The sequence below is a fragment of the Aedes albopictus genome, chromosome 3 (genome assembly GCF_035046485.1).
Source record: "Aedes albopictus strain Foshan chromosome 3, AalbF5, whole genome shotgun sequence".
NCBI lineage: Eukaryota > Metazoa > Arthropoda > Insecta > Diptera > Culicidae > Aedes > Aedes albopictus.
The window spans coordinates 306371207-306443295 of record NC_085138.1 but is presented as its reverse complement, the minus strand read 5'-3'; the positions used below and the strand labels follow the sequence as shown (position 1 = coordinate 306443295).

The 72089-nt window shown below is 42.2% G+C and overlaps 2 protein-coding genes across 2 annotated transcripts; one reads left to right on the top strand and one right to left on the bottom strand.

The window, feature by feature from the left end:
* Window positions 1-21167: 21167 nt before the first annotated feature.
* On the bottom strand, window positions 21168-25573 carry LOC134284093 (uncharacterized). The gene is made up of 2 exons (XM_062842378.1): window positions 21356-25573; window positions 21168-21296 (listed from the first exon to the last, which is right to left on the bottom strand). Exon 1 carries the CDS (start codon window positions 24447-24449, stop codon window positions 21453-21455), a length of 2997 nt encoding a protein of 998 aa, XP_062698362.1. The 5' UTR covers window positions 24450-25573; the 3' UTR covers window positions 21168-21296; window positions 21356-21452.
* Window positions 25574-38117: 12544 nt separating this feature from the next.
* Window positions 38118-39359, top strand: LOC115257700 (uncharacterized). The gene has a single exon (XM_029857566.2). It carries the CDS (start codon window positions 38319-38321, stop codon window positions 39057-39059), a length of 741 nt encoding a protein of 246 aa, XP_029713426.1. The 5' UTR covers window positions 38118-38318; the 3' UTR covers window positions 39060-39359.
* Window positions 39360-72089: the final 32730 nt, after the last annotated feature.

The following is a 72089-nucleotide window of genomic DNA, read 5'->3' as shown; positions in this document are numbered from 1 at the left end:
AATGGAACTAGAACAGCCAAGTGAAGCTTATCGATTGATTTTCATGCGGATGACAATAACAACAACAACGTTGCAACGTTGGCTGTTTGTTTTTCAGCTGGGGCCGAAAGCGACTGTCAAACTGTGTTATTTTTCTGTGATGGTGCTTTTAATTACGACAACATCGCCAATGAATAACATTTGCTCTTTCTGTTTCGGTTTAATTATTCGTTACAATAAGGTTGGTATGCAGTTATTAGAATAAATTAGTCAGGATATGTCATAAATACTGTTTCAATAAATCAAATTGGTTTGCAATCCTTTGTTTCGAACAACGAAAAATAATCCGTAGAGAATTTTAAAAACAAAATAGATCTCATATAGACGAAGCAGTAAACGCTCGGGTATTCAGCAACATTATGTTGAAGATGAATCGTTCAAATTTCTTTCGGTCAGGAAGTTTTCGTAATCGAAGTGCCTTCGATTTTTTGGAAGAGTTTCATCGTGCCTACAGGATATACACATGATTTTTTTTTAGGTAGAAGGGACGGCTACATTTTTCTAGAAGACTAAGGAACACAATTATTTGGAGCAAAAAAAGGGACTCGGCGTGAAGATTAATCAAATCAGTTTGATACCTAAGAAAAACAAATGTTAAACTTTTTTTTAAATGATGCGGGAATGTATACCGTTCTCAATCGTTTTCCACCGAAAGCCAATAAAATAAAATCCTTCCAAATATCATAAACGGGAAGCATCGCATCGTGCCTTAGTGTTTCTCTCTCTCTCCAAGTGTCCCAATGCTCGCCAACGTTCGTCATCGTTGCATTTTTTCGCGTCAATTCCTTGTCATGCTCGATATGTTTACCGATATGTTTTCCTAGTGCTGCGCCCATCGTTATCGTTATTTTTGGTAATGTTCAAAATTATTAACGTGGTTCGTCAGCAAAGCACCAGTGTGTACCTATTCTACGGTATCAGTCGCTTCGATTAGCATAATATTGTATCGAATTTCGTTTTTATTTTCTGTGTTGTTTCACCACTTCCAAAACACAAAAGTCGAACTCTGAACTTGTTTGACTAGGTGGCTGGTTTGGATCGAAACAATACTAATTCTATCTATACTTACCCCAACCCGATGAAAACGTTGACGGCGATGATGGGAACGACAGCGGTGAAGAAGAACGGAGTCATATCCTGAATGCGAGACGCAACCTGGAAAAAAGAAAAGGAGCGCTAGAGAATAATGCTGCTTTAAATAGCTTGTCCTACAAATACTGTTAGTAAAATGTATTCACCTATGTTATTTTCGATAAAATCAAGATGATGATAACAAAAATAATTTCTACTAATACTACACGGGAAATTATCATTAGAGATGGTCGGATTTCAGATTTTAGAGACCCGAACCCGACCCGTACCCGAACAATTTTCAATTTTAAAACCCGGACCCGACCCGAACTCGAGATTTTTTTGTTCCGCCAAACCCGGACCCGACCCGAACTCGAAAAATTTTCGTCGATCAAACCCGAACCCGACCCGAACCCGAGAAAATATTTCTCATTAAACCCGACCAAAACCCGAGTTAAATAATAATTGCCAAATGTACCGGTTATAACAAATAAAGCATTTTTCCAAAAAATGATTTATCTACACTGGTACCAAACCCGACTTGGACCCGACGTTATTCAAACCCGACCCGACCCGTACCCGATAATTTTAAAATTGTTCAAACCCGGACCCGACCCGAACCCGACTTTTTCAAAATTTCCAAACCCGAACCCGACCCGTACCCGTCGGGTTCGGGTTCGGGTCGGGCTTCGGGTCTGAAAACCCGAAACCCGTCCATCTCTACTTATCATGGCATTACATTGTAGTTTGGAAGCAAGGTACTCATGTGGAATCAGGTTCAATCCCTTGAACCGAATCCGAATCGACAAATGGTGAAAGACAAAGACCGTTCATAGTAGTTTTGTTCTAATTTACCCTTCCTCTCCCATCGCCATACGGAACCGAGCCAGTTCCCAGCCATCCACCATCGCTGGTCTCCCGGCATAAGAAAATAAAAACCCGCAAAGCCTACCCAGTCAACCGACACGTATGATCCAACTGAACAAATAACCAAATCAACCGTTGCATGACAAAGACACAATCTTGCCGGAATGTTTTAGTTTTGCTTAGTTTTGCACTTTCTTCTGTGCCGCGCTCTCTGCTGGGGCGGATGAGTGAGCGGTAATTTTCAAAGTGCAAGACCATATAGCCCCATTAGGTCTTGCCGATGCGATGGTCGCCGTGTGACTAGTTCGGAACCATATCGGATATGACGATGATGCACTGTGGGAAAGGTCTGGGAAGCTATGGGCAAATAGTGTATAAGACCAAATCGACTTTCCAAATCGACTGTTTTTTGTGCAACCGTAAGGTACTAATTTGTAAATGAATGTCCAATACTATTTCATGAACCGGATGTGTACAGAGAAGCAAATATTGTTAAACGTACGAAATACGGCAGACGTCAGTGGGCTAGTCACGCAGCGTGAATGCCAGAATTATAAATTTGGAAATATTATGCAGGGGACAAGAGAGAGTTACCAGTGGGTGACTGCATGGACATCGCCGAACCCCATTGTTGCACGCGGTGGAAGAAGACCAGAAAATCCAATTTTTTTTTTGGGAAACTGGAGGAACATCTCCCTAGATGACCGATGACAATGATGGAACTTTTTGTATACGCTTGGGGCTGTAGTAAACTAGCTATACTGTACCCATCAGAGTATCGACTTCTATCAGTCTGCATGTTCTGGAAATTTTGTCCACACAAATCCCAGTGCGCAGCGACAGTGGCGCGATCGAGGGATTCACACCGGATCGACAAGACGCATCGCGCACTTGGGGACCCATCGAACCGTGAAATGAAATCAGAAACTCACCTGCCGCTGCATCAACCCGAGTGCGATTCAGACCTACAACGTACACGTATAGCATGGAAATCACGAATCCAAAGACCAAAACCGGGAAAATTAAAACGCTTCACGTTACAGTTATTTGTCTTTGCATGCTGCGAATTGTTGCACGGAGCATCTGCTTCGCGTGAAGCAGCCTAGTCAGTCAGACGGAATCACCTAATTTAAGGTGGAAAATCGATATCCTCCTCTGACCGGACCGTAGAAAGGGGACGGTCGCCGACGGTCGTCCGGAGGAAAGACGAGCTACTTGACCTTTTCGGACGCGTATAGGAGCTCCGCTCCGTCCGTCGTCGGTCGTCTGTTGTGACCTGAAAAGGTTCTTAGCATTCATCTTTTTCGGCTTTCACTATGTTGGGCGGCAGTGAAATCACGCCTCGAGGGAAAAAGATGTAAGCATGCTCATTAGATTTGCATACAACATGTCGCACGTGGTGTGAGTTTGGGAGTACAAATGAGGGGGCGTCTGCGACTGTTGGTAAAAGTATTTTTCACCGAAATATATTTTACCTTAACTACTCAGGCATCTGAGTTTATGTTATCTGAAGATGCTTCGAAAATGTTCATTCATTTCACATATGACACTTGTAGTTTATTTGACGGAAGATATTAATAAATATTATTTCAAATCCAGATTTTCAACCGAACAATTCAACTGCTTCGAAGAAGACCAAGCAACAGGGACGAATCAAAAAGGGTTGATTCGATGCAGCCTAACAATGTTTGGTGTGCCTAAACTAGCGTTGGGCAATTAGGAATCGATGTTCGCAACATCGATGTTCTTGTTCCGATTAATCGATTTTTTGAATCGATGTTAAAGCCCCACGAAATCGGTCAAATCGATTTTTTACATTTGATTTCTTTTTCGATTTTAATATATTAAATTTTTCTTTTTTTTTCAGAATGATATCGAACGGATGCCGAGCAATTTTTTTTTAGAATCTCTTTTGAGATTTTATATGAATGTTTGATTCTAATGGGATGTCTTTCAATACTGCAGGAGAATTTCTCTCAGGATTCTAGTGGAATCCCTCTAAGGTTTCTGGAAGAATCCGTCAGGGTGTTATGGGGACATCCGTCTAAGCATTCTGGTAGAATTCCGAGGAAAAACTTCTCTCAGGATTCTGAGGGAATCCATCACAGGATTCCGGAAGAATCCATCTCGGGAATCTGAGGAAATCTCTCAGGTTTCTGGAAAAATTTCTCTAAAGATTCTGAGAGAATCCATGTCAGAAAACTGGAGTAATCTCTCTTAGAATTTTAAGGAAATGCTTAATAGAATTCTGGAAGAATCCCTATTGGAAGAGTTTTTCTTTCTTTTCTGGGATAAGGTCTCTCAGGATGTTGGTGTAATAGTTTTCAGTATTTTGGAGGAATCTTTCACAGAATTCTAGAGGAATCCTCAAAATTATGGAAGAGTCTTTGAAAATTCTGTAGGGCTTTTTCTAAACAGTATTCATTTCAGAATTTGGGGAATTTCTTACCAGGGTTCCCTACCAAGGGTGAAACTTTCAGAATTATTAATTATTGAAGAATCTCTCACGTGATTCTGGGCAGAAATCTCTAGAGAAATTTAGATTTTGGAGAATCTCTAGCACAGATTTTGGGATTCCTTTTAGGGTTCGGAAGAAATCCTTCTCAGCATTCTACGAGAATCCTACAGGGTGCGGCAGGAAAAAATGCGAAAAGTTCAAGGCACTATTACACGCTAAATATGGGATATATATGACTATTTTTTCATGACAGTGTATCAGTCAATGTCTATATTCTAGCACTGAAAAATAAAAATGAACACATTTGATGTTTAACATGTGATAATGTAGGCCTAATAAACGGATATCAATAAACTGCGCGCCCAATGGTCATTAAACAAAATGACTATAACAGTAACAAAATTAGCTCAAATTCGATGAACAACCAGACCACACTGATCCAGAGCCATGTAGTTTCACATAGCAGATGAAATAAGTACATATATTTGATGATATTGTAGAGAAAATCAAAAATTTTGTTTTATCAGATGCGAAATTTAGCCACCTGTGCGATTTTCTGCGGTTTTAAAATTCTGTTTGTCTTCATCTTCAGGCGCCGCCCTGTAAAGGTTAGTGACCAAAATGGGAAATTTTTTAATTAACTTTTCAGAAAACTAGCCTATTATAGATCATGGAACGTTGAAACATAGATTGGTTAATGTCAAATGGACGAAAATAAGGTTTGAAGTTGAAAAACACTTTCGCATTTTTTCCTGCCGCATACTGTAGTTGGATTCTGTTTTCTGTGTTCTGGAACAGTTGCTCCTAGAAATCTCTTTCAGGATTCTGGGAGAATCCCTTTTAGTAATCAGGGATTCCTGACAAGTTTATGGGAAAATTCTTTTGAAATTCTGGTGTAATAGTTTAAAGAATTCTAGAGGAATCACTCTCAGAGTTCTAGGGCAATCCCTTTCAGAAGTTTAGGGCAGTCCTTTCAAATATTCTAGGGGAATGTCTTCCAGGAATCTGCGGTAATTTTTTTTGTTTTAAGTGAGAATACCTCTCAGAATTCCAGAGAATCCTTCTCAGGATGCTGAGGAAGTCCATTCTAGAAGTTTTCGTAATCCCTTCGAGGGAGAATCTCCATCAGATTTTCGGAAAAATCTTTCTTAAGTTTTTAGATATATTTGTCTCAGAAATCTGGAATTTCCCCTATTATGATCCCTCTCAAAATGCTGAGGAATCTTTCGTATAATTCTGAGGAATACCTTTCGGGATTCTGGCAGAATTATTCTCAGCATTCTAATGGATTCCACCCTGGATATTTAGGGAATTCTGGGAGAATACTTAAAAGGATTCTGGAGGAATTCTTCTCAAGACTCTGGGGTCCTATCTCCCGGAATTCTGTGAGAGTATCTAAGGTTTCTTAGGCAATTCCGTCCAGTATTTTGAGGAAACCTTTCTCAGGATTCTGGAGTAATCCTTCTTAGGGATCTAAGCGACCCTTTTCAGGATTCAGGGTAATTTCTTTTAAGTTTCTTGGGGAATTCGTTTAAGGATTCCGAAAATCTTTTGTTTTTGTGAGAATTTCTCTCAATATTCTAGATGAATTTATCTCAAGAATGTGGAGGAACCGCTCTTAGAATTCCTCTCAGGATTCTGAGAGAATTAATCTGAGGATTCTTGGATAATCCTATTCAGGGTTCTGGGATAATCCCTCTTAGGATTCTGGAACATTTTGGGAGAATCCCAAGGGAAAACTTCTCTTAGGATTGTGAGACAATCTATCACACGATTCTGGGGAAGTTCCTCTCTGGACTCTGAGACAATCTGTCTCATAGATATGGAGTAACCAAGTATCCTATCTCAGGATTCTAGGAAAATCCTGAATAGAATTCAGAGAGAATTCCTACCAAGACACCGGAAGAGTCTTGCTTTCCTTTCTAGATAATGTCGCTCAGGATTCTGGTGTATTTTCAGCATTCTGAAGGAATCTCTGTCCTTATTCTAGAGGAACTCCTTTCAAAATTCTTAAGGAATCTCTGGGGAAATTTCTCTCAGCAGTCTGCGGGAATTTATTCCAGTACTATATGGGAATACTTGTCAGAATTCTGGTTAATCTCAGGATGTAAGGATTTTTCTTTCGATTCAAAAATATTAATTTAATTTTTGTTTAGAATGTACTGCCTCAACGTTATATACATTTTCGAATCAGATTCACGAATTGCTAGATGTGCAATCTCAAATTTTAGACAAATAAAACATATTATGAACTTGAACTACATGCAGCAGAAGAATCATTTCTAGATTGAGTTTAAATAAGGGCGAAAGTGAAATGATCGATTTCTCTTCATCGACTCTCTCTTCTTCTGACAAGTCAGTTTGTAATATCGAATCGTTGTGAAAACATCGATTCAAAGCATTCGATTAAATCGGTGAATCGATTTTGCTGATCCGATTCGAATCGATTCACAAAAATCAATGTTTCAGCCAGATTTGCCCAATGCTAGCCTAAACGTTGACCGAACGTATCTTTTGCACTTCATCCTTCCACTAACATCACCTATATTCCCTTGACGTCTAGGTCTCAGAGGTCAAAGAGCTGTCTACATCTTCCTTATGTGCCCAAATAGCCATCCTTTTCCATCCCTCAGCAGCCCCGTGGGCCACGGCTGCTCTCGACCAGAGTTAGAGATTCATACCAATTATTTGTGGCTAGGTTTCGATCCGGGGTTCCCCCCAGGACTTCCTTTCTCGCTTTCTCCACAAAGTTCTTCCAGGACTCCTCTAAGAGTTTTTTTTTTTTATTTTCCCATGTAGTAGCTTTTTCTGGGAGATTATTTAAGATGCTTTCAAAAGTTTCCTCTACCACTCTTCCAGGAATTTCTTCTGAGATTCTTAAACAATTAACATTTGGGATTCCTTCAGAAAGTCCTATCGCGATTGCTTCCAAGATTTCGTAAGGATTGTTTCTGTGTTTTCTTTAGAAATGCATGCTTGGATTTCCCCAAGTATTCCCTTACGGGCTCGTTCCGTTGTTCTTTTCAGAGATTGCTTCAAAGATGCCTTCAGAAGATCTGTCTACTTCATACTAGAATTTCATCAGGAACTCCTTCTTACATTCATATAGCAAATTTTCCTGGAATCGTCGAAAAACTTCTTACTATATTCCTACAAGAACTACTTTCTGGATTGCTTTAGAAACTTCGTTCGGAATTCCTCCAAGAACTTCCTTTGGGAATCCTCTAGGATCTTCTTCCGGGATGCTCTTTCGAAATCCTGTCATGATTTCTCCGGAAACTTCTTCCAGGATTATTTCAGGTACTGTTTCCGGGGATTATTATTGAACCCCTTCTTGGATTCCTCAAGAAACTCCTTCAAGGATTCATTTGTGAACTCCATCTGAGTTTTCTCTAGGAGCTCCTTCCGAGAATCCTCAAAAAACTTTGCTCGGTATTTTTTCAAGAAATTCTTCCAGGATTCCTTCAGGACTTATTTGCTTTAAGAAATCCCTCCGTGACTCCTCCGGGATTTTTTTTTTTACTGGGAATCCACCTGAAACTTTTTCTGAGATTTCTCCTAGAACCACTTTTGGGATTCCTCCTGGAACTTCTCTCAGAATCTCCTTCTGGGAATCTTTCTGGAACTCCTTACGGGATTCTTTTAGATGCTGCTGACGATTTTTTTGTTAAGGAAATCCATACAGGATTCTTTCAAGAACTTTTTTTTGGATTCCTCTACCCACTTAGAATAAATCATCGACTTCGGCAATGTTTTATCGAAATCTCAACCGTTAAGTTTGTTTACCGGAAAAATCGATAAATTCAGCTCGTTTAACCGAAGTTTGACAGATAAACGATGACATTTTACTGGAATATGGTATTTTTTTTACAAAATTTCGGTAAAAACCCATTACCGAACGTTCAGCAGTTGAGATATCGGCAAAAAATTACCAAACGCAGCTATAGGAGTTTCTTCTGGATGTTCCGAAGATTTTTCTGGAATTCTTCCGGAAGTCCATTCTTAAACTCTCTTAGATGTTTCTGGGATGGAAATCCTCCACGAGTATATTTCGGAATTTCTCCAGGAGTTTTATGGCATTCATCGTGGAATTACTCGAGCAGTTCATTATGAAATTTCATGAGAATATTATCCAACAATTTCTTAAGAAATTCTTTCAACTGCTTTGTAGGAATTTTCCCCCGGAATTTTTTCTAAATTTTCACCAATAGCTCCTTCTTTCATTCATTTTTTCAGGAATTCCTTTCAAAAACCCAAGAACTTCTAAAATCATTTCACAAGATACTGTTAGGAGAATTTTGTAAGAAATTAGAATCTTGAAAGAAACTCCTGAATTGGAAATAATTATTGGAGATGAACTAGCCTCGGGCTGAAAATCTCCCTAATAAAGCTAATAATAATAATAAACAATTATTGGAGGACTCTCAAAACTTCTGGAGAAATCCTTTGAAGTCCCTGAATGAATCTCAGAAGAAATCCTGGAAGAATACCAGAGGGCATTTCTCAAGAAACCTCACGAAAAATCTCAGATGAAGCTCTCCTGGAAATTACAGAAAGACAACGGGAGGAATGCCTGAAGAAATCCTAGGAAAAATTGCTAAGGTAATCTCAAATTGAATGCTTGGAGGAATTTTAGAGGAATTTCCTGGAGGAATCTCAGAACAAATTCCTAGAAACAATTAGGTGGAAATTTCTGGAGGAATCCAGCAACTTTAAGAGAAATCTCACAATCGCGCATGGAATTCATGGGGTAACCCCACTAGGTGCTCTAAGCGGGATGCCAACGCATTTTCCTTACCGGTCAGATTATAGCCTGAGTGCCCTCTGCTGTGCGTAGGTGTCGTCTACATTCAACTCGGTCCATGGCTGTGCGTCTCCAGTCCCGCACTCTGCGAAGGGTCCGCAAATCGTCCCACCTAGCTCGCTGTGCACCACGTCTTCTTGAACCGGTCGGATTGCTCTTGAAAACCATTTTTATTGGGTTACTATCTGACATCCTGATGACGTGACCCGTCCACCGTAGCCTCCCGATTTTCGCGGTATTTGGGGTGGCGGGCGCGGTAATTCCTCCCTGGAGCCCTTTGCCATCATGTACTTTGTCTTCGACACATTTATGACTAATTAGATTCGCCTGGCTGCACTTTTTAATCGGATGTACGTTTCCGCCACCGTGTCAAATTTACGAGCTATAATTTCAGCGAAACCAAGCAGCTGAACGGACTTCGTGAAAATCGTCCCACTGCACAATGGTCCGAATCCACGTTTTAGCAGGAAAAAATCCGTATCTCTGTTTTCGTTAATTTTAGGCATTTGGTGTCTTCAGAGAAGTTGTTTGCATTTGTTTGCTGTATCCTTTCCAAAAATTTTTGATAAGGGTGGTCCTCGTCCAAACTCAAATCTGGAAAAGAACTTCTTAATTTTAAGTCATACGTGATCGAGTTCTTCAGCAAAGTTGTAGGCAATGCTATTTCGAGCAACTTTGCCGAATATGTCGTTTATCTAGCTCTTAATTTGAACATAGTAGGTCAATTTTAAGTTTTGATTTAGGGTGAGCCCCCCCCCCCCAAAAACGGTGGTTTCGCAATAACTTTTTTATTTGATTTTTTTCGAAGATGTGAGCTTTGGAGCATTTGAAGAGCAAGTAATGACGCATATTTGTTCTGAACATTGCATGTTGCTAGGTCTTGTCATTCAAATGTTATGGGCAATTTTGATTTATCTCATGGAGCTGGTAAAATTAAAAAAGTACTTTAAGCGGCATTTGGAAGGTCACATATAAAGCCAAATTAGGAGCAAATATTACAAGAACGTTATTTTTTAAATTGGAATAAGGCCGATGTAAATATGTAATTTGTTTTATGTCAACCCCCCCCCCTCCCCTTCAAAAATCCCAAAATATTGAAGGGGCGAAAAAAAACATGGCGTCCCATGACTCCATCTTCAATAATTTTGTTTTACAAGCAACTATTTTTCAATAGTTGAAAAATATTTTTTCAATAGTTGGTAAAATTTGTAATTTTTCAATAATTTTTTTTTCGCTTGTTCCTTATTTATTTTTGCCCCCCCCTCGTACCCGATGAGAGGTCTCGGACATAAAAGAAAAATAATATTTGCATCGGCCTAAATCGACTCCAAAAATCGAAAAACTACATATAACTCATACAATTTAAAAGATAGAGTCAAACTGTCTTCGGAAAAAATGTGGGTTTTTACTATACCTAAAAGTTTCCCATACAAGACTTTTTTGTAAAACGTGAAACAAAAGCTTGAAATTGATAATTTGTTTTTAAAGAATATAATCGTTCTGATTTTCTAGAAAAACATAGCATGTACCCCTAAGAATCAAATTATCAATTTCAAGCTTTTGTTTCACGTTTTGTAAAAAAAGAACTCGTGTATGGAAAACTTGTAGGCATGGTAAAAACCTACATTTTATCCGAAGACAGTTTGACTCTATCTTTGAAATTATATGAGTTATAAGTAGTTTTTTCAATTTTTAAGGGGATTTTTGGAGTCGATTTATTCCAATTTCAAAAATAACGTTTTCGTAATTCTTATGATTTTCGGCAACGCAGTCTTTATTGAATTAAACGAAATTTAAGCTATCTGCCCGACGTTTCGACACTGGATTGGTGTCATCTTCAGGGGGTACTGTAATTTAATGTTTGTACATTTATGTGTTAATTTTTAGTTGCTATGACTTACAATATTCGTTTCGTTATATGTCCAATGTTTAGTCTAACGGTAACTGTCGTGGTTGTTGGTTTTAGGTACATACTGTGAATTTTAAATTTGTTATGTTATGAAACTGTTGTAAAATATTTAACAAAACTACCTTTCTGAACTCAAACTGTGAAAATTATTCTTTTTTCTCGCACAACTTGTATCGGCAATGGCGCAATTTGACTATCTTTCCGTTTGTCTTATGGATGGTCAACGTGCCCTATCGGTGATATTGAGTCCCTCTCATTAATGTTATTATCTCTCCTAGTCGTTTTTCGTTCGTTATTGCTCTTTATGTCGTGCAACACTGCTGCGTATGTTGTGCTGAGTTTGTCTATATCTGTTCTCTTATTGACTGTGTGGTCTGTGTTAGTGATGTGACACATTTCTAAAAACGGGAGTGTGGATTTCTTATAACTATGGTCAACAATCTGTGTGTGTTCTAAGTCAAATCGGTGATCTTGTTCTATACAATGTTGTATTAGTGCTGTCGTAGTTTCTATGAGTGATGCTTTAGCTATTTCTGTGTTAGTGTTGTTATCACTAAACATTGGACATATAACGAAACGAATATTTTAAGTCATAGCAACTAAAAATTAACACATAAATGTACAAACAAACATTAAATTACAGTACCCCCTGATGATGACACCAATCCAGTGTCGAAACGTCGGGCAGATAGGGTATATGTACCATTCCTTGGCCTAATTTGTAAGCCGTCATGACAATTTTGACCAAAACTCATGAATTAATAGCACTAGAAATAATATGTTGACCATATTACACACTCTAGGCAATGCTTGTTTCACCAATTGGAAGTAAACTAACGTAAATATTCAAGATTTTACTTAATTAAGTTGATAATATTCGGTGCGATGGTATGCAATGTTGGTCTATGGTACAAAACTTGGCCTATTAATGGATACAACGTTGGCCTATTGCTTTCCATGCACTAGAACCACTTATTATCTCATTTTTTCAATATTTCTGATGAAGTATTATCTCTGTTTGTTCACCAATCTTACTTTTAATTTTCATTTTCGGAGCCAAATTTTCAAAAAACTATAAATATATTACTTAAACTAAAGATTTTCTTAATTTAGTAAGGAAAACAACGCAACCCTATTATTGTGTTATATTTTTACAGTCACCGCACACAAAATCTTACTTTCTTTTCGTTCTTTCTGGTTCTTACGCAAGCAATGTTGTTGACGTCACTTTATCGGTGTTGTTGACGTCACTTTACTGATGGGCCAAGATTTGGGTACATAGTGAAAAAAATGTCCTCAATATTCGGCCCACATTCAATTTGTAAAATAGTTACTATTCGTTGAAAACAAATATACAAGTTCAAAATAGCGTCTTTGACCGTCGCATCAAATGTTCAGTTATTGAAAAGTCGATTCGAAATGTTCCAGAATCATGCCAATAATGATCATGTAGGGTAGTGGAGGTATTTTGGACCGGGCAGGTATTTTGGACCACCTAGGAAGTTTTATGATATTTATCACATAATCTCTACTAAATCTTAGTGCATTTTTATTGGAACACGAAAAGTATTCAACTATGTGATGACTTTTATTTTGGATGTCAGTTAAATATGCTGTTTAGTATCAAAAATAGAGAAAATGTTTTCACTTCCAATGAAACGCACGGAAAAGCACTAAAAACAAAGGAGGTGACAAATTTGTAGTCGGCTTCGAAGAGGTCTTAAATTTTACAAATAAATATTTATTTCATGTGAATGTAGTTAAGACCTTGTAAGAGCTCAAAATAAACTGTTCTTGACCTCGGTGGAGCGATAATATTCACTAAAATGGTGGTTTGAGGTATGGCCAAAATATGTTCAACATAATCAGATGTGGACATATTTTGGACCACCTGTCAGATCCATCTCTCCAGTTCCTTCTAAAGGGAGAAAACATTCATGCCAATGTAATGTACCTTCTCTGAAAACAGATAAATAGAATAAGTTGAGACCTCCCGTGATCTGGGTTGTTATACGTTTATTTTACAATGAGATTGTTGTGGGTTCGATTTGTTCCAACAACTTTTCGCCAAGTTAAAAATTTCAATTTGTGTCCTAACAACTAACAACGATGAAATTTTCAGGTGTTCAGTCATCCAGTTTACAAAAGTTGTCCTTCTCGGCAATTAGTTTATGACTGAGACAATGTGTTATCTAATGTATGTTTGACAAATTACATATCATTCAAATTATTTTTGATGGCCTTTCCACTCATTACAATATGTGTGGATCGCCCTTATATTTAGCAAAATCACTAGACTTTCACTCTTTCTATGAAGCGTTACGTAATTTATGCATGGTGACTGACGTCACCAACTATTGGTAACTATTGGTTAATAAATACACGTTTTGCGTAACATTTTTTATGAAACATCATACTACAATGCGTAAAAACTGGCAATTGCAGCAAAATTTCATGTTTTACCGTTACGTAATTTTTAAACGTTCCCTGCCTCAAAAAATGAATAGAAAAGATGTAAACTTCACGTAGTTTTAACTATGTTTAAATTTTTGCTGATGTGGCTTTCATTTCATCAATTAATTGAAGTTAAATTTGGTGGGCCAAAATATGTGCACTTGGTGGTCCAAAATAAAGTCAGGTGGTCCAAAATAGAAGCCCGAGATCCTTCAGGAGTTTTGATTTTTCTTGTATTTACTACAACAATTTTAAGTTCTGTTGGGCCTTTTGCGACAGAAAACATGTTGCTCTAAGTAATGCCTACTGAAATTAGCCATATTTTGAAGTGGGAACCTTCTTTTTTCGCTCTATTGTTCATTCACTTCCTAAAGGGGTCCAAAATACCTCCCTTACCCTATATAGACTACCCACTAAGCCGAAAAATCATGGCGTCTACAAAAGCTAAACAAAGTGACATTTTCATTCAATTTCAACACTCCAAAGTGCTAAAATTGAAACGAAATGTTACAGTTGTTCGGCGCATAGCTTTTCCGATATCCAGTTATGCGTGTTTGTTTGAGTTTTTGGTTTACGTTGAGATAGGCCGAACGTGGGGACTATGCCAACGAAACATCCCGATACCCTAGCTTAAATTTCGTTTAATTCAATAAAGACTGCGTTGCCGAAAATCATAAGATTAAACCTTACAGTCGATCGATCACCAGTTTTCGTAATTTTTGCTCCAAATTTGGCTTTATATGTGACCTTCCAAATGCCGCTTAAAGAACTTTTTTTTATTTAACCAGCTCCTAGAGATATGAGCATTTGAAGACATCGTTGTTTTTAAGTCAAAATTGCCCATAACATTTGAATGACAAGACCTAGCAACGTGCAATGTTCAGAACAAATATGCGTCATTACTTGCTCTTCAAATGCTCCGAAGCTTACATCTTCGAAAAAAATCAAATAAAAAAGTTATTGCGAAAAACCCGTTTTTGGGTGGCTCACCCTAAGTCAAAACTTAAAATTGACCTACTATGTTCAAATTAAGAGCTAGATAAACGACATATTCGGCAAAGTTGCTCGAAATAGCATTGTCTACAACTTTGCTGAAGAACTGGATCGCGTATGACTTAAAATTTAAAAGTTCTATTCCAGATTTGAGTTAAGACGCAGACCACCCTAATCAAAAAATTTTGGAAAAGATGCAGCAAACTAATTCAAACAACTTCTCTGAAGACACCAAATGCCTAAAATTAACGAAAACAGAGATACGGATTTTTTTCCTATTAAAATGTGGATTCGGACCATTGTGCACTGGTGTTTATCCCCGCTCTCCTTATTACACCCTCTAACGCAATGTTGAACAGCAATCACGAAATAGCATCACCTTGCCGTAACCCTCTGCGAGATTCGAAGGGACTCGAGGATATCCCTGATACTCGGACTACGCACAACACTCGATCCAACGTCGCCTTGATTAATCGTATCAGTTTATCCGGGAATCCGTATTCGTGCGTAATCTGCCATAGCTGTACTCGATCTATTATATCATATGCCGATTTAAAATCCATGAACAAGTGATGTGTGGCTGGACACGTTGTATTCGCGGCATTTCTGCAACACCTGGAAGGCGAACATCTGGTTCGTTGTAGTGCGTTCACCCTTGAATCCAGCCTGATATTGCCCCACGAACTCTCTTGCAACCGGTGATACACTGAAATAATTCCAATAGCCTATTTTATCAGACACTACACATACATTGTACCGGTAGTCTGACACGTTCACATCAAATGAATCGTTATACGTATCATATCATAAACAGTTCTGATTGAATAGCTTTCTAATAAAGCTAAATGACACTTGCGCATATCGGAGTTATATGCATATTACACGATCGATACATTAGCTGTGCATATAACTTTGGCCGGGTGGAAAAGCAACATTGGAAGATAAAGTGGAACACGTTTTGCAGAATTTCGCAATTCTCGTAAGTAAGCTTCGTGGTTGTGCGGCTAGCGGCGTCGGTCATTTAGGCATTATGAGTTCGATTTCCGCTTCAGCCTAAGGAAACTTTTTTTCAAAATGTGAAGGACATTATTGGAGTTGCATATACATTGGCGCGCCCAGCCCACATGATAGAAGCAAATTGCAAGACATATAACAGTATAATGGCGCCCTAAGAGCCGTATCACATGCGTCGCATATAACTCTCACTTCCCAATTGCAACCTATGATTAGATTCATATGATATTCCAATAGTGCAGTAATATAGGACTGACATATAACTATGATCGGAAGAGTTGGCTCAGTGTAGACGGCAGCATACAATTTAAGAGAGTGTCTTGTAGGCAGCGCTCAGTAGTGTGATCGCACGACAGTTCCCGCAATCCAACTTGTCCCGCTTTTTGTAGATGGGACACACGATACCTTCCATCCACTCCACCGGTAATACTTCCTCATCCCAAATCTTGGTAATGACCAAGTATAGTGCTCTCACCAGTGCTTCTCCACCGTATTTTAGTAGCTTGGTAGTTGATCTGCTTCAGCGGCTTTGTTGTTTTTCAACTGGCTAGCCTCTCCTTCAATCTCTTAGAGGTTAGGGGCTGGAAATCTTTCGTCCTGTGCACGTACTCCTAGATCTGTTACCACGCCACCTTCGGTGCTTGCAACGTTGCCGTTGAGGTGCTCATCGTAATTCTGCCGCCACCTCTCGACCACCTCACGCTCGCTCGTGAGCCGTGAGCCGTGTTTATCTCGGTACATGTCGGCTTGTGGCACAAAGCCTCTTCGCGAGCTTTTCAGCTTCTCGTAGAACTTTCGTGTGTCCTTAGCGCGGTACAGCTCTTTCATCGCTTCGCGATCTCGTTCTTCCTGCTGGCGCTTCTTCCTCCAGCAGACTGAATTCTGCCTGATCCGCGTCTGCCTATAACGTGCCTCATTCGCTCTCGTACGGTGTTGCAGCATTCTCGCCCATGCTGCATTCTTCTCGTTTTTGCAACTGTTCACATTCGCCGTCGTACCAGTCGTTTCTGTGATTCGGAGTTGCGACGCCTAGTGCTGTAGCCGAGGTCTACCTTTGGCGGATCGGATATCCCTCCAGCCATCTTCAAGTGTAGCTGCGTCAAGCTGATCTTCCGTTGGTAGGGCCACTGCTAGCTGCTGCGCGTAGTCTTGAGAACCACTTCTACGTTACGCAGCTGCTCGATGTTGAGCCGCGGCGTTCGACTTCGACGCGTGGTGATAACTGTTGAAAGTTTTGAGCGCATGCATACAGCGACTAAGTAGTGATCCGAATCTATATTCGCACTGCGGTATGTGTGGACATTGGTTATATCCGAGAAAAATTTACCGTCGATTAGAACGTGGTCGATTTGGTTTTCTGTTTGATGGTCGTATGTTTACTCTATCTGCGCGTAGAACGCTTCTTTATCGTCATCAGGTCTCCCTTCGTGTGGGACGTTGATGGTGCTGTAGTTGAAGAAACGGCCCTTAACTCGTTAACATGCACATCCTTGCGTTGATCGGCTGCCACCCGATCACACGTTGTCGCATCTTGCCCAACACTATAAATCCTGTTCCCAGTTCATTGGTGGTGCCACAGCTTTGGTAGTAGGTAGCCGCTCGATGCCCGCTTTTCCACACTTTCTGTCCAGTCCAACAAAGTTCCTGCAACGCCACGATGTCGAAGTTGCGGGGATGTAGTTCGTTGTAAATTATCCTATCACATCCTGCGAAACCTAGTGACTTTCAATTTCATGTTCCAAGTTTCCAATCGCAGTCCTTATTTCGTCGCGTGGGTCTTTGCCGATTGTATCGAGTCGTATTTTCTCCTATGTTATTCGCAATGGTTTTTTTACGGGTGGCTTATTGGGCCCACGCCAATACTCCTGTCTCGCCGGAGGGCCATAGTGCCAGTTCTGTTTAACGTCCCAACCAACACTTCTTAAAATGTACTGTTCAGCACTACTCTGGAAGAAGTGATTGGGAAATGTGACATGCAGAGGAATGACACTATCATCACACAATCGTGCATGGGATCAAGACGAAAAACAAAGTTAGGAGTACAGGCAGACGCGAGCATAATGATTAGTAAATTATGGAGACGTTTTCGAAGTTGTCGAAGAATTTGTGTTGGAACACTTATGGCATATGACAATGACACTGTAGCCATCGAAACCAAGAAGTGGAACATTAACATAGGATCTTTGTATGCGTACTCAAGTACTATTCGGTAAATCTATAAGCTTCATTATTCGGATAATACGTTTTGACGTAGGTATAGGGAACAAGACATAAAACAAAATCTTAATACCAAAAATCAACATAAAAAAGTCGGGCATATCTCCCCGCCCGTCGCACCTTCCCATCACAAGCAACGTCCGACCGCCACACCACCCTCACCATCGTCGATTGTTATTCATTTGTTCAGAGGTTCATACCGTAAGCGCAAACATAGGTACATATATCATCATCCACGTGTCGCCCCAGCCAGCCGAGTCGAGCCGTTGTCGTCATCATCGTCAGCAGCACATAAATCCAGGCCACAAGTGAACGTGAAGGACTAACGAACTCCGAACGGGTGGGAGGAGAAAATTTAGCGTCGTGCGTGCGTGCGTGCCTTCAGCGACCCGAACAATCGAGTATGTTGAATATGTTGGCAGGGTGGGCCATTGTTGGGAATCCATAGATTAGGTTGCCAGTATTATGACAGACTCTAACTGTGTCTAATAACTTTGCCGAGTAAAACAAAGCATATAGATATATGCTTGTAAGTTCTATCAAATTGTGCAATAGTGCTTTCGAATAATTTATGTAAAAGATTACAATTTTTCTGGAAGAGGTTTCATAGATGATTTACAACGCAAGACAAACATCCTTCTTTGAACTTCAAAAGAGCTAAAACAATGTTCAAATAGCTGATCCACCCTAATATGCATATTGTATGGCACCAAGCAAACTAACATTATACATCGCCGCCAGTCGAGACCAGTCGGTGGAAATCAACACGCACATATATTAAATTGATCGGCATCAAAATAATAATTTTATTGCCATGTACTTTAATTTCGGGACATGAATGACGACGGTGAGTGTGATGGGAGGGGGTGCCAAAAACTTTGTCATTTTCCGGTGTTCCACTTTTCCATCTCACCACGAAGGAGCCACGAGGAGCCTCGTGCAGACTGACTGCGACTGCGGTAAAGTCGTCGTAATATGTGAATCATGGCAAAGGTGCCCCCGCGTAGCCGTAAAAGGTGTATGCCACTTCCGATTTCCATACGAAGGTTTATGCACGTGGTAGGCATTACGACCTACAACGGCAGTCAGCGTTGGAAAGCTTTTTCGGTTAACCGGAAAATATGTACTTCGTCGTAAAACAAGCATTTTACAGCGGAAGAATCACTTTCCCGAGGTGGAAAACAAAGTTGCTTTTCGTTGGGTACCAATATAGAAATTGGTGCCAATTTACGAGCACATGTTTTCCGTTGGCCTGGATTGTTGGACGATTGGTGTGAGTAAGATACCCTAATTTGATGATTTCTGTCATGAAATTTCGAGTTGATTGCAGCAGCTTATCGCCTCGTATAGGTTCAGCCGTCACATTGTGCGATCATAACATTATAAATTGACTTGTAGTCAATATGAAAAAGCTACATTATGCTAAAGGCACATACCACTGTTAAACGGAATGGCAACATGGTGGATCGACAAGGAATGACCAGCATATGTAGCTCTAATCCTTGTAAGTTCATACCCCGTGTTTCTACGGGTCAGTCGAAGACAAAGACTGCCAGCAAAGAGTTGTGTGCTAAGCTGGTTGTGCAGCCTAGGCACTGTTTTTTTCTGATTTTAGCTAGGTTGAGGAGGTACCGTAAACCGGGGTCAAATTGATCTCCGGGTCGAAATTGATCAGACGATTTTCCGTTAGATAAAACATTCTTCAAATAGTTTCCAAGCAAATATCGTTTAGTATCGGTTCCCAACTGCACGATAGTTGAAAGGAAATTACCCAAGCAACCAAAAGTTCAGATAAAATAGCATGTTTGGGCTTAATCAGCTATTTAAAGGAAGATGAATAGCGTTCTATACAGCTCACTTTTTAAGTAGTTAACCGAACTTCAGTTCATAAAAAGTACACTTGTGCCGCTGAAAGGAACGCTATTCAGCTTAAAAATAAACTTCGAAAAAATGAAAAAAATGCGCTTAGTCCTCAAAAGTAATTTATATTATTATGAGACATTAGTACATGTGTAATCCAAATTGACTAATACCTTGAAATAATTTTTAATGTTTTTTACTTACTGAGAATTGAACTCGGGTTCTCCTCGTTGAAAGCCGGCACCTAACCACTACTCCATGTATGTGTTGTTAGGCACTGCGGGATTTTACTCAATGTGCTGATATCATTTAGTAGAGCTCAATCAGGTTCGCGTGTGAACTTTCTCTGAACCTCAAGCCGAAGGTTCGAAAGAAGTTTACGTGGAACTTATTGTGAACTTACATAGTTTGACATTTTCAGTTTGTTTTGGTTCGTAATTGAAACAAGTGCAAAGCAATAAATTAGTGCCAGTGCCAATCATTCAGAAAAGTTTATATGTTTTCAGTGATAACGAACGCGTCGATTACCGGCACGCTGGTGCAACAAGTGAGACGCGGTTGAAACATCCAGCAAAGCTGGAAGACTTTTATCCGCAGCCGAAAAAACTCCGGCGGAATCCTGGGCAGAACAGTTTTCCGCTGCGGGGGCAGCCTTTGAGCCACACAATACGGGTGCTTTGGGTTGATTACAAGTAAGTATGTTGAAATATTATAGTGAAACAAAGTGTACTTGTGAAATTAACACAAGCTGTGGCTGCTGCGCTCGATTTCCGAGTGATTTAATTGAATGAGAACTTCTCCCCGGCCCCGCTGTCGCCGAAGTTCAAATGAAGTTCACTTTTGGTACGGTTAATATTTATCCGAACTTTGAGTAGTAAGTTCAAAACAAGTTCGAAACAAGTTCGGAACGGAACATTTCAAGTTGTTGTAATGTGTCCAAATGAACTATATTTGAGTTTTAAAGGCACGAAAAAGTTCAACATGAGTTCGGTTAATATTTGATTGAACTCGGTTTTAAAGTTCAACATAAGTTCTTTCTGAACCTTTTTTCGACTTTAATGTCGTTTTGAAGAGATGTCAAAAGCTTGTACATGTACTTCCAAGTTCATAACTAATACATAAGAAACGTTTTGGAGATTTAAGTTCAACGAGACTTGAATTGAACCAAACTTAAACTTCTGAGTTCGTTCTTCAAGTGGTATCCGAACTTTTGGTTGCTTGGGTACTTAATATATGCTAAACCTATCCGAAAAACGTGTGATCAATTTCGACCCGAAGATCAATTTGACCCCGGTTTACGGTACGTAATAAATGTCTGTTAACCAAGGAAGCAAAGGCTTGAACAACGTCTGCTGTGGCACCCAGCGGCTAAATATAAGGTGATCCCTCACCGGCCTTACTTACGTTACCTGTTACCGGAGCGGGGACGATTTCGGACTGTCCTATAGCAAACTCGTTTGTGCTGGGGTTTGAGTAAGCTTCAAGCTAAAATATATTAGCATTTAGTTAGGGTTTAAGCTAGATTTAGGTTTGTAGACTTACAATTTTAGTCCTCACGTGTACATATGTTCCCCGTCGTACGATAACAATTAGATGTAGGTTGATAATAGCTATAAGTGTATTTTAAGTTTTTATATATGTTAAGTTCAATTTCAAATCTTTTACTTACATTAGTGTATACAGTTTAAGTTTTAATCGAATTCAACCAATATTAGAATTTAAGAGAAAAAGATAAATTTTAACGTGTTTGTCCACTTGTTCTGTCTTCAGTTTGTTCTAAGTGTTTGACGTTTTCCCTTATCCCCAATCATTTCGTTGTAGTTGTCTGTCACGGGATCTGTCACTCGGCCAATATCGATCCCTGCTGGAAAGCGATGTTCCCGTGTTGCCAACACGCCCCCGCCCGTATTGCACGAAGTTTCTTCTGCTATACACTGATCAGGCTCTTGAACATGTAGGACAGCGAGCAGGGTCGTCGGCCGTTGAACTATACCCGCAGAAGTTTGTATGTCTGCTTTGCGAACGCGGCCATCCTTTCCAGGATAAACGCGGACCACCTTCCCTCTTGTCCAACTGTTCCGGATGTTATCTTGTACTATGATCACCAGATCACCGACTTCCAAGGTTCTGACATTGCCGAACCATTTGGTTTGCCTCGAGATAACCGGTAAGTATTCTTGGATCCACCGGGCCCAAAACCGATCCAACATCGAGCGTGCCAGATTCCAGTTTGATCGTAAAGCCATGCGAGGGTCCGCTGCTGACACTGCTGGTTGATGTACACCGGAAGAACTCAAGAGCAGGAAATGGTTCGGAGTTAGGGCTTCCTGCTCCGGATTCTCCAACGCCATATATGTTAGTGGGCGAGTGTTCACCATACCCTCTACCTCTGCTAATACCGTCATCAATGTTTCGTCGTCCGGATTTCTGCTCACCCCTGTGGAATTTAGAGCCGCTTTGACGGACCGAACAAGCCTTTCCCAGGGCCTCCCCTTATGCGGTGCATAAGGAGGATTGAATTTCCACTGCGTCGTTGCGTTCGTAAAAGTTCCCGCAAGAGAGTCATTGATGACGGCGATCTCTTCTTGAAGTTCCCGACTGGCTCCTTGGAAGTTCGTGCCTTGGTCGGAATAAATTTCGGTCGGTGCTCCTCTACGCGCAATGAAGCGCCGGATGGCCAGTTTACAAGCCTCAGTGGAAAGACTCATAGTTAACTCCAAATGTATCGCACGAACCGTCAAGCATGTGAAGAGTGCTACCCATCGTTTTGCATTGCTTCGGCCAATCCTCACTGTAATTGGCCCGAAATAGTCCAACCCGACAAAGGAGAAAGGACGTACGTACGGGGTTAGCCGTACAGCTGGTAAGGGTCCCATTGGTGGCGTTTGCGGTTTCGCCCTGTAGACACGACACCAGTTACAGCGAGCACGAACGGACCTCACTAATACTCGTAGTGCCGGAATAGAGTATTTCTGCACAACTTCATTCGCGACAGTTTCTCCATTTGCATGTCTGAATTTGCGGTGATACCAATCGACCAGAAGAAATGTCACATAGTTGGTTTTTGGGAGAATCACTGGAAACTGCACGTCGTTGGAAATCCATTCTGCGTGTCGCATACGACGTTCCATGCGAATGAGTCCTCCTTCACCGATCATTGGAGCTTTGGTGTAGAGTGGACTACTTTTCTTGACCTTCTGCTGTTGTGCCGGTTGGATATGGCAGTTTCTCAGCAGCAAGCCAAATTCGTCCGGATATGTTTCTAGCTGAACCAATCTCCAGACAGCGAACTCCGCATTCTTCAGTTCTTCGGAACTAAAGTGTGAGGTAGAATATGTTGGCGCATTCCTTGTCCTCCGCTGACAGTTTTCGTAGAAGCGTCGTACGAATGCGAAAGTACGTAATAACCGCTCCCACTTCGAAAACCGCTGGAAGTTGACTACTTGATCTACGCTGACATGAGCCTGCACATTCACAATTCGCAATTCCTCTGTTGACTCGATTAATGGTAGTTCACGCCGAGGCCAGTAATCTTCTTGCTCGTAAAGGAACTTTGGCCCTTTGAACCACCGGCTATTTGATTCAATGTTGGGCCCGGTTCCCCATTTGGTGGCTTCGTCTGCGACGTTACATTTCGTCGGGACCCATCTCCAATCTTCGACGTCCGTAGTTTCCAAGATCTCTCCGATTCTGAATCCCACGAACTGCGTGTGGCGCCGAGGATCGGATCTCAACCACGAAAGCACCGTAGTGGAATCGCTCCAGAGCACTTTTCGGTGTATCTTCAGTGTGTGGTTAGAAATGACACTTTTCATAAGGCGTGCTCCCATCACTGCAGCTTGCAGCTCAAGCCGTGGAATGGATAGCGGTTTAAGTGGAGAGACTTTTGTCTTCGCCGTCACAAGACAACAACGAACTACGCCGTAGTCTACCACTCGGAAATACGCGCAAGCTGCATATGCTGATTCACTGGCGTCGACGAATATGTGTAATTCCAGCGAATCATACGATTGCTGACCGTAGCCAGAGAAATAGCAACGAGGAATTCTAATGACTTCAAGCTGTTTCAACGTCTGAATCCATTCTTTCCAGCGGACGAGCAGATTCGTCGGAATGGTCTCGTCCCAATCGACGCCGGCTCTCCACACATCCTGAAGCAGCACTTTCCCATGAACCAGAACCACAGCTACCAATCCCAAAGGATCGAAGACGCTCATTACGAGACTCAAGGCCTCCCGTTTCGTCGGAACTACAGCTTCGGTTATCAAAGACTGCAGATTAGCACGTAGTTGAATTGAAAACGACAAAACATCCTCCGTTGGTTGCCAAGTCATTCCCAAGATGCGTTCTGTGCCGCTGCACTTATCCTTCAGGAAACATTTACTTGATTCACTGCTGCATTCTCCGATTCGCTCGATTACTTCCGATGAATTTGACAGCCAGTGCCGAATTTCAAACCCTCCTCTGGCGTGAACGGTTTTTACATCTTCCGCTAGTTGCACTGCTTCGTCGACTGTATCCACGCTGTCCAAATAGTCATCGACGTAGTGGCTTGTCTTCACCGCCTCGGCCGCCTTCGGAAATTCATCCGCTTGTTCTTCCGCGTTCAAATTTTTCACGAATTGCAGTGAACACGGAGAGCACGACGATCCGAATGTAGCCACATCCATAACAAAGACTTGTATTGGAAGCGAAGGACTGTCCCGCCACAGGAACCGTTGCGCGTGACGATCTTCCGGGCGAATCAATACTTGGTGGAACATCTCTCTTATATCCGCACCGATGGCCACCTGTCTCTGGCGATATCGACTAAGTACCGCCGGGAGAGATGTTAGCAAATCAGGTCCTTTTAGTAACACGGAATTGAGAGAAACGCCTCGGACTGTCGCAGCCGCATCCCAAACTACTCTCACTTTTTCCGGCTTCTTTGGATGGACGACGACTCCCAATGGTACAGGGGATAGACAAAATGATCGGGACAGGCAAAATTTTCACTTTTCAAAAAATGTTCAACTAGCTGTAACTTTTCGAAACGTGCATCACATATTCTCAAATTTTCACTGTAAGTTAATCAACTAACTGTGTATCAGTGGACAAAATTTGGAAAAGATCGAACTATTCTACACGAAGTTATAAAGATTCTAGAAAAACATATAATTAGCCGATAGCCAACTTTGAGCTGTTATATCTCCGGATTCAATGAACCGAATGCAATGAAATTTTGACCATTTATGACTTATATAATGAGCTCTGAAAAACGTTTGACACAACTTTAAATTGTTATCAAGAGAAAAAGTTATAGCGATTTTATTTATTTTATGGTTTTTTAGTAAATTGGTCTATTTTTAATATGCATCCCATTACTTTTTCAAATAATTGAAGGCTATGTTATTACTTTCCTTCAAAACATATTTATATTCAAGACAATTAGAGGGAATTTAAATGAGCTATAATTAGCATCTTGAATTTTGAAACGATGTTGAAGTTTGAGAAAATTTGGTGTTTTATTAGAAAAATAATCTCTGCGTAATAATTTTCTTCCGTGTTAAGAATTTGTAGATGTGTCAAAAGTTTTTCAAAGCTCATTATATAAGTCATAAATAGTCAAAATTTCATTGCATTCGGTTCATTAAATCCGGAGATATAACAGCTCAAAGTTGGCTATCGGCTAATTATATATTTTTCTAGAATCTTTATAACTTCGTGTAGAATAGTTCGATCTTTTCCAAATTTTGTCCACTGATACACAGTTAGTTGATTAACTTACAGTGAAAATTTGAGAATAATTGATGCACGTTTCGAAAAGTTACAGCTAATTGAACATTTTTTGAAAAGTAAAAACTTTGCCTGTCCCGATCATTTTGTCTATCCCCTGTAAGTACCACACGCGCTGTGGATCCGCTTCGGCTAGCTCTTGTTCTGTGGCTACATGCGCATAGCCCTTTTCCTGATACGCGACGATCTGTTTCTTCACGTTGTCATACAGTTCCGGTGATTTCTGCAACCGTTTCTCCAGGCAGTGTAGACGACGCTCCGCCATGGGCCTACTGTCGGGAAATTGCAGCTGGTCGTATTTCCATAAGAGTCCCGTCTGGAACCGCCCACCCGGAGTACGAACTGTAGTGGCCTCGAGGATTTCCCGAGCGCGACGGTCGTCGGCTGAGTCAAGAGCGTTAGGCGATGATACTCCTGTTCCTTCAACACGAAAGAAATCTTTCACTAGTTCGTGCAGTTCGTTATCGTGATCACTGGATCGGCTACAGCAGTGGAGAACACGATGAGGATTATCTTCGTCAGAACCTCGATTTCGTCCAAATACAACCCAACCGATCCTTGTTTTGGCAGCTACTGGCTCGTCGGGTTTACCTTCTCTCAGCTTTAAAGTGTTTTTAACCTTAGCGTTGTCCAGTCCTATTAGGATACGCGGTGACGCGTCTTCATAACTCTTCACAGGAAGCCCTCGGAGATGCGGAAAATCCCTTTCAACCTCTTCAAATCTCAATGACTGTCGAGGTAAGTCCAGACTTTGAACTGTGTGAACTCCATTCAGTACGAAGCTTTTCGTTGAATCTATTCCGGAAATGTAGAGTTGAACTTCTTGCGACGCCGTTTCTGTTCGTTTCACTCCGTTTGTCCATTGCATACAGAGTGGAGCAGGCCGACCAACTAGTCCTAGCTGTTTCACGATCGAACTTTCCACTAGTGTCGAATCGGAACCACTGTCGAGGAAGGCAAAGGTTTGCACCGATTTTCCATTTGCGCGCAGCAACACTGGAACTATGCGAAATAGTATCTTATCGCGCAACTGTTGGTGAACAGCTACCGTTCCCGTGATTGTATCCGTGACGGTTCTTGTGCCTTCTGCTTGTGGTTCGCCTGGATGAAGAAGACGGTGATGCCGGTGCTGACAGCCATCCACGCCACACGCCGAAGCCTTACACGGCCATCGTCCATGCGGATACAAACACCTTTTACACAGGTGCAACTCGTTTGCGACCTTCCAGCGATCGGCAAGGCCTTTACGTTTAAACGAATCGCAGTCTCTCGGTTTGTGCCCAGGTGTTTTGCAGACTACACATGGTCGGTCTACTCTGACATCAGACGTATCGCCTCCGGAGCTCGTTCCTTTTTTGCGCCAATCCTGTCGTGCATCCTCCGTTGAGTGGGGGTTCACAAATGCTTTTGTCTTCCCCTTTAGCCGATCAGCTTTCTGCGAGCCGGAATCAGCAACGATGGTTGTGACACTACTAGCCGCTGTGACCAACACATTCATATAGTCGGCAAAAGCTCTGAGATCCGCCACCAGCACGCGTTGTTTGTAGAGCGCCCAATCGAGCTTGATGTTTGCAGGTAACTTCTCTACAAGCTCTTGCAACAGAACCGGGTTCGCCAAGTGCATCTCCTGTCTAGTGCCCACAAGATGTACACAAAGGTTTCTCACAGCAAGTCCAAAGTTGATCAGGGTCTCCAGTTCATCCGGTTTTGGAGCCGGAGTCGCTCGTACTTCGTTAAGTAGCGTGTAGATTATAGCATCTGGACGACCGTAGAGTGAGTGCAGCGTGTTCATCACCTCGGCAACATTCGATGGATGTAATAGGAAACAGCTGACGGCTTTCCTTGCATCACCCTTCAGACTCCGCTGTAACCGCATCAAGTTTTCTGCATCAGTGTATCCACACATTTGTGTGGATGTATCATAACTGCTCCAGAAAAGAGGCCAATCTGCTGGATTACCGGCGAACGTCGGAAGTTCCTTGGGTACAACATGTCGGGCGGCCAACTGCTGAGAAATGGGACCAGGTGGCGGCAGTGACTGTATGCTAGATGGTTGCGGTACCGAGAAGATGGGAGTCTGGTAACTAGTCACACTGATCCCTGGATGTTGATACGGGGGAATGTTGTACGCACCACGATTCATACCAGAAGGTACAGCGGAAGTGTGAGAAAGGCCACTCTGTGAGTTGATCGCAACACTTGGTGGCACAAAGGAGTAGGAAGAACAATATTGTGGAAGAGTCGAGTGCGGAGGGTATCTTGGCAGTAAACTAGGATAGGCAGGACCACTATTTAACCAGGGGGGATTATTGGATGCCGGAGCAGAAACTCTACTAACAGGCATTGCACATATCGTTGGATTCACTTGATAGTTGGCTACACTGGTGTGAGTGAGTGCATGTGGAACTCGACTATAATTAATGCCGGGATTGGTTCCCGTAATGCCCACGCCACCAGACGGATGACCTTCATTTGCAGCTACACCTGGCCGGTTACTTACCGAGACTGTTGCGTTTGGATAAGACAAACCCTGAATAGCACTTGGACCTGGGATGCTCGAACCTGCAGGTACTGAGTATGGCAGTGATGATGCAATCTCTGCCGCATTAGCTGCTGAACTTCTCGGTGTGGATTGCTGCAATGGTGCAGACGGAACGTTGCTCGGAGATGATGTTAAAGTTTCAACTGGCAAACCGATGTGGGTCGTCGTCACTGGTGATATCAGGTCCTTGAACGTAGGAGCGAAAGAGGTTACACAGGAGATTTAATCCGTAGCTGCCACTGTCTGGCCGGCACCGTTCCTAGTGATCGTGGATGCTGACGGTGGGTGGATGACATTTGCTGCTGTAGACGTGAGTCCAGTGGGGCCTACTCCTCCAGGATTGGTACTCAGGGTCACTGCTGGTTGCGTGTTCATCCACTCTCGAACTTTGGCCACTCCATGACCGGCACTACGGTGACTTCTAATGCTTCTTCCGTCGTCGTCTTCTTCCAATCGGGCTTGCAACAGTTGGTACTTCTTGTCGATAAACTCCTTCTCCAGTACCATCATATCAGAGATTGCTTTGTCCCTCCGTTCCTTCTCCAGTCGCATAGCCATTTCGTTCATATCCCTTTCCTGCTTTTCCTTCTCCGCTAGCAATCTAGCCCGTAGCTCCTTCTCCTCGGCCAGCCGTTGCATTTCGAGCCTCAACTTGGCCTCTCGTGCGCTCGCCGTTGTAGATTGGGATACTGACGCAGCGGGTGATGCGGAGCAGAAACCACAAAGATATATTCGGCTGTCATTGGCGATACTATCCCCGACCGCAGCGCATCTGAAATGGTACCAGTGTCTGCAACCATTACACTGAACCATCTGACTATCTGCTTCATCTGGTTGATTGCAGGCGCGGCAATTTCTATCCTCCGTCGTTTCCCCAACGTTGCTCGCAGCCTCAGATGGCATTGTTGTCATTCCGGAGCCGAATGATTAGTCCAGATCAACGATAGTTGAGGTTAGAATATTAAAATTCTTGAAGTTTGTTACCGGAGCGGGGACGATTTCGGACTGTCCTATAGCAAACTCGTTTGTGTTGGGGTTTGAGTAAGCTTCAAGCTAAAATATATTAGCATTTAGTTAGGGTTTAAGCTAGATTTAGGTTTGTAGACTTACAATTTTAGTCCTCACGTGTACATATGTTCCCCGTCGTACGATAACAATTAGATGTAGGTTGATAATAGCTATAAGTGTATTTTAAGTTTTTATATATGTTAAGTTCAACTTCAAATCTTTTACTTACATTAGTGTATACAGTTTAAGTTTTAATCGAATTCAACCAATATTAGAATTTAAGAGAAAAAGATAAATTTTAACGTGTTTGTCCACTTGTTCTGTCTTCAGTTTGTTCTAAGTGTTTGACGTTTTCCCTTATCCCCAATCATTTCGTTGTAGTTGTCTGTCACGGGATCTGTCACTCGGCCAATATCGATCCCTGCTGGAAAGCGATGTTCCCGTGTTGCCAACATTACCAATGGCACAAATTTCCCAAATGGAGGAGAACGTGCCTCTAGAGCCGACCTACTGATACGTTACCGGTCAGACTAAGGCCAGAGTGTCCTCTGATGTACATAGGAGTCCTCTCCATTCTACTCGGTCCATGGCTTTCTGTCTCCAATTCCGCACTCTGTGAAGGGTCCGCAAATCGTCCTCCACTTGATCGACTTACATAGCTCGCTGCGACACCCTGTCAGACAAGAGTCTGCACTCCGCCGTAGACTGTACGCAAAGTGGAGATGAACCAGCCTCGGGCTGAAAATCTCCCTAATAAAGCTAATAATAATGTACGCAACGTATTCCCTTCGAAAACTCCAAGGGTTCGTTGATCCTCTACACGTAGAGTCCATGCTTCTGCCCATAGAGGACTACTGGTCTAAACAGCGTTTTGTTGATAGTTAACTTCCTGTGACGGCGAACTTTGATCCATCGTAAAGTTCTGCGGAGTCCAAAGCAAGCTCGATTACCTGCCACAATGCGTCTCTGAACTACTCTGCTGGTGTCGTTGTCTGCGGTCACCAGTGAGCAAAAGTACACGAATTCTTCAACGCCTCGATTTCAACAACGTCCATAGAAATTCGGGTTAGTGGGTGCAGTGATTGTGAGTGGAGCCCTTTTCCATCACGTACTTTGTCTGGTCTTTCAGTCGGATGAACGTTTCCACTAACGTCTCAAATTTGCAAGCTATAATATTAATATCATCAGCGAAATCAAGCTGCTGAACGGACTGTGAAAACCGTTCCACTCGTGTTTATCCCCGCTCTCGTTATTACATCCTCTAAAGCAATGTTAAACAGCAAGCACGAAAGACCTTGCCGTAGCCCTCTGCGATATTCGTCACCTTAATCAATCGTATCAGTTTATCCGGGAATCCGTATTCGTGCATAATCTGCCCATAGCTGGTCTCGATCGATTGTATCATACGCCGATTTAAAATCGATGAACAAGTTATGTGTGGGCACATTGTAATCGCGGCATTTCCGTGACGCTTGGCGGATGGCGAACATCTGATTCGTTGTAGCGCATTCACCCATGAATCCAGCCTGATACTGCCTCACGAGTTCTATTGCAATCGGTGATAGACGGCGGCATAACATTTGAGAGGGTATCTTGTAGGCAGCGCCCAGTAGTGTGATCACGTGATATTTCCCGCAATCCAACTTTTTTTTTTTTTACTTATTCGTTTATTTGGAAGGCTCGGGCGCCACATGAGCATAACTGAGCCGAAGTCTTTTGTTTTTTGTTTTTTTACAATGATTTTACATTTTACAATTTATTACTGCCTTAAGCTATGTTAGTTTGGGAAGCCGAAGTACTCGCGGCTGTTTCGAGGTTAAGGATTGGGGAAAAAAAATTGGGAAGGAGGGATTTATGGGTTTAAAACTAAATTATTTGCTAACTTATGCTAAAACATTGATGGGACAAATTGTTCATATCTGTAACGGAACCAAAAAGAAAGGACTTTATCGGTAGAAAACGACAAGAAGAGGACAAACGGAAGGGGGGTGACGACAGACAAGGGCGAACAACAAAACCAAAAGGCGGACAACGAAAACAAGGAACGTACTACATCAAACTCTGACATCAACACGTTTCAAAAACTGGTAAATCAGGTTCATGTATTCCAAATCAAGTCCTGCCAACACTTCTCTAACGGGTTTCTGTTGTTTTCCTCGGACCCGGAGAATTTCATGCAGCTCAGATCTGACCTCACGATACTCATTGCATCCCCACACGACATGTTCGATATCCTGGTAAGCTACGCTACAGACACAGAGATTGCTTTCTGAGAGCCCAATACGGAAGGTATGTGCATTCAACAAATAGTGGTTGGACATCAGCCGACACATTACACGAATGAAATCGCGGCCTAAATCCAACCCTTTGAACCATGGCTTCTTCGACACCTGTGGAATGATGGAGTGCAACCATCTACCCATCTCTCCATCTCTCCATTTGTGTTGCCAGCTGATCAAGGTCTCCTGACGGGCCAATGCAAAAAATTCGTCGAAGGCGATTTGACGCTCGTAAATATCGCCTCCGCTAGCGCCCACCTTAGCCAGAGAGTCCGCTTTCTCATTGCCCGGAATTGAGCAATGTGAAGGGACCCAAGCTATGGTGATGATGTATGAGCGTTTGGACAAAGCACTCAAGACTTGGCGTATTCCATTCAGGAAGTACGCTGAGTGCTTCATCGGTTTCATTGACCGAACAGCCTCCAGAGAGCTTAGACTGTCGGTAAAAATGAAGTAGTGCTCAGGTGGAAGAGTGCGAATGTACTCTAAGGTGTAGTATATAGCCGCTAGCTCAGCAATGTATACCGAACATGGCTTTTGAAGCGTGTAGGTGGCGCTATGAAATTCGTTGTAGACACCGAAACCACTCGAATCATCGGTTTTCGAACCGTCTGTGAAGAACTGTCTGTCCCCGCTAACATGCCCGAACTTACTTGCAAAGATCTGTGGAATACCTACGGAACGAAAAGATTCCGGAATACCGGTGATCTCATCCTTCATAGAGAGATCAAAATCCACTGAGGAGCTGTCGAAGTTTGAGAAGTTGTCACGATTGGTGTTAACCGGAGATGGGCTAACCTCCAGCGTCATGTACCAGTAGTACACACTCATAAAACGAGTTTGAGGGTTCTGTTCGAGCAGCTTTTCGAAATTTTCTATGACCAATGGATTCACAACCTCGCATCGGATGAGGAACCGGAACGATAACTCCGCAAAGCGGTCTGTCAGAGGCTGTACACCAGCGAGTACCTCTAAACTCATAGTGTGAGTTGAGTTCATGCAACCTAACGCGATCCGAAGACAACGGTACTGAACCCGTTGAAGCTTCAGCAAGTGTGTTTTCGCCGCGGATTGAAAACAGAAGCTACCGTATTCTAAAACCGACAGAATGGTTGTTTGGTACAGCCTGATCAGATCTTCCGGATGTGCTCCCCACCATGTTCCGGTAATAGTTCGCATAAAGTTGATTCGCTTTTGGCATTTCTGTATCAGATACACAATGTGCTTCCCCCAGGTGCATTTGGAGTCGAACCAGACGCCGAGATATTGAGAAGACATGCTATGAGTGATTGTCTTACCCATCAGATGGAGCGGAAACTTTGCCGGTTTGTGTTTTTTAGAAAAGACAACCATCTCAGTTTTCTCCGGAGAGAATTCGATACCCAGCTTGAGAGCCCAAGTAGACAAATTGTCCAAAGTATCCTGTAGTGGTCCTTGCAGATCGACTGCTATTGATCCCGTTATAGAAACAACACAGTCATCCGCAAGCTGTCTTAACGTGCAATTTTCCATGAGACAATCATCTATGTCTCTAACATAAAAATTGTAAAGAAGGGGGCTTAGACATGAACCCTGGGGGAGACCCATGTAGCTAATTCGTGAAACTGTCAAGTCGCCATGAGTAAAACTCATCTGCTTCTCAAACAGCAAATTATACAAAAAGTTGTTCAAAATTGGTGAAAGGCCACTTTCGTGTAGTTTGTCGGAGAGAACATCGACACAAACTGAATCAAAAGCTCCCTTAATATCCAAAAACACTGAGCCCATTTGCTGCTTTTGAGCAAAGGCAAGCTGAATTTCTGAAGTAAGCAACGCAAGACAGTCGTTCGTTCCTTTGCCTCTGCGGAAACCAAATTGTGTATCAGACAACATGCCATTCAATTCAGCCCATTTGTCCAGACGAAAGAGAATCATCTTCTCTAACAACTTCCGCAGACAAGACAACATCGCGATTGGACGGTACGAATTATGATCCGACGCGGGTTTCCCGGGTTTTTGAATAGCTATCACTCTCACTTGCCTCCAATCATCCGGAATGATGTTGTTATCCAGGAACTGATTGAACAAGTTCAACAAGCGCCTCTTAGCGACGTCGGGGAGGTTTTTAAGCAAGTTGAACTTAATTCGATCCATTCCTGGAGCGGAATTGTTACATGAAAGAAGAGCAAGTGAGAATTCAACCATCGAAAACGGCCTATCCATGTCGTCCCTATCCTCGGAAACATCACGAATTATTCGCTCCACGGGTACGGAATCTGGACAAACTTTTTTTGCGAACTTGAGAATCCACCGAGGAGAGCTTTCTCGATCCTCGTTTACCGACGACGCGTTACGCATTCTTCTCCCGACGTTCCAAAGAGTTCTCATTGATGTCTCGCGCGATAAACCCTCGACGAACCGACGCCAGTAACCGCTTTTCTTCGCCTTGATCAAGTTCTTGAACTTGCTTTCAAGGGAAACGTACCGCTTAAAGTTTTCAACCGAACCGCGTTTCCGAAACTCTTTGAACGCAGCGGATTTCTCGCGATAGATTTCTGTACACTCGCTATCCCACCACGGATTGGGGGGTTTCCTGCGAGCCGAAGGACCTGGAACTGGCCGACGTTGTGCCTGCAGCGCGCTACTGATGATCAGTTCTGATAGAAACTGATACTCTTCCCGCGGTGGAAGAATTTCTACCGATTGCTCACCGTCGATAATTGCTTCCGCGTACTTTCCCCAGTCAATGTGTTTCGTGAGGTCGTAGGAAATGTCAATAGATGGAGGTTGACGTGAACCATTGGAAATAGAAACGACGATCGGAAGGTGATCACTACCATGGGGATCCTGGATAACCTTCCATGTACACTCCAGCGATAGTGAGCTCGAACAGATTGAGAGGTCTAATCGGCTGTCTCTAGGACTGCCATCTTTAGCTGGAGGTGCCACTCGCGTAACTTCTCCGGTGTTCAAAATTGTCATGTTGAAGTCGTCGCAGAGGTCATATATCAAAGTTGAACGGCTGTCATCGTACAGTTCCCCCCAGCCTGTACCATGGGAGTTGAAATCTCCCATGAGCAGCCGTGGCTCAGGCATAACCGAGCAGATGTGGACGAGATCCCTGCGAGATATCGCAGTTCTCGGTGGAAGATATATGGAGGCAACACTGAGGGTTTTACCTCGGATTGTCACCTCACATGCGACGGCTTCGATCCCTGTCATCGGTTGAAAATCGACTCTGTAAAATGAGTGCTGCTTTTTGATCCCTAAAAGCACCCCTCCGTACGAGTCGGACCGATCAAGACGGATAATGTTGAAATCGGAAAAAGGTAAGATTACATCGGGTGTCAGCCATGTTTCGGATAGCGCAAAAACATCGCATTGTAAATTGTTAATTAAAAATTTGAAAGAGTCTAATTTTGGTACGATACTACGACAGTTCCAGTGTAGCACAGAAATCATATCTTCGACCTCGGTGGTTAAATTAGCCATCGAAAGATACGAATGTCGCAAGGAGGGGCATTTTAGAAGCCAACTGCTTCAAAAGAGGAGACACACAAGGAAGAAGTGCTTTGACAATGCTCTTCACTGAGTCAGAAGCATTAAAGAAGTTAAGGACGATGTCTACGATGCCAGAAAGCGTAAACATCGGAGCACCAAGAGGTTGTTCCTGGTTCTCCGAATGCTGTCCCTCTGGCTGAGAAGTCGAAAAAATTGGGACATCTGGGATTTTTGATGTTCCCGGGAGCGAAGGAAAATCTCGTTCATCTTGGATTTTGAATCCAGGAGGTGAACGTTTGTTACCTTTTTTAACACTCTTAGAATTTGTCACGGTGGGTTGGGGGTCACTGCTAGGCAGATTCCGAGGTTTTTTGGTGGGTCTCTGGAGCCTCACCCGTTTCCTCGTTTCACCCTTGAAAACAAAGGGAACCCCGTCCCCGACCTCAGAGTCAGAGCCCTGATCATCGAGAGACAAAGACGAGTAGATGTTGCGTGATTCAACGACCGGAGCAGCTTTTCTCAGCATTTCGGCGTAGCTTCGCCTTGAACGCTGCTGCAACGATCGTTTTTGATGTTGTTTTCGCTGTATGTACTTCGGGCAAACATTGAGATCGTGTGGACGGTCGCTACCACAATAAACACACTTGGGCGGCGTTTTACACGCACCGTCCACATGTCTCTCCCCGCATGTTGCACAGCGAGGTTTATTGCTGCAGTACTGGGCGGTGTGGCCCAGCTGCTTGCAATTGATGCAATTCATTACCTTCGGTACATACAGCCTCACAGGTAGCCGAAGTTTGCCAATCACCAGCAGATCTGGTAATGCAGATCCGGAGAAGGTCACAGAAAATTCTTCAGATGGTGTGTAAACCTTCTTCTCGCCCTCCTGGGATACCGAATGCAGTTGCCGGCAATCCAGTATCTGGACAGGAGGTAGAGAAGGGTTATGGAAACGACCACAGCCTTGCATGATCGTTTCGCAGGTCAAAGATGCGTCGGCGACCTTCCCCGAAATCTCTATCGACGCGCTCGGTAGGTAAACGAAGTACTCAAGTGTAAACAACTCGCAGGCCACAATCTCATTAGCGTGTTTTCGGTCGCCTACTGTCACCCGAAGCTTAGCTGTACCGACCATGTCAATGGAGACAACGGAAGAATACCGCTTAGTCAGATCCTTGCTGATTTGAACGGTGTTCAAACGTTTGCCTTTGGGTCGGAAGAAAACAACATATGGCCCGCCAAAGTCGGGAGGGTAGGCCTTGAGGCGGGGGGACGTCGAAACAGATTTACTGTTGGTGTCCATTGGAGAAGCACCAGGGTGAAGGGGGGCAAAGGGGTTAGCATTTAAATCGCCTTGTTGGCTCGAACAATCCGATGCCAATAACAAAGCTTCGTTGATGCGGTACGACGTACCCCCGCCATCGTCATCATCGCCCATTGTGGCAGCTAACTACCACCACGGGGCACTCAAAAATCTTAAACTAACACTTATCACGGGGACGAAATAATAAAAAAAAAAAACAAGAGACAAAATTAACTGTACAGGGAAAGTGAGGAAAAAAAAGAGAAAAAAAACTGCTTGTATACCAAATTAAATCTAATCAAAGAGTCAGTGGAGAGGGGGGAACAACGAGGGGTAACTTTGAATACTTAGCTTTGTGCTCTGTTTTGCCACAGGCTCGACGACGACAGGTCCAAGCGATGGGATCGCCCGCACTGGGAGGAGGCGAGCGGTGTATATCGGTTGAACGCTCTCTGCTCTTCTCTCGGTGGGCTGCTGCTGTCGACGACGATGAGCTTGGGTACTCACTGGAAGAAGCCGATCACGGCCGCGCGAGCGGCGCGGTATGCGGGGGGTGCTGCACTGCTGTGCTCGATAATCGGTCAATGCGCCACGTGATATAATGAAAACGTGAACTTTACTCAAACTAAACGAACTTTTGCGGCAAAAATTGTGGCCTCGCCAACCGCACGCGTCCCACTAGGGATAATTACTTAATAAACTTAATCACTCGGAAACACTAGCACGAAAATAGCCATCGAACTGGAGACAAACCGGACGAACGAAAAGTTGCGACTGTCTCGAACGAACGCTCGCCAAAGAGTGAGCAATCCAACTTGTCGCCTTTTTTGTAGATGGGACACACAATACCTTCCATCCATTCCTCCGGTAGTACTTCCTCCTCCGAAATCTTGGTAATGACCCAGTATAGTGTTCTTACCAGTGCTTCTATACCGTATTTTAGTAGCTCGCTTGGTAGCTGATCTTCTCTAGCGGCTTTGTTGTTTTTCAACCGACCAACCTCCACCTCAATCTCCTGGAGATTTGTGGCTGGAAATCTTTCGTCCTGCGCACGTACCATTGAGGTGACCTCCCGCAGTTGCTATTCCAATATCACCAGATCAACTACACTCACACAAGGAACCAACGAGATAGCTGTTTGGGACCAACAGGCATCTTCAGTGTGTGGGCGTTGGTGGTCTTTCCAGCCAACCACATATCGTAAATCATCAAGGATGGAAATCTAGTGATCATGATCAGATTTCGAATTTGTCGCGGTCGAACGGCATCGTGCGATCATAGCAACAACGATAACATTTTGTCGTCAAGCATCATAACAAACTTCGGTCCGAGAAGAATGATTCGCTCGGCATGTGCGGGCGCGATGCAATCATTATCATGAAGTCGAAATGATAAATTAGTTTTTTTTTTTTTTTTATTTATGTGTATTTTAACTTATGCTAATTCTACACTTGATAAATTAGTGATTTCATTCACTTTTTGAACATTCTTGGCGATTTAACTTCCAGATATGCTTATGAACGTATCATTTCGAATCATGAATGCGGCTTGGGGGTGCACAAAGTGGCAAACAGTCTGATGAATAAAATTTATCATGACTTGTAACATGATCCGATAACGGGTCATCACGCGATAAAGCGTGCATCAGATGCTTTAATTGTTCTGTGATACGAGCACGGTGCGAGGCGTCGGCATCATGCTAGGTACTGCAAGAACAAGGCTATCTTGGATTATTCGTATCCTGTATCATTTATCGCTTGAAGTGATTTTCTGCCATCCTTGTAAATCATAGTGTCGAAAAAATTGTATAATGTCATATCTATATATATAAAAATGAGTTTGAGGCCCCTTTGAGGCAACAAAACTCACGAACGGCTGAACCGATCGGGATGACTCTTGCAGGGTTTGATTCGTATTCATGGTGGCTGTGTTTATATATAATAAAAAGTTACGAAAGTCAACTAAAAAGTAGAAAAACTGTGAAAGTAATGATTTTTCATGAATCGAGAAGAAATTCAACAGGATCGAAATGAAATCAAAGTCGTTGGTCGTTGGTTCAATCGGGCGCAATTCTGTACCGCTTATCGTTTTCGGTATTTTTTTGTTGAAATCGGCCTCGTAAATCCCGCAGGAATCTTTTAAAATACGATCCTCAGTAGTCTGCACTTTTCTGCGATATTAGTTGTTCATATCCGCTACCGTTGTGACGAAAAAAGTGTAATTAATTTGTTCAACAAATCTCGCTATGGAATGCAAAAAATGCCTTCTTCCAGTGGTAACAAAAGACCAACCGTACATATATTGCAATGCATTGTGTGCCGCAATTTACCATGCCGCTTGTGTTGGATTAAACACTGCCGAGCTCGCTGCCGTGTCGCCTCCGAACAAGAATAGCTGTTGGATGTGCGATGTGTGTTTGGTTGAATTCGTACAGTGGAGAAAAGAACATAGTGAGAAAATGAATGAACCGATCGCCGCTACCGTTCCGGAGCCAACGTACGTACTACAACGTGACGTAGATGAACTGAAAGCTAAAGTTGCATCTATTTTGTCGGTGATTACGTCGCATGAGAACAATCACTCGGATACCAGGATATGCCATTCAACACCGAACTCATCGCGGCAGAAGGAAGAAGGAACAAGTGAAATATCAAACGCATTTGATACTGCGAGTCGGTTACCTGATTCGATTTGCGACGACGAGAACTTCGATTTGTTGCTGACTAACATCGATGGAAGCGTATCGGAGGAAGATGTGCATCTCATGGTTTCCCGCTGCTTGGGCACTTTTGAAAATGAACGCATTAACGTTAGAAAATTAGTTCCACGATGGGTTGATTGCAGTGCACTTGACTATGTTTCCTTCAAAATAGTATTAAATCGTAAATGGAAATCTGCCGCAATGATGTCATCTACTTGGCCTAAAAACATTAGATTTCGAGAGTTTAAAAAATTGAGATGCCCGTGGAAACCCGATGTTTTGTAATTTGTTTCTATATTGTGAATTACGTGATTTCAGAGGGATTAAAATGTTTTATTTTGATGTAATGTTTTTCTAATGTGCTATGTTATGTTATCTGTTTGCACTGTTTAGTTTAGAAATGATACACGTTGTCTGATAAAATTGTAGTTAGTGTATGAACTTTCATTGTATTTCTGTTTTTGTTACGGAAATTCGTCGTAGTTGTCAAATGCTTTTGTAGCTTAGTTTTAAGTACACATCATTGGGGCATACACAAGCCTGTTGATGTAAATGGTAAATAAATAAATAAATAAATAAACCAATTTAGAGTGCTGTGCTAAAATGACTTCCACAGTTGTCAAACCACTGCAACCTGGCAAGACAAAGTTTGCCGGGACAGCTAGTATTCAATAAGAATTGTATAATAATATGTATATTTGCAGACAATGATTGCGTAGAATCGCATTTCATGCCCAATGAAGTTTCGATTTCGATTTCGTTACATATAGTCGTCTCTGATCATTAAAGGTGATAGATACTATCGATAGGATCCCACAGAATCTGATATAATCTTAAAAAAATAATAAGTTCTGAGTCTAAGCTTGAAGTGCGCTAGCTAGTTTCTTTGAATCGTGAAAATCGTCGCTTTACATCGTATAAATCGAACTGCCTTCCTAAAGGTATGATCAAAATCGGTGCAATCGTATACAACGATAAGAATATTGTATATTGATCGCTTGCGTCATACTTGCGTCGCATGCGAAGTGAATTAAATCGTACAAATCGTATATTCATTTTACAATCGCATATGATTGTTACTGCACTTTCAATAGTCGAATCTTAATCTCGGAAATCGTAAATGATTTTGTTTTCATATTTGTATGACGGAGAGAAGGATAAATTTGTATTCATCACAAATTTGTTTTTTTTTTGTTGTTGACACATGCGATCTATGATAGCAATAATTTCAACCAAATATGAAGGTTTTCATACTATTTATATATAGCAGATGACTTACATTAAGTGGTGTATAGATTCAAACAACGATGTGAATTCCGAGCCTCAAGCACGGAACCACTTTTGAGGACACTCAATGCACAACAACAACAACGCTCCCACCACAAGTCTCGCATCGTATCATGCTAATTTTTATTCGTGACATCCCATTCACTTTGAACCCTCTACTTCTAACTTGGTAATATAGCCAATAGAGATAACGCGCAGTTCTCAATTAAACCCAAGCAACACACATGTTATATTAGAGTTACTGCAGCGCAAGTTTTGGTTGTATAGAAGATAATTTTACGTAATCCTAACATTGTGTTGGAATAACGTCAAATAAACTTCTATACAACTAAAACTTGCGGTGTCGTAACTAATATATAACATGTGTGTTGCTTGGGAAGGACCTGAGTTCGATTCCGACTGAACACCAATTGGTTTTTTTTTAATTTGAAAATCTTGAGTTGTATATCGGTACATTCGATCGTAATAAGATCATGCATAATCGTATATTTAGACGAAGAAAATCGGCCAAATCGTAGAAATTTTTCGAGAAATCGTAAATCTTGTTGTATGAAATCACAGTTGGATATATGTTTCGATATGGCCTCTGTTTTAGTATGTATATGCCTGTTTCGTGCATTGATAACGATTTCTTTGGTTCTATATATGTGTGTTTATTCCAGTTGCAATTTCGATATACATAGCAGCCAAATTGCTGGCTGGTTGTATTTTTCGGTGAAAATGGCGCCTGCTGTGTCGGGTTGCAAGTCAATGTGGGGAAGCGAAGGGAACTGATAATTGCAATCCCTTGTTGGCAGCAGTCCGTTGAGTCCTCTGCGTCTGCACAAGGTCATGTGGATTACGGTGTGTAAGAGGGAAATGTTCATTTTTGACACAGGGCTCATGTATTGGTGCATGGATGTCAGGCGTAAAATGATAGATTGTGTGTAGATTACTGTGAACTGGCACAGTTCGTTTGGTTGCATAAATTGTAGGCATTATTTGATGGATTGACACTGTTCTGTGATGAAAATTATGAAGGAAGCGATTTTTTTTCAATCCATTTCTTGTTCTAGCGGTCGCTATAGACATATATGAGAAGTATGTGAAGGAGAGTGAGAGAAAGTAGATAGAAATATACAAAGTAAGAGGGAAAGGGGCGACCCTGGGGTTGAACCCAGGACCCTTTGCATATGAATCAGAAGCGGTAGCCACTAGACCACCAAGCCCGTCATGTTTACAATATTATTTGCAACAAACGATAAATTTACCTGAATCCTCCTGATATAAAATGTTGATTAGTAGTAAAATTTAAACAAATACAATTCACAAAATTCAAAAAGAACATCAAACATTGATTTTGAAATGTTTCTAAACAACTACTTGATTACTTTAGACAGAAAAATATCAAGACCAAAGTTTGGTGTGGTGGATGTTATGCGGCACGCATTATTCCAAGGTGATCTACCTACATTACGGGTCAGTAATTTGTTCATGAATATCTCCAGAAATTGCTTCCGCGGTTGTAAAATGCTTCCAAGAGTACGTGAATTTCCAGAAATTTCTTCGGAAATGGTCCCGAATAGAATGCGATCTGAGATTCCTCCAGGAACTCGTTCTAGGATACCTCCACTTCCTTATAAAGTTGATGGGAGAATTCCTCAAGGAACTCCTGTAGAAACTTTTCACTCTTGGGGATATAGGGAAGTGGAACCATCTCGGTAGGAGTTCTATTTAGGACACTTTTCTGCTATAACTCAGCCAACTCTGATCCAATTGACACAATTTTTGGAACGCGATGAGATACATATAGTAGTATCTAGCCGTGAATAAAATTTCAAGTCAATTGGTTTGGAAGTGACTGAGTTATAGCGAAGAGTGCCCAAAATACCGGCCGCTGCCCAAGAGATTCGCTACCCTACGATCTCTCATCAGGAAGAATTCCAGAATGGAATTCCGGAGAAATTCAAGAAGGGCCTGTAGGAACTTCTGGAAGGATCTAGAACAGAATTCATGGAGAAGTGTTGAATGGAGTTCCAGAAAAAATCAAAGAATTTCCTGAAAGAGTCCCGCAAGGAGTTCTTGAAACAATCGCAAAAGTAGTGCCTGGAACCAATCCGGAAGACGTTCTTGGAAGAATGTTGGATTTTTGGGAATAGAAGGATTTCCTAAAAAAAAAATGTAAAACCTCTTAAAGAAATTTCTAAATCTCACAAGGAAGTCCTAGAGGAATCCCACACGGAATTCCTGAAGGAATGCCGAAAGAAATTCCTGAAGAAATCTTGAAATGAATTGCTGAAGCTATTCAGGAAAGAACTTCTGTAGTAATCCCGGATAAGTTATCTGGTAAAATTGCTGGAAGAAAGTAAGTAATACCACAATATATCACAGTTATGATCGCAGTGGTTCAATCCCGACAAAAAATATCCCAGAAGAAGCTTCTGGTACAATCTCAGAATAAAACCATTGAGGAATCCCGAGACAATGGACATAATTGAAGAAACCCGTAATCAACCATCTTAGGAGGAGGAGGGGAGGAATCTTAGGAGGAATTTCCGGAGGAATTCCTTAAAAAAATCCGAAAAGAATCTCTTGAAATCACAGGAGGAACTTTCGGAAGAATCCTAGATGGAACCTGTTTAGCAATCTCAGAAGAAAATCCATTAAGAATCCCAGAGGAAACTTTTGAAGGAATCCTATAAAATATCTCAGAAGAATGTTATAAGAAACTTCCTGTGGATCCCGGGAGAAACTCCTGGAGAAGTCCAGAAAAAAGTTTGTGGAGAAACTGCTCACTCACGTGGACCTCATATTTTGAACTCAATCAACCACAAGCTGGGAAGCTGACACCATTTTTTTCAAGACCGAATCGTAAACAACAGGGCCATAAAACTTCAAGCCAAAAATTTTCCTCAGCAACTACGGTGTGCGGGTTACGTACAAAAGGCTGAAACACGAAAGGCTGAAATAACAAAAGGCTGAATTACGAAAGGCTGAATCACAAAAGGCTGAATCACAAAAGGCTGAAAATGTCAAAAGGCTGAAATAATGATTCGACTAGTTTTCAAACGGCGACACTAACATCACAGACAAACAGACATAACACTCTAATTATTCATATCGTACACTGATATAATGACCTTTATGAAAATTTGCTAGTTGGCCGACCACTCAGCCCTGACGCTTGCATTGGTTTTGCTTGAGTTTGACATTTGACGCACACTACCGCTTATTGGTTGATAATGCATTGGACGAACATGCTGCCGTTATTATGTTCGAAATCGGAAAGCGTTAGAACTGTTTTTTCGCGCTAAAGTATGCATTATTGTTCGCCTACATAACTATGACAGAATTTCTCCAAAGAATAGCATATATTTAAAAGAAGGAAAAACCTCTGATCATATTGTTGTAATGGCAGCCAATCTCCATACCAGCATGACTCGAAAGAATAGCTCATGCTCAAAGAAGGAAAAATCTCCAATTGAAATACCATCAGTCATTTTTATGTTAGTTGGTATCAAGGTTGGTATGCATCATTAGCCTCTTCACTAAGCACATTCTATGACTAGGACTCATATATGTAACCGATCTGGTTAGCGAACGGGTAGTCATTTTGAGGGTGACGGGTTCGATTCTCCCTCGGGCCAGAAACTTTTTGTAATGGAAAATTCCTTGACATTCGCGGGCATAAAGTATCTTCCTGCCTGTCACACGATATACAAATGCAAAGTGGTTATTGGCAGAGAAGGCTCTCAATTAATGACTGTTGGAATGCTTATAGAAACTGAAAGCAGGCTTTATCTCAATTGGGCGTTACGCCAGAAAAAAAAGAAGAAGTACTATAACTCATTTCCTGCCTTTTCGCAATTTTAGCCTTTTGTGCATTCAGCCTTTTGTGCATTCAACCTTTTGAAATTCAGCATTATGTAAGCATCCCACGGTGTGCAGTACCCCATAATGACGTTTCCGCAACAAAGCGAAACCAGCAGCACATCGTAATCTTCTATCATACCTCATGTGGAATGAAAAAAAGTCACGGACACCGTCTTCAGCCAGAGGCTGTACAGATGCTTAACACTAGACTTAACGGACACACGGAGCATGTATGTACTAGTGGATACGAAGAAGAAACTATTCTCACGAAAAGTTTCATCGCCCGGAGCGGGAATCGAACCCTCACCCCACAGCATGGTGTGATTAGAAGCTTGGTGACCCTAGCCGCACGGATACGAGGCTCCTCTGAATTAATGTAGTCAGTGGCTACTATCGCTAGGATATTTCCTACTCTGCCCATATTCGCATAGTCGATGTAAGCGCCACTGCCCGGGTAGAGGTAAAATACTGACGATCAAAACGTGATATTGATTTGATTGATATAAAAGATAAAAGATCTGAAAATAATATCTGAAAAATGTTCCTGGAACATCTGAACAATATCAAAATTTGACATTTCAAGATCAAACGAATAGCTTGCTGCTATTGGTTAGATCTTACAAGATCTAACTATGATCTGATGATGATGTTCCAGGAGTAAATTTTAGAAATTATTTTCAGATCTTTTATCTCTTATGTCCATCAAACCAATATCACATTTTTAACTGAATACCAAAATTTGCTATTATTGAGCTCTTTTCCTCTACCCGGGTGTACTTTACAACATGCTTTTGGAATTTTAACAATGAATTAATACAAATTTCAAGATTTTTTCCACGTTGACATCTAACTAAGTGTTAGATCATGTGATTCGTTGAATAACACTGGTCACAAATATGCACTTGCGTTAGATATTAGCTTTTGTACGGTGGCATTGCCAGTGGTGGTTACATCGACTATGCGAATATGGGCAGTACTCTCCCTTCGATAAAATCGTGCTATCAAAGTTCTGGGTCCACTCTCGAACGCAGCCTAGTCAGGTGTACGTATCTGACTACGAAGTATTCCGTTACCGTATAAATTCTGATAACAGTAGGAAATATGGTGGAGGCGGTGTACTAGCCGCTATTCGTTCCGAACTGAAGACGAGAGTAGTTGAAATGCACTGTGACCTAGAAAATGTAGACTGCTGCTACTGTAGACGATCTGCTCGGCTCTACCCCATTTGGCATAATGCCATTTGGCATAACGCCGTTTGGCATAATGCCATTTGGCATAATGGTCATTTGGCATAATGGCTATTTGGCATAATGCCATTTGGCATAACACAAAGAACAGCCTTCTTGGTAAGAATGTTCATAATATTTGTTATGCCAAATGGCCATTATACCAAAAGGCCATTATGCCAAATGGCCTTTATGCAAAATGGCGTTATGCCAAACGGCGTTATGCCAAATGGCATTATGCCAAATGGGGTAGAGCCGATCTGCTCATCTTGAGTGACTTCAATCAACCAGGTTTCTCAAGCCAATCATTCCATAACGGCTTTCTGTACCCAGATCTGGATCACTCATCTATGAACGTTTGTACAATTCGTTTTAAGACCGTTACAGTGCAGCAACTCTTGCACAAATCAAGCATGTGTAGTTCACGATAACAAAAGCAGTATTGATCTTTGCTTCGTTAGCTCACATGATTTTGTTCCACTCATCCACTCATGCTCTCGCACTACTGTCACGATGCGTACAGGATTGCCTTCTGAGGTACCTCCGCGGCTATGTTGTAGCTCCTCTTTCCTTCCTCGAAATCATAAAAAGGACCCGGCTCTGGAAGTCCCTATCTAGTATTTGACGTAGTTCTGTTCGGGACTTATGGTAATGTATGGCGCTCTTGATGACGGCTCAACTGACACTGCTGAACACGCTGTTCACATCTAGCGTGACAGCCGAGCAATATCGAGTTCCCTACGCTTCTTTTGGAGCGCTATCTCAGTGATGCTGGTCACTGATACCATCCACCGTCAATCGTCCTTTCCAGAAGCGAAACTTGGCTACTGCCAAAATACCATCTGGACCTGACGCGTTAGGCAAGGCAGGTGCGAGCATGCTGGACACAACATCGCAACATCGAAAAGTTGGTGTTCGCTACTGGTGTAATTGTCACAAGAAGGTGTGGGAGATAGAATCAGGGCGTTGGGCAATCGTGATTGAAATTGAAAAGTTACATCCACAAGCCTAGTGTTATTGCAGAAATTTTTTGATTCAATTTTGTTTCGATGAAGTTTTAAATAAATTGATGCTTGAACATCGTAAATCTTTATAAATTGGAGTTTGCCCATCCCTATCACGTTTACGAATTTACGCCAAACCAAAGAATTTTCATCAAAAATTTATATGACTGAAATCCTCCACGTATCGGCAGAAGTCGAACACTCGTTAATAACTGCTCTGAGCTATGTAGGTATGTAGGTATGAGGACGTGTGAGTTTATTCCCTTACGCAACGAACACCTCGGTGTTAGGGAATCTACGCGGGACGCAAGCGAAAGACGTGCTTCTCAATTTCCACTTTGCCACCCATAATTTGTACAGCCTGGCCGCGTTGTCTACCGCAGATCCGCCGCGTTTTGCCAGAACTTTTCCGCGCGCGCGAAAATTGATGAGGAAATGTGGCGTGTATGTTTTTTATGTCTTAATGCTCACACGTCGATGGATGAGAGACGGTGCTGGTGCTGTGTAGCGGGAAGTGTAGATTTCGCTGGTTGCGTACGCTTATCGCGCGGCTCGTTAGCGCTTTAGAACACAGTCACGGCGGCGGCGGTCCCAGGATGTGAGTGCGTGTGTTGTGTGTGTGTACGTTGTACTCCGCGGCAAACGAAGGACACGTGGGCTTAGCAGCGAGTCTGGATCCAGTCGAGCCTGATGATGAAGAGGGGGTGGGGTAACGAATGTGGAATTGGTAGGAGTTTTTTTTTTGTTCTTGCCATCGGAAGTATGTCAGAGTGTGGAGTGAGAACGAGGGTAAATTAAGACGAAAATGTGAGTTAGAAGTAGATTTGTGGGTATACAAAAGAATCAGGGTGTTACTGCGTGATAAAGTAGGGCATAGTACTTTTTACTTCCAATTGAGGAATACACTTGTTAAGCGATACGACTTTTGTCACTTCACAGGCCAATACTGAATATGGAAGTCACTTCTGCATCTTTACTACTGTCACAGGAATGAATTGTTTTGGTACATAGAATCTGTAGACAATCTAAATACAATTTATCTATAATAAGTAAATGTTCCATTAAAATATGCAACATTACATATAAGGGCGTGTCCATAAACTACGTAGACTCTTAGGGGAGGCGGGGGGTCTGGCTAAAGTCTACGCTCCTTAAAAATTTCGAAAAGTTTGCATGAACAAAAATCTACGAGGGGAGGGGGGTCTTACATGGTCAAAAATGAGTCTAAGTAGTTTATGGACAGCGCCTAAATGACAAAAATGTCCCTTGCTTTATTTAAAATGCATTGGCCCGTCACTCCGATGAGTTCATCCCTGATTTTACCACTCAGGGGCCAACAACCATTCATTCCCCCTGTCATTCACATACGATCGAGTGCGGTGTGAGGTAAGAACAAAACAGAAGAAAAAAATGTAATCGTATGCAAATTTTGGTCGGTGGAAATGTATGGCGTGGCTCACTGGACGGGGGGAGGGAACGAAGCGAGCATACAATTTATATCATTTGAATTGAGCTCCTGTTTCTTATCAATACGATACCGTCGTGCGGGGCTACTTTTGAAACACGGGGCTACTTTGGACACTTTTGAATATGGATTTTTTGAATTTGAAATATGGTTCAAATCTGTTTGATGTCTTTGGGACTATTATGACGCAATATTTTCCCCTTCATTTGGTTGAAATTGTTTTTCAAACAAACTCTTTATTGCTTGTCAGGAGGCGAAAAAACATCGAATGAATCATAAAAATATACATAACGTATCAGAACATTTGCTCTGTTTGCATTGTTTCTGCAGTTCATAAATTTCAAAGGGTTGCTCAATTCGTGCAAGAAGTATCGACGTAGCATATACAATCGAATATTTGTATGGATACACATTATAAATGATCGTTTCACCCAAATAAAGGATTGATGGCCCCCAGACAGCCTTTAAGTCTATATTAAAATATCACGCTGCTCATAATACCAAAGGTAGCACAGAACCACCTAAAAACGCATATATTTATTGAAATCATGTATGATATAGTATACAACAGTATTGGTACAAAGTAGTATTCTAAATAAACCCGGAATTTTAACTGCAGCTTTGTTTTAATTATGAATGTCCAAAGTAGCCCCCCTCTGGTTCTATATTATATGTCTCCGATTGATGTATGGACAACTTTTTTGTTTATTGATGGATTTAGTTCAAATTTTGCATGCATCCTACATACATACTCACAATTATTATGTGTAAAAATTGTGGAAATACATTCACTACTCTGGGAGTTATAATGTCATAAAGTTGAAAACCCGTTAAAAAGTGTATAAAGAAGCCCCGCACGACGGTACCGCGTTGCCGGCTGGCTGTGGTAGCGGCAGTCCTTGGCGCTACTGCTGTACCACGAAAGTAGATTAGTCCCAGACACGATGTGTGCTTTGCATACGCGATTCTATTGCGCTTTTGTTTTTGTTCTAACTCCCACACCGACCGACTTGGATTATCGATCCGTCTCAAGTCCGTTTATTGTGGGTTTCTGGTATATCGATTGCACCACGAGGTGGCTGGTACACATACATTCTTTCGTTGAATAGAAGTTGAGGTAAAACTGCGTGTCCCGTAATTAAATTGATTTATTCATATGCGCCAACCAACTGCCAACGACGGATACGAAAGGCGACGATACTGCTCATGTTGCTAGTAGTGGGGAATATTTATGGCATACTTCATTGGAACTATATTTCTTCATATATTACACATCCAGCGAAAGGAAAATTGTTGAAACAATAACCCACATACCGCAACTGGGATTGAATTTATTTGATTCAACAACTACGCTGTATGCGAATGGGGTTTTATGCATACTTTATTTTTGGAACAATATCCAACTTCGAGTCTATGTTGTTATATAGCTAGTGTAGGTTGATATCTCTGGCCTTTATATATATCCAAAGCTGATGGGATTGTTACGGTCGCCATGTGGAAGGCATATATGATTGCTACAATTATTTCTCTATTTATGAAAAGTGGTCATCCATAACTATCTTATAAATATCTTGAAAAATTGCTGTAGCTTCTATGGCCATTGCATGAACGACAAAGATTGAGATGGGACTTCCTCTGCTTATGTCCTTTTAAACTAAGAGTCTAATAAACTAAGTTCATTCAGGTCAGGATGCCTACACATCCTCTGGACCAAGTTGTCCGGAGTTGTGTCCTCCCCGCATGTGGCAAGCATGTGGTCACGCATTATGCGAAAACGCGGGCACACGAACAAAACGTGTTCCGCCGTATTCTCTAAACCACTGCACACTGGGCATTCGGGAGAATCCGCACGCCCGAAACGGTGTAGATACTGTCGGAAGCAACCATGACCAGTAAGGACCTGTGTCAGGTGGAATGTAACTTCCCCATGGCGCCTATTAATCCAACTATCTACCCTCGGTATCAACCTATGGGTCCACCTTCATTTGGTGGAACTGTCCCACGCGCACTGCCATTTGACCATGGAGGCCATCCTGGCAGTCCTGCGTATGCCTCTTGTGCCGCGCATTTCGAAGCACTCCATGTCCTCACTGGTAAGAATGCTGATAGGCACCGTACCGTACCAGTAATGACGCAGAGAGCGTCGTGTGACATGGTACGGTACGCGTTCGCAACCCTCAGGCACATAAGCCTGTAAGTACTTCCCAGCTTCCGTCGGTAGCATTCAGTACTTGCCGGGCCGCCATACCTAAGTATGGACGTAGCAACACTAGCCAGAAGCTTGCGCTTACTGGCGTACACCGCAGAGCTATTGGACATCATCCGGGACAGTGCCGCAATAGCTGTGGAGGCTCTTTTATAGGCATAATCGACGTGGCTACCGAAGGTAAGCTTATCGTCGATCATCACGCCCAAGTGTTTGACGGAGCGCTTTGACAGAATAGTGCACTATCCTACACTGATCTCCGTCTGCTGCTCCAACTTCCGGTTGTTAACAACCGTCACCTCAGTCTTGTGGTGAACCAGCTCCAGTTTTCTGGACAGCATTCACGCCTCCACAAACTTGATCGAGTGGTCGGTAGCCAGCTTCACCTCTTCGACCGTTTCACCGTAGACTTCGAGCGTAATGTCGTCGGCAAATTCGACAATCTCCACTCCCACTGGGTACTCAAACCTCAACACCTCGTCGTACATGACATTCCATAACACCGGACCCAGGATGGAACCTTGCGGGACTCCTGAGGTTATGTGAAAGCACTTCCGACCCACCTCCGTGTCGTAGACTAGTACACGATTCTGAAAGTAACTTCCGAGAATCTTGTACAGGTACTCCGGTATCCCCAGACGCAAGAGCGCATCGGCAATAGCAGACAAGCTGGCGCTATAAAACGCATTCCTTACATCCAGAGTCACTGTGCAGAAGCGAATTCCCCGCCTCTTAGGCTCGAGTGATTTCTCGGCGGTTTTTGTAACCGACAAGATAGTGTCTACGGTGGACCTCCCCTTCCGGAAGCCGTACTGGTTGGCCTTACCTACGCTAAGGGACTTAGCTATCCCCGCAAGTTCCACATCGGTGACCCTCTCCTCATCGCCAGCCCCAGTCCCCGGCTGTCCTACGAAATGAAGCCAAGGACTAGGATCATGACGCGGAAAAAGTCCTCGAATGGTCCCCTCCAACATCTCTGGAGATGGCTCTGTAGGAGCCATCACACCTCTCGTCTTGGCCATCACTATCCTGTAGGCGTCACCCCACGGGTTTGCATTGGCACTCTGGCAGAGACCCTCAAAGCAGGCCTTTTTGCTTGCTCTTATCTCGATCTTAAGCGCGGCTTTTGCAGCGGCGAACACCACCCACCATTCGTTTCGCTCTTCCTCTGATCGAGCTCGCTGCACCTTTCGCCTAGCCCGTAGGCAGGCGCAGCGCAGGTCCGCAATCGCCTCGGTCCACCAGTAATTGATTGATTTGTCTTTATTAAAGATACTTTCAGCCCTTGGCTGGTTCGTCTCTATCCTAAACAAGAGGTGAGCCAGAAGGGCTCATCCGGGAAAATACAATATAATACAATATACGATACAATATCTGTCAATGGCTGTCAATTTTTACATTTCATTTTTCTTCTTTTTTTTGGAAATTCGTTTTAAATTTTCGGGTCCGGGGTCCAGGGGCCTGCGGCTCCTTTCGTGCCTCGTCTTGTCGGTCGGGTTGGTCGCAGGGGGTCTGTTCCATCGCTTGTTTGGAGGGGGGTGCGGCTTACCGCTCGGGTTCCGGAAACGGGGGTCCTCCACCAGTAATCCGGTGGCCTCCCATTTCTAGGGTGGACTCGCCAAGGCATGGTCGCATCACATGCACGTGAGAGCACCGCTACCATCTCGTCCAAGTAAGTTTCGCTCACGGCGGAGCGCCTCCCTAAATACCCCTTCGTCGAAGTATGATGTCTTCCACCTGCGAGAGCTTGGCCTTGGCCTAGCCGCCTATTCCTCTACCCGCTGCGCTGCCTGCTGTAGTTGTAGTCGATACTGTAGCGAGCCGCCAGGTGATCGCTATGAGTGTAGCAATCGTCTACTCTCCAGTTCGAACTACTTGTTAGGCCATGACTACAAAAGGTCACATCAATAACACTAGTTTACAAAATAAAACGAAAGTCGTGAACTTCTGTCAACGACCAAAGTTTTTGAAGTATAATTTAGCACTGATTTTGGATCCGTGCTTCAAAAAATTTTAAGTAGAGCAGTTTTTCAGTTTTATCTCAATATTGAGTTTTACAACTTTTAGAAATAAGAAATTTACCAAAATTCAAATATCTTGCGTTTTGTTCAACCAATTTCAAATCTTTTTCCATAAATTAAAAGCTGAGTACAATACCATTCGATCATCTGAATGCAGGTTTTGCGTCAGATTGATAAAATTCGAGATATTGATGAGTTTTAGGGACGATCTCGTTAAATTTTAGCCAAATTTTCAAAAATATATGAAGAAATGTATTTTTTTTCAATAAGAAAAAAAAAACAATCTAAAAATTCTTTCTCAACGTTAATTTGGCATTTCATATGTAGGCGAGTTTCGGTAAAAAATTCAGCTCAATCGGAGCATTGATTACGGAGCATGAGATGTGTGAAGTGAGCGACGTTGCTTAAAAATAGAACAAAAATGGATTTCAAATCATCAACCTTGTATGGAAAGTCGAAAAAAATTCCGCTCTACTGTAATTTTTTTTCCTTCGCGTTTTCGAACTCAGGGCATGATTCTACACCAAAAATGATCATCAGCTAACCGAGTTCAAAAATGCTGTAAACTAGTGTAATCGACTCCGCTCCGTTTCGACTAAAGGTACTCTTGGTACCGACATTAGTCAGGTCGACATCTAGTATGGTCAGTGTCTCTAGCAGGATCTGACCCCGCTGGTTCGTGAAACGGCTTCCTCATTCCACGGCCCAAGCATAAAAGTCACCCGCTATTACCACCGGCCTTCACCCTGTAAGCACGGTCGTCATACAGTCCAGCATCTGCGTGAACTGCTTGATCGGCCATCGCGGAGGTGGCGTTTATTTTGGCAACCACGAAGCTCTCATAGGTAGTAGGCACCAACGCCTGGACTATTAATCGTCGTCCATATCGCCGCCATTTTTCTGGACTCATCCGCGACCCAATTGCCGGTTCCAGCGGGTACTTGGTATATGTCCGCTATAATGGCGATATCCTTCCCCCTTTCTGAAACCGCCTGACAAAGCAGTTGCTTAGCCGCATCACAGCGGTTCAGGTTCAGCTGCGCTACCTGCACTGTGATTTGTTGTTCACTGCGGCTTTCTTGAAGGCCGGACACCTTGGACCACCCATCGGATGTCTGTTTTTCGAGGATTTCCCGCCGCATCGCCTGCACAGTTTGCGCCTGTCGGGGCCTTTGCAGTGTCAGACACCTGAAGCAAACCACTGGTGGGTCGTGGAATGTCAGGTGACATACACACCAGCCCACCTTTATGCTCCCTACTTTATCGGACTTTTTAACGTCCGCCACAGGTAGCTGAACCAAAGCTATCTGTGTCCCTGCTGGCCCTTTCCGTAGCTTAACGGCTGCGGCGGCCACCTGCACATCGCACTGTTGCCGCAGTGCCGTGACGAGCTCTTCTATTCGGTGATCTCGTCAATGTCCTTGACCTTCAGAGTCGCCTCATGTGTCAGAGCTCTCAACTGCACACCCTCACCAAGGACCTCTTCTGCCAGCCTCTTATAGGCGGCGCCCTTGTGCTCCTTCTGGCGCTTCAGCTCCAGGATCATCTCGCCCGTGCGAGTACGTCTAATACTGCGTACGTCGGCTCCAAGACCCTCAAGCTTGGCGTCGCTTCGCATCGTCTTCAAGACGTCCGAGTACTTGGACTGTTCCGTCTTGATGACGATCGCGTCGCCTTTCTCGCGCCTGGCACCTGCCCTCCTACGCCTTGACTTGGCGTCCTGCGCTACTACCTGCGGATTCGCCTTCTTCTTCCTCTTCCGCTCTACCTTCGTCCAAGGGGGGTCCTCCCCTTGGATCGCCCTACTCTGTGGCTGTTGAGGGCCCACTAGCGGTCGCAACCCCTTGTTCCCATCGTTCCGGGACGGGCCAGCCTTTTCAGGCCCACCCTTCCCAGCTTTCCGGGAACCCTGGCTGGGTCCCCTACAGCATGTCGAAGATTATCTGTATACCGCCCTGCTCATCGAACTTAGACGGCGACGTAGGTTCCACCATATCTTGGTGAGCTGCTTCGTACTCCGGGTAGTGCAGCTGCAGTCTCTTCGCGAAGACCTTCAACAGTATTGGCGTAATATTCGTCGGATCGTCCTCTGTCAATGAACTGGTCTAGGTTTTTCACCTCGTCACTGTCTTGAAGGGTCTCTTCCGACAGACTCTTGTAGGTTTTTGTTGCGCTTGAGCTCAAAGATTATTTCACCTGTATAAGTACGTTTAACTGCGTACGTCGGCTCCTAGATCGACGATTGCCTTCTAGACTTGCAAATACTTCAATTCTTTATTTATGATGACGAACGAGTTACCCTTCTCGCGCTCGACACCTACCTTTTACCTTTCTTTGACCTGGTGTCCCTGCGTTCCTGTTCCTCCAACTTCCTCTTCTCCTTCATATTCACTAGGGTTCATGGGGCGTCATCCCTCTGACCCACCCTAATCTGTTGTGGCTAAAGACCTACCAATGGTTACAACCCCCTATTCCTTTCGATCTGAAACGTGTCGGTCCTTTCAGGCCCACCCTTCCCAGTCTTCCGGGACGCCTGTTCGGGGTTTGACTTACCAGATTTACTGCTCTTCTCTATTACCTCACGAGTGCCGCCTGGTAGCAACTTACCTGGCGACTTCCACGCACACGTACTCTTCGCGCAACCCGTGTATGCGAAGGCTCCGTCTGAGTAGACTTCGACACCTCACGGGCTCTGCTACTACCGCAGTTGCCACGTTTTTATCATGTTTATGCTTGGCCACCATCTAATGAAGCCTTAGCAAAACCTGCTAGAGGTCCACACTAAGGTTTGCGACTTCGAGTACGCAAAGTCAACGATGAACTGCTGCGCAGCCACCTCCATTACGGAGAGCCCATCTCTATATTTATTGATGGCCGGCATCAACCACGCCAAAAGTCTACACTCCATACCAATTTCTAAAATTTCAAATGGGAAAAAGTCTACGAGGGGAGAGGAGGGGTCTGAGGTGGTTAAAATGAGTTAAAGGAAGTACAATGCCTTACACGTTTTAGTGTAGTGTACTGGAAAGGCTATATGTTCACTCCAAAAATGACTTTTTGATAGGAGGCGCGGAGGGTCGAGTCACATATACCAATCAACTCAGCTCGACGAGTTGAGGTGATGTCTGTGTGTGTGTATGTATGTGTGTGTGTGTGTGTGTATGTGTGTTTTTTTTTCCTCTCAACCTCCCTAGCAGAGAAAACCGATTGGAAAAACTCTGCTACACCTTGACACCTCGATCCCCCTGGTACCACTGATGCGACTGCTTCAGGGGGTATGTATGTGTGTGTGTATGTGTGTGTGCGTATGTGTGTATGTGTGTGTACAAAATAAACTCACATCACTTTTAGGCAGTAAACCTCAACCGATTTTAATGACCGTTGGTTCATTCGACGCAGAATCTGGTCCCATTGTTTCCTATTGAAAATGGTTCGGATCGGTCTAGCGGTTCCGGAGTTATGGCCATTTAGGTGTTCCGGACCCGTACCCCAGGAAGGGGCCAGATATGAAAACGCTACAAATCCACCCATGCTTCACATCAAACTACGGAATTCTCGTTAACTTGATGAACGGTAAGCAAAAAAAATGGTCTCAGACCGAGTCGAGTAGTGTCCCGGAACCGGTGCCGGGTGTCCCGCCAGAAGTGGCCAACAATAAAAGTGAACTTAACCCATGCATGCGACATATCAAACCGCGGCTTTCTCGGTAACCTGATGAACAGTTAGCAGGAAAACATTCTTAGACCATATCGGAACCGGTAGTGTTCCGGAGCCGGTTCCAGATGTCCTGCCGGAGGTGGCCAAGTATAAAAGTTACCCAAACCTATGCATGCGACACATCAAATAGTGGCTTTTTTGATATCCTGATGAACAGTAAGCAGGAAAATATTCTCAGAACATATTTGAACCGATAGTGATCTGGAACCGGTTCCGGGTGTCCCGCCGGAAATGGCCAAATATAAAAGTGAACCAAACCAATGCATGCGACACATCAAATTGTTAGGTATCTTGATTTGCCAAAAAAAGTTTCCGGCCATATTTGAGACAATTGGTAGTGTTCCGCAACCGATAACGGGTGCCCCACTGGAAGTGGTCAAATTTAGAACGGAACAAAACGCATGCACGCAGCATATCAAATAACGGCTTCTTCGATAACGTGACGAACGGTCAGCAAGAAAATAGCCTCAGGCCTCATTTAAGACTACCGATAGTGTTCCGGAACCAGTTTCGAGTGTCTCGCCGGAACTAACGAAATGTACAAATGAACCACACCCATGCATGCAGTACATCAATTCGCGGCTTTTCAGGAAAACTGACAATTTGCTTGAAACTAGTCTACGACCATATCAGGGACAATCGGTAAAATGTGAAATTGAACCAAATCCATGCGTATGGTACCATAAAACCACGCTAATTCGACAATGATTGCAGTCAAATTACCTGGGTAAACGTTTGATTTGATAAACTAACTCTATTTTAGTTTTTGTTTAGATTGTGGGATTTGTTATTGAATACAAATTCTACAGGTACTGTGGTGGTACGAATCAATAGCTTGTTCATTTTACGATTGTTGGCCTCCGAAGTTCACTGCGGTTGATCACCAAACGGATCAGGTGTCGGAAAGTACTCAATATCGGATAATTCGGCACCAACATTTCAAAAGGGCGTAACTGCTTTTGCAACCAATGCCTTCTCACAGAGCTGTGGGTCGTATTTCATTCATCTCACGTAATTCACATCCATCAATCGAAAGAGGAGGATTTTATCTTTCTATTTGTGCTAGTGGATTGCTCGGGAGGGATGAGATACGCTCCACAGCTTTGTGAGAAGGCATTGGTTGTAAATGCAGTTACGCCCTTTTGAAATGTTGGTGCCGAATTCGTATTTACAGAGTATGTATTACACTGTGACATTTGATCATTTTTTAATTCGACATTTGTCGAATGAGCGGGGTACGAATTAAAAAGTGTCGTATTAAAGAGTGATGAATACGAGGTGTTCGCACACTCACATTTCGGCTTTTTTAATAACCTGAGGAATGGTTAACTAGAAAATAGGCTCATACCTTAGAGACTACCGGTAGGTTTGCACAACTAGCGTTTGGTGCTTCGCCAGAACTACGAAAGTAAATAAAATCAATGCAAGCGATAAAAATGTGTAAGAGAACAAAATCTTGACAAATTAATTCCACATACAAGCAGACGTCTCACTATACTCACTATCTATCGATCTTGTTTTCAACTGTCAATAAAATATAGCCTAAAATGTGCAGAAAAACTTTGTCAAAGACCGCAAAGTGATCTGTGATTGTGTGAAAGTTATATACTAGCTTGGTAGTATCCTCTTAATATTGATCAGTTTACAGTGCTAGCGAAGGTGCTCAAGCAGTCAACTGAGAAGTCTAACGTCGACGGAAAGATCGTATGAACATATTCGACGAGAAAGGCACTATCAGCACTAGGTGGATTAATTTGGGTTTTTTTTCAAAAGAAAACTAATAATACAGACATAACCTCTAATGATAATCAACTTGGGACATCATGTAGAAAACATAACTCTTTCCTTATTTTCAAAAGAAACCTCAAACACCAGTCCAACTCATGTGGAAGCTAGTATCTATAAGTCAATCTCCCAATAAACCATACCTAAGTGGCATCCTTATCCATGCTAAGCTCCACTTCAAAACTCAACCGTTCCGATCCCTACGCGATGGTGTCCTTATTTATAAAACGCATGTAACCCAACGAGCGAAGGAATGAAAAAAATCCTTCTCAAACGAAGGAAAGATAACGAGAGCCATGTGTGCCCGGCAATGAAATAAACCGCCACTTCCACTTCCTTTGCCGCGGCCCAAGCTCAAGCCCAAGGATGTGGTCCATAAAAAGTGAATGATGTTACACCGTGGAATGAAATAAACCCCCGCAGCTCTAAACGCAAATTGATTTAATACACTCAACGCCCAAAGTTTAACCTTCCGTCCGTTCCCGGTCGCAAACTTTCGCTTACGGTTCAAGTGGCTAGTAAGAGTAGCAGGAGCAGCAGCAGCAACAGAGAAACCTCATATGAATGAAGATGTATGGGGGAGATGGAGGTCAAACGTCCCACGCGGCTTGTTCAGTTTTTGAGAAAGAAAAACATATTTGCTTCGGAGTCAGTTTGGCTTTCTATTTTGCAGAATCATTACTTGTTCTGAGGCTTAGTTGGTTAAAGCACCGGTCTAGCAAATACGGAGGCGTGGGTTCAAATCCCACCAGAACGCGATTTTTTCACAATTTTTTTCTCTCAATTTGTCAATTAGCAACATTCTGTGCCTTCTAATTACAAGTTTTTCCAGTACAAAAACTAAAGTACATATTTGGGACTTAAGTTTTTCTTAATTCTAAACTTTCAATTTATAAAAAAAAACGAAGAATAACATATTTAAAATTTTAGTGGAAATAAACAACACAGAACAATGTGTAAAAAGTATCCAACAGTGTTGCCATATAGATAGAAAAGCATTAGAATTAAAAAAGTCAAATTTAAATAATGCTATCAGCCATTGCTCTAATGGATTGTAAATGTCTTCGTTGTCAATGTCTATAATTGTCAAATTTTTATTTCACCAAAATTATATAAATTATTAAATCAATAATTTGCTTGATCAAGAAAATATATCTTAGGAAAAATGAAAATAAAGGTTGATTGGATAAAGTTATTTAAAATGTAATCGATTGGTACAAAGACCTTCGTGCATTGATCTTTTATAAAACAGTTCTAACGTTAGTAAATGTTTTTCCAAAATGTACCTTTCATACCGATTCTCTCTTTGATAGGAGAATAAGCCCAAAAGCGCTGCAAGTGGATTTACCATCATAAAAAAGCACTCTTATGAGAGTTGGTCGGTCGAATCGGTGCCGCCGCCGGCATCGACGTCGGCGACGCCAACGAAAGAAAAAACACCACACTCGCATAAATACTCATATCGAGCCGGAGTTTTCCCCCTTCCATGTACCTTTGGCTGATGTTCATTGGATTGCTTGGCTGCTTGCTTGGGAAAATAAAAAAGCTGCATAGATCAGAAAGCGTAATTTTCGCTATGCCGATATGGGTTCGGATAGCAGAGACGCAACCCTTTGGCTCCCTAGCGACATCTGCCTATTTGTGAGTGAAGCTTCGACTCTGGCAAGGGTGGCGAGAAATGGGTGTCTCACCCTACCACCGTGGAAGCACACGTCTGTCACTGTTGACTGTTGAGTTGAGACCATATACAAAACAGGGTGGTGGTGCCCACCCTTCCACAATCCACATGGATTCGAATGATTCGTTCGTCGTGCCGCCGCCGGTTGAAACAGCACGTGTGAGTGTGAGTACCCGACGACGATGACGACGACGGCTTCGTCAGCTGATGTTGAGTCATGCTGCAGGGGTTGATGAGGGTGTTGCGTGAGTATGGTCGTGGAGGTGGGAGTGGGTGTATGGTTTTTAAGAAAAGCGCTGGTAATTAAGAAAGAAAAATAAACACAGTGGAAAAAAGCTTCAGTCGTTGTTGGTGACTGTATATGTTTGCTCTCGCAGATGCGAATGTAGATGGGTGAGATGGGATGGGTTGGGGTGGCAAAGTGTATAGAAGAAGTGATGATGAGGGAGACTTTGTTGCAAGTCAATCGACACTCAACTTGGAACGAAAGATAGGGTGCTGAATGTGCTTCTGTTTCTTTTCGGAAATGGTGGTTTATGATGTCTTGTGAAAATGAGTGCCTGATATACTGAAACATAATTAGTAGGAAAAAACAAAAAAAAACTTATATGATCAGTTTAGTAATACCTAACACAGATCGAAAAAAGAGTGTAAAATTCTGTCATATGATGCACATTATTGGAGCGTGGGATATCACAGAAGTTTACATGAAATTTATCATGTAAACGTCAAGACATATCATGTATGCTTCCATTATGTGTCATGTAATTCAGCAGTACTCTGAGTGTTTACATATATCATGTAAACCTCATAACACTAAATTTACATGATAAAAATCAAGTTTAGGGGGATTAGGGGCACAATGGATACCCTAAGCAAATGAGTATTTTAAGGCCTGTATAACAGAGTAAAACATAACATATTATCAGTTTGCTTACAACTTTAACTTGATTCCTACGTATTTCAATCATATACAACAAGTAGAATGTCATTATTGTGAAGAAATAATGAATTGTAAACCGTTTGTTTTTTGGGGCTGGCAGGAAAGGTACGGGGCGAAATGGACACCCATCGGGGCATAATGGACACCTCTGCATATTTTATGCTGTATCTTTGATTACATCGACCAGTTAAGTAATTTGCCTACGGAGATCAATACCACAGATATAATCCTCCATCTTAGACGAGTTTACATTTCACCAAATTTAATTAAATAAATTTTAGACTAAAATAATCGGATTGATTTTCTTCCAAACTCTCTAAAACGCCTTACAGTATGCAACGCGCGTACATCTATTCATAATTGCCAGTGTTCATTTCGCCCCGAATCGACTACAACATTGAAATTACTATTTTGAGTAAGTTCTGATCAAAAATATAATACTTCATCCATTGCTAAATCTGCGTATACATGTAGACAAGCTAACAATTCATTTGTTTTTATGGTGGACACACTCAAACACTCGTAATACCTTATTTGCTGCTGGTTCGAAATTATAAGAAATCCACCATATGGAAAACATACTTCAATTTCAATGATGTTTTGGTTATTTTGAAGAAATATAAATGGTACTTTTGAAAAATAGAACAATGACTTGTTCCTTTACACTTATACATTGAAAGTTTTACATAAAAGTTAACGGTTTCGGCAAAAACAGGGGTGTCCATTTCGCCCGGGTGTCCATTATGCCCCTAATTCCCCGTACATGACGTATAAAGACCGGGGCCCGTAGCGCATTTAGTGGCTACAGGTTCACTTCATAAGATGATGGTCATGGGTTCGATCCCAGCCCCGGCACTTGCCATTTTCTCCCCGAGAGCGGCTGGCACCTGACCCTCTTCAGAGCATATGCTATAACGAACCCGGAAACCCAAAATTAAATTTCGAAATTACTTTGTTATGACTTTTTGAAGTAAAAGTGAAAAGACTCCTGAAGAAACTCTGAGAGCAATTTTCTGAAGATCATCAAAAGGGAATTCCATTCCATAAGAGCGGTCTTCCGAAGAAATTCATACAGAAACTCCTGAAATGATTACCACAGGATCTTAAACGGGAAATGCTGATGGAACTCGTGAAAGACGTTTCTGGAGGAACTTTAGAATAAATTCGATCTCATGGGAGTCGCAGGTTGAAATTCGCAGAGGATTTCTGGAAAATATGTTGTAGACACTGTGGTAAAAATACCTGGACGTGCTTCGAAAGGGCATTTCTAAATATATTTGGAAGGAACTTCCGGAAGAGCCCTGGAAAGAATTCCCAAAAGCACTCCGTAAGCAACTTTAGTAGGAACTTAAGATTTGTTTCAGAGGAAATCCGAAAAAACTCCCAAATAAATTGCAAATGAAATTTTGAAGACATTTATGGAGGAACTTCGGAAGGAAGTCGAAAAAGATTGAGGGAGAAATCATGGAAACAATTGCCGGAGAAACTTCGATCTTCAACTTAATATACCGCAACATGTATGGATATTGTAAGTATGAATGAAAAGCAGAGATAGTATTGTTAATGGAAAAGTTAAAAAAAGAAAAAAATGTTGAGTAAAAGAAATAGTTTGTGGGAAAAAATGTGGAATTCCTTAGAATGGCTAACCCAAGTAACAATAATAGCTTAGCAGTGAGTTCGTTAATGGTTGGTCAATGGTTGGTTAATGGTGTGAAAAGCTGAAAGAATAGCTGTGAATCGAACCTGATGAGCCGGCGGAAGAAAAAATCGATCGTTTGTCAACAATAGTGGTTCAACAATGAACCAGCCAGAGAATCATTACGGAAATTGGCAATTCAACATAAGCATTACTAGATCGCTGACGAGTAATAAAAATCAATACCGAGGTGACGATAGAGGTGAGGGTTTTCCACGTTTTGTCGTTTCGACACCAGCGTTTCACATGTTTTCCACGCCTTAGTAGTACTGTATGAATATTTACCCGTATTTTTTGATCATTTCGGAGATTCACGATTATCAAATTCGAGAAGCTCTGAACTGTAAACAAAACAATGAGATTTCGACAGCTAATCCATGCGTTTGTATCCAGCACTTACATTGCTTATTCAACCTCAAGCTTTGTTCAAAGCCGTTCATGGTGGTATTGGTATATAACTTGTTCCCTCACAAATCACTAATCCCGTACCATTCCAGGTGGAGCAGGTAGTCAAGTAGGTGACTAAGAATCGATGCACAGAAGTTCCATTTTCAATTATACTAATAATTTATATATCTCTATGTCAGCCACTATAAACTGTATCCGCGACTTATCCTACATCTACGCCAATTGCCTAATAGAAATTTTGGCTAGAGCTCTGTAGAACACATTTTCTATTTTCTTGTGAATGCTGCATAACTGATGAATAATTGCTGAATTAAAGATGCTTAAGCGACTCCAAAACTTCACCTGATTCTTATCTGTTCTACAAAAATAAAATCATAAATTATTCTCAGTCTGGATATAAGCACATCTACAGCCTTAATTAAGCCACTCGGAGAGCTTAAATAATCTCATTGCTGAATAAAATCATTAAAAAATGATGTTTAAAAGTTGAACAAGCGTTGCACAGTTTTTGTTCAAATGGAGGCTTGCACAAGCAAGCTAGAAAACCTACATCAAATTGTTACCTGGGACATTAACTAGTTGAACCCAAAGATTTTTAGTCCAAAATGTTTGATGTCGAAAGGTGCAAAACGTTGGAAGGACAAAACGTCGAAAGAACAAAATGTCGAAAAAGAGTATTCTAAAAGGATGTTGATTTGTCGCTGTGGGTTGTTCTTTTTACCAGTCCGATTGAGGATCCATCATGAGTTGACAATGAATGTCGAATACATTCGTAAACCAAAATAAGTGAAGTGATTTTAACTTTTTTTTTCAAACAGGCACATCACATTATTTTGTCTTTTCAGATGTCGCACACACGATCTCGTGCAAAATCAATGGACCCCTCGTCACATAATGCGAAATTCCCGTCATTGACTATCAATAGACTACAACAATATTATCGCAAAACAGAACATCATTTGCCAATTGATGAAACACTTGGCAGCCGTTTACCACAACAGAGGTCCCATTGTTCCCTTTTGACTGAAACGCACATTATGCGTATAGTGGAGAGGATTAACTCTGAATAATTGCAAAATTATGCAACCCGAATTTGTCATCGCAACTTCCGACCCATAGACAGCGTGTGCAATAGTGTAGCGAACGAAAGTGTTAAATGCAACAAACAAGGTTCTCGGATTGCTGTTTGTTGGTGCAGTTTGAACCCCTACACAGAAAAAAATATTCATGTAAAATTAAGCGAGATATCATGCACATAAAGGGAATGCTAGAGTTAGTGCATATTTACATGAGATATCATGTAAAATTACGTTACCATCGTGTAAATTTCCGCTAATAGTCACGTAACCGGTTGGAGTTCATGATGGTTTACGCGATGGTTGGCGGAAATTTACACGATTGTAACGTAATTTTACATGATATCTCATGTAAATATGCACTAACTCTAGCATTCCCTTTATGTGCATGATTTCTCGCTGAATTTTAATTAAATATTTTTTTCTGTGTACCGTGTCGCTGCAAAGGTCATAAAATGCAACTGTTAGTCTCTTTCTGATTCACCGATTTCGGGTATTGTTCTTGCACTACTATGAGGGGAACATCACAAAACCAATCTAATTGAATATTCAAATTTTGTTTCGTTCAACTGCAGCTTACCCGGCCCTCCACGCCACGCCACGCCACTTCCCCATCCATCTGGCACTGACTGTTATTAATATTGATAATGGAAGTAACATGCGTGCTCTTTATGGCTTTCGCGCTCATCTCACGGCTCAGGGTGTGCTTAACAACAAAAGCGAGTGAAAAAAGCATTCATCAGCTGCGGCAGCTTCGAAATCGAATCCTTCCGTGTCCCGGTTTTAATTTGAATAAAAAAACTAATATAAACTTTACTCCTTTCGTACGGGATCGCAGGGTACCGAACCGACAGCTAAGACTCCTGAATCAGACAAAAAAAAATCTCCTGGAACGAAAGTGAGAGTGAATGTCGCGTAGGAAAAAAAAACGTCCTGTTGTTGATTCAAACGGTGGCGCACCGGCAGCTGTCGTCCTGGCAGCAGTCGAAGACAGGAAACGCAATTCAGGTCCTCCTAGGCTATATAGCATTGTTCGTTGGAACGCATATGTGATGCATATCATTAGGTGAGATTGGAAACGCAAAAAAACGGTCCACACGGCTGACTCAGGTAAATTACGACGAAGGACGAATGGTATGCAGCATCCAAACGATCCGTTGGCAGCGAGATGATATGTAAATTAGGTCCATCAAATGCAAGCAGGACGCGCGGTTGTTGAAGGGAAGAATTAAACCCGGAAAGGATTCAGATTTCATGCTGGGCTCAGTTGCTGGCTGGTGAGGTGTGCGATAGGATGAATAATGAAAAAAAAAACTGGATTGCGTGAAAGGAATACGTTGATTGAAGGTTCATTAGCCTACATTTTAGAGCTGGGTCGAATTATGTGGTGTTTTTTTTCATGAAATTACTAAAATCAAGGTCGAGAAGTGCTGTGGAAACAGATTTTGCCATGATAAGTATTCTCTTTTTTTCTGCTATAGCTATCCTGACTAAGAAAAAGTTTGCTTCTCAACGTAGTATTGTGAAATAAGTATCATAACTATTGCGTTTTTGGTGTTTTTCCTTGTACTGTGATTGTAAAGAGCCTTACCTTGCCATGTTTGGGTAGGGACTAAGGTCAGGGCAAAAATATAAATAAAATAAAAACAACTTTCAATCTTTCCAGACTTGTGTTAAAAGATTTAGCTCAAGTTGCTGCAAGTCTCACTCTCTTTGGAGCAAATTCTGTCTAGATAATCTCAGTTAACTCGATGTTTGTTGCTTTCGGTGAAAGTAAAGTCGCGAACTTGCATGTTATGCCTCGAGCATGTGTGCTTGTCAACAACACAATTGTTGTTACACGTATATCGTTCGGTTTATTTACCTATGATAAACCATCCCCCACAAATGCTCTCAAGCAAGTCATCGCATAATGCACATGAAAATGCTTTCCGCTTCCGTTGGTTTTGGCCTAAATGTTAAGGACTAATCCTTTCAGGGAGATCGTTATGTGCATGCTTTGTTTTTGCCTTGATCCCTGTCAGAATTTCGAGGTACTAGTATGGATGTCAAATTTATGCTCTCGTTATGATTTTTCACGAGCAGCTACTCTGTGAATTTTATCAAAATGTCAGTAGATTTATTAAATGTTCAAATAAAAGAAGATTTAGATTGTTAAACACTTGAATTGACTCATTGCAGTGCTAGTGTTTTTTTTATGAAACAGAAAAAAGAATAAGAAGAAGATTGCGAAAGTCCTTCTGTTTAGAATACCGTGGGCTCCTGCTTTCGTTTTCCTCCAGTGGTGGTGCTTTATTCCTAAGCGAATCTAATCCACACGCGATTGTGAACTACTAGGCTCAGTGTACCTGTTAGGGCTATAGTACCTAAAATTCGCCATAATCGATTTTTAACCTTCAATGATGCAAAACAACAAGAAAAAAATTGTGAACAACAGATCACGTTCACAAAAGATGATTGCAATCATTTAAACTTCAGAATTTGCTCAAATTACGATAGAAATAAATCATTTTCCTTAATTTTTCGGCTTCCTTCCACCCTATTTCGCCATAGTGTACCAGTTATGGCTAATTTCATAAGGAATGCATGTGAATAGTGTGAAGTGGAACCCAAATTAACTACTCGAGTCATGCTGAATTACATGACATATACTGGAAGTTTACATGGTATATTATTGAATTTACATGACATATCATGTGAACTTCTATGAATATCCACGCTCCAATTATGTGCCTTATATGTCATAGAAATTTACACTATATTTCCGATTTGTGTGGTATACTGATTAACGCAATAGAGTTGAGAACTATGATGGCATACTCTAAGGTAGTCATGCACAAGGTGAACTGGTAGTAATGACATTCTATACTCCTAGTTATGCGAGGAGACACTGACATGAATGTCGCCTCCTTGCGTCCCACAACCTTAAAGTACGTTCCCGACTTGTATTCAGCCACAGCTGCATTGGCGTGAGTATCCAGTATTACCATGCTGATGGGGGTGACGGGTTCGATTCCCAGTCGGTCCAGGAACTTTTCGTAAAGGAAATTTCCTTAACTGCCTTGGGCATAGAGTATCTTCGTGCCTCACATATGATATACACATGCAAAACGATCATTGGCAGAGGAAGCTCTCTGTTAATAACTGTGGAAGCGCTCGTAGAACACTAAGCTAAGAAGCAGGATTTTCCCCATTGAGGATGTTACGCCAAAGAGAAGAATGTTGTGTTACGGCTGTTCGAGTCCGTATGAAGTTGATCATCAATATTAACTTCTTTTCTCGATCAGCCTTGATAGCTGTGTAGTGTCGGTAGCGATTGTCTCAATTGGCTAAGAATAGCACTACGGATCGCCTGTTCCGGTGGTAAGAATCCACCAACAAGTGACCCCTAATTCATGGTGTGATGCGACTTTATGCTTACCGTGCCTAGGAATGAATGGCTAGGGGGGGGGGGGGTCTAATAAAAACCTAACCGCTAACGGAGCCTGTGGAGTACCAGGGCGCCCTCCACAGTTTGTTGCCCTTACTGCGCTAACCGGTGCAATGGTGCAGTGGACCTTGTGTTTCTCCGAGATGATCAGCTGCCCTTCTTTAGTCTCACTTGAGGCTAAATAAGGGCGGGATTATGAGGATGTTGTTAATTAGTTTAAATTTTCACCTATATGGTTTCGCATTATGTGATTTACACAGTGTATTCTGTGTATCCTCGCCTTTGGCGTTTTCCAATCAATACCTATTTGGTTTTATTGTTGCTGTTCTTTGTTGTGCTGTTGTTGCGAAGAGTTTAATCTTACCTAGTTTGGTTAGTGGCTACGGTTAGGATAGCTCAGATCAATCTTCAGCATAAAAGAACAGCAACGATTAATCTTTGCAGACTTATGCAAAATGGTACAGTCCAAGTGGCCTTGGTAAAAGAACCTTACTTTCGTAAGGGGAGTTTCTATCTAGGAAACCTTGTAAACCCGGTGTTTGCTACTTTCAGTAAACATGAAATGGCAAACTCGCGTGTCATGCCTCGAGCCTGTGTGCTTGTCAACAACGCAATAGTTGCTACACGCATCTCTGAACTAACCACCAGAGATGTATGTGCTAACACAATTGATGTATCTGTTGGAAACCTCAACAGGAAATACGTATATTGTTCGGTTTATTTTCCGCATGATGAACCATACCCTACGGATGCTTTCAAACAAGTCATCGCATACTGTACTTTGAAAGGCCTTCCGCTAATTGTTGGCAGTGATGCTAATGCTCACCATATAATCTGGGTCAGCTCAGACATTAACTTGAGAGGCTCCAGTTTGATGGAGTACTCAAGTAGTACAGATCTTGCATTACTTAACATAGGCAACCACCCAACCTTCATGGTATCTGCTAGAGAGGAAGTGTTAGATATAACGCTTTGCTCTAGCAGAATTAGTCACGAGTTGACTAATTGGCATGCGGCAGATGATGAATCTTTATCTGACCATCGCTATATCTTTTTTGAACATTTAAATGTTACTTCGTAAACATTTCGTTTCAGGAATCCTCGGTCAACAAACTGGCATCATTCTACTGATTTGATTGCGGCCAAATTCGATGGATACTCACCATCCCTTGACACTCCAAGTGATTTAGATGATGAACCTGATGTCTTTTCTTATAGTTATGATTCTTTAGCTTCGGCTCGGAGTATCATAACTTTAGAATCGATTGAATGGACACTTAATAGCTTTGTTCCTTTCAAATCTCCTGGGGCAGATGGGATTTATCCTATTTTGCTTCAGAAGGGATATGATTATTTCATACATGTTTTGAAAAAACTACTTGTTTGCTGTTTTGCTACAGGGTATATTCCCAAATCCTGGCGTGATATTACTGTAAAGTTTATTCCGAAAGTGAGTCTTGCGTCGTATGAAGAAGCAAAGAGTTTCAGACCAATCAGTTTGACCTCTTTTCTTCTGAAATGCTTAGAACGCATTGTGGATCATCACATCCGTGATGTTCATCTGGCCAACGTGCCTCTTCATGTGAATCAACATGCTTACCAATCTGGTAAGTCCACTGTGACTCTTTTACACAAGGTTGTTTACGATATCGAGAAAGCATTCGCTCAAAAGCAGTCTTGCCTGGGTGTTTTCTTTGATATCGAGGGTGCCTTTGACAACGTGCCTTTCGATGCCATATTGGAAGCCGCACGGGGTCATGGTATATCTCCAATGATTTCCAATTGGATTCACCAAATGCTCAAAAACCGATAACTCTTCTCGACATTGCGTCTAGCAGGGATAAGGAAATTGAGTGTTTGTGGATGCCCCCAAGGGGGAGTCTTATCACCGCTTTTGTGGAATCTCGTAGCAGATACGCTATTGAAGCAACTCAATAATAGCGGTTTTCCTACTTATGGTTTTGCCGACGACTACCTAACATTGTTAGTTGGTATGTGCATCAGCACCCTTTTCGACCTGATGCGAAGCGCCCTTCAGGTAGTTAAGGGTTGGTGTCGCCAATATGGTTTTTTGATTAATCCGAGTAAAACATCTATAGTTCTTTTCACGGAAAGGCGAAACCGTAATGGCGTTCGACCTTTGCGTCTCTTTGATTCTGAAATCGATGTGACTGAACAGGTAAAGTACGTTGGAGTCATTCTTGATTCCAAGCTTTTCTGGACACCTCACATTGAGTTCAGAATCAAGAAAGCTTGTATGACCTTCGGGCAATGCCGGCGTACTTTTGGTACAACTTGGGGTCTAAAACCCAAGTATATCAAAAGGATTTACACAACTGTGGTTCGGCCAATATTGGCTTATGGATGTCTTGTGTGGTGGCAAAATCAAAATTAGGCCATCTCCAAAGGATGTGCTTAATGGCGATGTCTGGAGCGTTCTCTTCAACTCCTACGGCAGTGCTAGAAGTTCTCTTTGACGTTGTCCCACTACACATTCACCTCAAACAAGAAGCCCTTTCTTGCACTTACCGGTTACGGGTACTCGGTCTACTAGAGGAAACTCCTGTGAACCGCACATCAACACACACCTCGTTGTTTCCACTTTTTGTGAATTGGGACAAAATTGTCCTTGCTCCAAGTGATCTTACAATTGCTTGTAATTTTCCATATAGGACATTTTCCACGAAATTCTTTTCCCAGGAAAAGTGGACATCTGGTTATCTGGAAAGAAGTATTTCAGATGTTATCGTATGTTACACTGATGGCTCCCTTCTCGAAGGTTGAGCAGTGCTGGTGTTTATTCTCGTGAGCTAAGGCTGTATCAGTCTTACTCACTTGGTAGACACTGCACCGTTTTTCAGGCCGAAATCTTTGCTCTTATGTGCGGAGTGCAATCAGCACTTCAGCAGCACGTAATGGGCAAAGTAATATACTTCTGTTCAGATAGCCAGGCTGCTATTAAAGCACTTGCTTCGGCCAACTCTAGGTCGAAGGTATCGCTTGTCGAACTCAAATCGAGGAGCTGAATTCAGCAAATGCTGTTCACCTTGTATGGGTACCTGGCCATTCTTCTATCGCTGGAAATGAATTGGCTGATGAGTTAGCTCGCACTGGAGCATCACATGACTTCATTGGCCCTGAGCCAGCTATTCCGGTATCCAAGTGGTGGGTAAAGCTTCAGTTTGATACCTGGGCTGCCACTCAGCACAAACAGTACTGGAATAGTTTGGAGTCATGTCGTCAAACCAAATTGTATTGTACTGAGCCATCTCCAAGGGTGGCGAAGTATCTTACAAATCTGTCAAAGCAGAATTGCAGCATTCTGGTCAAAGCATTGACTGGCCACTGCCGACTCAGCTATCACAAGGCGAATATTCAGCAAGCTGATTCATTGGTATGTGAATCTTCCAGGGTATTTTTCCTATTTTCCTACCTGTCCCTATCCCCATCCATATCCTTTTTCCTTCCTTTTCCCTCAGGTAGATGATGAAATAGGCTGTTATTTTGGCGATGGCACAAATGTCCCAAATGGAGGATAACGTGCCTCTGGAGCCGGGCTTCTGATACCTGATTGCTGAACAATCGGCAGTGCGCGGAAAGCCGAACCCGTGAATTTTTTTTAAGTGTGTAATTTGAATGACCTTGAATGTCTATGTTCAGCGGATATGACTTTTACTAAGCAACAATGGATACTGAAAAGAAAGAGAATACGCTCAACATTGGTTGGAAAACAATGACACCTGAGTATTGGTCTGACTTTAAAGAAAGGCTTGTTCAACCCCTTTAACCCTAGTAAGATGCTGTTGGTCATTATGACCCAGACAAGCACGCTGGAGGTGCACTACGCCATCGTGATGTAAAAATCTAACATCCTAGGATGGTCATGGTCAACCATTGAGCCTGTAAGATAAAGAAACAAAGGTAGAAAATCAACTACGAAATACAAGAAGTGCATTCATCAATTTGTTATTTCTTCAAATTTCTGAGCCGAGGTAAGCGTCAAACGTCCAGCTTTGTTTAATGATCTCTCCATAATGACAATTCGACATATAATGTTTCACGGTATCTACATTGCATGACGACGTAAATTATTTATCTTAATTTATACATTTTATTCACCCCTTGCATCATTTAAGCAATATTTAATTACAGAAATATTTATGCTGTTGGAACAATCCAGCAATCTCAGCCAGGTGAGTTAATTAATGCATGCATAAATCCACTTCATTCGGGAACACAAAAAATGCAAAGCGTCATAGAAAAAGTTCAACATTCCTGCCTACTCATGCAACAATTAAAACATCCATCCGAAGCATCATCTACATCCGCAGCATCACGTAATGTTTAAAAATGTTGGCTCATAGTTTATACGAACGAATAAAAATTACAATTTGTTCTCATTACTAGTGAAGGCCTGATAACGAAAAAAAATCTTCCGTACCCTGTCTAACCAACCGAATCTGACGAAAGTGGAATCATTCGTTTCCACCCACGAATTGGGAGAAAAAATCGCGCTGCAACTGATTAAATTAAGTCGTTCACATTGTACACGGACCGAAAAATCTGCATCGTTGAGTTACTCCCGGAGCTCGTGATTTTGTTTTACCACTCACTCATCAGAACCCGGGCAGATAGCGAATGTCTTTTGCATCACTCGACCGCATCCCTCGGCGGCACCCCATCTCCTACTGATAATGGAAAGCAAACCGCTGTTCTTCCGCCACCGTCGTCGTCAGTCTCACCGAATATGACGATGCTCGGCGTTATAACGAATGACGAAAAAAACATATTCTTGCATTCAATTCCGAAGCAAAACCAAGCATAAATGAGTTTGCCAGTTGCCATAGATTTCCATCATCCATTGAAATCGCAAAAGTCTCTTGAAACGAATTTTTCGGTGATGTCATTTGCATTTGCACTTGTCCCGTGCTTCAAGTGGTTGTTTCGTATTTGTGCAGAAGCGATATCGCTCCGCAGCGCGGGTTTGGGTTCCAGACAGATGCATAAATGTGCTGGGGACACAGCTGCCGAAAAGCCTCTGGTGGGTACATTGCATTGTTTCCACGTCACTTGAAAGGAAACAAATTTTATGATTCGCTAAATTTTCGGGCAAAACATTAACATCATATTTTTTTATGAATTCTGCAACTTGAGTAAACTTGTGGTGTTTTAGTGCTTGCTGTCGACGTTCCAAAAGTATCTTGGATTTTATTTGTTAAAATGAAAAGACCATAGTGTTAAAAACAAAGAAAACGTAAAGAGGATCTCCAACTTTTCGCAACTTAATGTCATGACGATTCAGAAATCTAGTCAGGTTCACATAATAGTTTTTCACCAGGTAGTCGAAAACGCTGTTGAACAAAAACTGGTCAATTTCATGTTAAATGATATAAAGTACCATTCGGACCAGCATTATATTCAAAGTATACAGGTTATGGATGTTATAAATAATCAACCCAGAATACTGCACTGAGGTACTCCGGCAGGAATAGGCAGATCTTCCATGGTAAAATTAGAGCTG

What these genes read in the sequence shown, in the direction of transcription:
- LOC134284093 (XM_062842378.1), bottom strand. Translation starts at nt 24,449, where the DNA reads ATGTTCCACCAAGTATTGATTCGCCCGGAAGATCGTCACGCGCAACGG.
- LOC115257700 (XM_029857566.2), top strand. Translation starts at nt 38,319, where the DNA reads ATGGAATGCAAAAAATGCCTTCTTCCAGTGGTAACAAAAGACCAACCG.